The sequence below is a fragment of the Manacus vitellinus genome, unplaced genomic scaffold, assembly GCF_001715985.3.
Source record: "Manacus vitellinus isolate BGI_N305 unplaced genomic scaffold, ASM171598v3 scaffold_49_pilon, whole genome shotgun sequence".
NCBI lineage: Eukaryota > Metazoa > Chordata > Aves > Passeriformes > Pipridae > Manacus > Manacus vitellinus.
The window spans coordinates 1,854,884-1,925,789 of record NW_021940603.1 but is presented as its reverse complement, the minus strand read 5'-3'; the positions used below and the strand labels follow the sequence as shown (position 1 = coordinate 1,925,789).

General features: G+C 43.0%; 2 protein-coding genes and 1 long non-coding RNA gene across 3 annotated transcripts; 2 read left to right on the top strand and 1 right to left on the bottom strand.

The window, feature by feature from the left end:
* The first annotated feature begins 12,060 nt into the window (after positions 1 to 12,060).
* LOC108640969 lies at positions 12,061 to 23,452 on the top strand. The gene is made up of 3 exons (XR_001921646.3): positions 12,061 to 12,109; positions 13,605 to 13,746; positions 22,094 to 23,452. It is a non-coding gene; the product is annotated as an uncharacterized LOC108640969 (long non-coding RNA).
* Positions 13,567 to 15,203, bottom strand: LOC103753853 (transcription cofactor HES-6). Its single transcript, XM_018080053.3, has 4 exons — positions 15,141 to 15,203; positions 14,630 to 14,725; positions 14,412 to 14,490; positions 13,567 to 14,012 (listed from the first exon to the last, which is right to left on the bottom strand). The coding sequence occupies exons 1-4, from the start codon at positions 15,201 to 15,203 to the stop codon at positions 13,567 to 13,569; spliced, it is 684 nt and encodes a 227-aa protein (XP_017935542.3).
* Positions 23,453 to 48,414: 24,962 nt separating the features above from the next.
* CAB39 (calcium binding protein 39) lies at positions 48,415 to 68,827 on the top strand. Its single transcript, XM_018080033.2, has 8 exons — positions 48,415 to 48,591; positions 56,453 to 56,617; positions 60,485 to 60,603; positions 62,620 to 62,788; positions 63,528 to 63,587; positions 64,339 to 64,404; positions 65,254 to 65,397; positions 66,247 to 68,827. The coding sequence occupies exons 1-8, from the start codon at positions 48,478 to 48,480 to the stop codon at positions 66,433 to 66,435; spliced, it is 1,026 nt and encodes a 341-aa protein (XP_017935522.1). The 5' UTR covers positions 48,415 to 48,477; the 3' UTR covers positions 66,436 to 68,827.
* Positions 68,828 to 70,906: the final 2,079 nt, after the last annotated feature.

The following is a 70,906-nucleotide window of genomic DNA, read 5'->3' as shown; positions in this document are numbered from 1 at the left end:
GAGCAAAGTCCTCCCTGCCTCACACATTGTGGCACAAGAACAGAGGTGAGAGGCAGAGGTGGGGAGGTGGGTGCAGGAGATGGGCAAGGGGAACCAGCACTTCAGAGAAAGCCAGTGCAGAGCTGAGGGCAGGGCCCAGCTGTCCTACATGGCAGTGTGGGACTGTGTGTTCTCTCTTAGGACACCAAAGGGTTGTTCTGCTCTTGTATTACTGATTCTCCTTTCTCCAGATCATAAACTGGAATGATATCTGCATGCAGCTCCTCCACCAGCCCATAGCAGCTCCTGCTCTGTACAGGTACCAGCCAGGGCAGTGTGTGCCCACACTGCCTCAGAGCAGCTCACCTGGGCTGGAATTTGGCTTTGCTCAGCTTCAGAGGCCCTGGATGCTCTTGCAGTCAGTGTTTGCAGCTAAGCAGTGGGTTTGTTTCTTAGAGTTCATCCAAGTGTGATTTCAGGGTTTCACCAGGCTTTTGCAGTAACAAAGTGACTTTAAGGAAAGAAGGAAGAGATGCAGCTTTCAGAGAAGAAAATACCTGTGAGTATCAGTGTTTTGATAGCTCCCTCCCAGGGAACCTGGTACTAATCCCTGGGCATGTGCCTGTCCTTTTCAGAGCCCAGCAATGACACAGAGTGCTCGCCCTAGATGCCTAGAATTTGGGGTTATCCTATACTCAATATATTCACCTTCCAAGAGGTCTGGGATGCAGGGGGCATGCAGCAGCTGTTATATGGTGGTGTTGTACAAACACAAGGCAGGTGTTGGCTGGCATCCTGTCTCTCATATGTCGAGTGTAATTGCAGGAGCTGCCACGCTTCCGGCAGCTGGGAGCATCCTCAGCGTATTCATGTGGATATTGTATTCCCATAAATATAGATTGTCATACCACACTGAAATGCCCTCCCCAGCAGATTGTTCCCCACCAGTTACCACAGTGGATGAGCCTCTCACTGCACTCTGATTTCGGATACCAGCAGGGAGGTGTTGCAAACCCTGCCCACACAGAGGCTCTCAGGCAGGCCATCCGTGTGGATGTGGGGAACTGGACTGTAGGGCTTTGCAGACTGGTTTGTCTCTCCAATCCCAGTATGGAAAGGGCTGCCTGCAGTCAGTACCTTGGAAGGTTCTAACTGCATCTGGAATTTCTGACTCCTGTGCTCTGGGGTTGGGTGTGGGGTCACTCAGAAGAGGTTGTTCCTAAGTGGAGTACAACCTGTGCAGGGAAGTCTTTGTTGATGGGAGTCATTCCTATGCCTAGTTTTCTCACAGGTGTGATGTATGTGTATTATTTTTGGCCTCCCAAAGCAACTTTGGTGGTCCACCTTTCCAAAATTGCATGTGAAAGGAGGTCTTTCAAAGAGACCACCATGGAGATTTTTCTCCCCTGGCTTACCTGTGCTGTGTCTCCTCCAGAGACATGTCACCTCTGCTTTTGCAGCTCTCTGTTCCTGTAACACAAATACCACCCAGAGAGGTGGGATTCACCCACAGGCTGAGTTGTTGTAGGCAGCTGGGCAGTCATGGCTCTGGTAAAGGGGTTGGTTGTGCAGGCTTTGAACCAGATCAGAATCCCAAATTCCCCTGGACTAGGGAAGGAGTGGGGTGCCAAAAATCAAATCTGAAAATGTTTTTCATCCTTATGAATAGCTAATGCTGGTGTGAGCTGGGAAAAGCTTGCAGTCCCTGGGGAGATGAGGTGAGATATGCTCCTGTCCAGGGTCAGATCTGCAATGGAGGGAGCGCAAGGTGTGGTGAAATTCCTGGAGAAAATGGTCCCCAGGAGTCCACATGGGAGTTCCCAGATGCTTCAGGCATCAAAACAGCCCCCCAAGTGCAGGTGAGAGCCTGAGCTGGCCCCTGCGCCACAGCCAGACTCCACATGCCTTTGGTTTTGTTACTCATGCCTTAATCTTTTTGTTCCCTTGGGGAAACTCATAAAAGTAACTGTAAAATCTCTGGCAAGGTGATGGGAGGAGAGAGGAAGCATGGGGGAGATCTCTGCCCTGGCTGCTCTGATGATTCTGCAGCTGCCCCAGGCAGAACTCCCCTCTTCACAGGGGTACCCATGCAGGTACTCACCCATCTCCTCCCTGTTAGCTGTGTTGGCTGATCAGAAAAATCCCCTGGACAGAGTGGGACCATGGAAACAAAATACAGGCCCTCACCACTTCAGGTATCCTCACAGATGGGCTGCTAGAGGTGGAGGAACACCTCAGGAGAGATGCTGCTGCAGAGATCAGGGCCATTGCTGCATCACCCTAAGTGGATGATGGACCCCAGACTGAGGATCTTCTGGAGAAGCATCTTCTTCACTGTGAGGCTGCACCATCACTTGGAAAATGAGATTAGGGCAAATATTTTTTTCTATCCCCCAGACAAGAGCACTGAGCTGCTGGGCATTTGATGCATTGGAGTGACTGGTCTCTGCTTGCTGCAGCAATGGGCAGCTAAGCCAGGGCGCTTAGCATCAGGAAATCCCTCACAGCACAACACTCTTTGAAGGCAAATGTGACCCTTTGATTGGCAGCTCTAAATCTGACTGGACTTAAAATAGGAACCTCAACATCAGCTTTCTGAAATTCGACTCCCCTTAAGCTTCATTGTTTCGGCCCTGCGTAATTCTGACTTCAGTATACAGGCAATTTGTATATTAGGCAATCTGCAAATGGAAACCATGAAAAAAAAAGTAAAATAAGAGTGTGCTATGGAGTGGCAGCCCTGTGCTTGCCATGTTTGCTCTTTCCCTGGGCCATCAGAGATGGGTTAGGTGGGCTCCTACTCTCATCTCGAGTGATTCTTGTGCCCTTGTATCATAAGGGGTATTTCAAGCAATGGTGCAAACGGGGGAAATTCCTGTCTTTAAGTTGGCTGTTAGACACCAAACACTCCTGCACATGTAAATCCCACAGCTCAGAGGGTCTTCAGGCCAGAGGCCATATACATCAGTCTCAGAGTAACAGTGGGCAAAACCTCATGCTAAGAGCTCTCCTCTGCTTGTCTTCATTTCCAGCTGCCTACAGTATTTTTGATTGCTTACCCCAGCCAAAGCACAGATGCAATTCACCTGTGTTTCACCCTGGTGATGGGAGTTTTTCACCAGCCATTAAATAGTCTGTGCCTGTTTTGCAGAGGACCCCAGACCAGACACCTCACATTTTCATGGCTGCTCATTGCAGGAAATCAGTGGCAAAGGTTTGTTTCTTTGTTTGGTTTTAATTATGCTGCTTCACTGCAAAATCCCTACCAGTTATATGAGTATAAAAGCACTAGGTAAACAAAGCTGATCTTGCTTGTCTGATGTGTGGATTCCACTGGTGGATTTTGCTGTGGTGGCGAGTTTTGCCAGTACAGCTGCACCAGCAAGACTGGTTAAGAGCAGGTGAGAGGAGCTGGATGCATATCAACTGATTGGCAGCCAATACACTGCATCTCCCGTGCAGTCACTGCTGGCTCATGAATATGATGAACAAGGGTGTTTGCTCCCTGAGCCAGCATTCAGTGTGTTGTGAGTAAGGCATTGCTCATCCCTGCTCACATCTAGAAGCAGGAATGTGTGGTGGGCTTCCCATCTTGGGGTGCAGAGCATTCATCAGGGAACTGTATGAATGTGTGTGTGGACTTGTGCTCACTTGGCCACACTCCATCATATCTTTAGGTTGGGGGGTTCTCTTCAGAGCCCCCCACAGTCAGATATTTCAGCACCCCAAGCCAAACTCTCTGTAAAACCCAGGTCCCCAGGTGTGCAGGGAGCCCTGGGACAGTGCTGTGCCTTGGGCTCTTGCAGTGTCCTGGAGGTGTGCCCAGGCTGGCTGCAGGCAAGCCTTTTGGGTGATCACTTTTGCCACCTTGACTTGCATTCAAACAGTTTGGGAGTCATCTGCTGAGGAGCTGCCAGTTGGTGCTGTTGCTGTTTGGTCTGGACCATGCACAGACATGCAGGGCAAGTATTGCTTCCTCTGCTCCTTATCTCTGCCAGAGGAATGCAGCGTCTCCTTCATTCAGTGTACACACACCGTGCTCTGTCTCTAGGAATGGCCAGGGCAAAGCAACCTTATTGGAGCTGGGAGAGAGGGATGCTAGGGAGGAGCTGATGGCCAGAGAAAGAGGGAGGCATGGAAATAATTAGCATTTTTATCCTTCTTTTTGCTAAAAATGGTGGTTCTCCTGCTCTCTCACCTGTCAAGTGTTCCTTCAGAAAAGGCAAGGCCCCTTTTCCACAGCAAACAAGCTGCATGATCTTGAAGCCATTTTGTCCTGCCTGTGAGTGCAGTAACTCTTTGGAAACCCAAAGAGTAGTCTGCCCTGTCTCTGCACTGTGTCTGAGGGGCACAGCAGGAACTGAGCTGATTCTTTCACAATACCTGGGAAGCAAGACGCACCAAAATATGCCACAGAAGGACTGATGGCAGCACATACAGGGCAATTTGCTGCCTTGCCTTATGCACTTTATTTCCCTGTCTGTGGTTGTTTCTCTCTGCTCTACTTATGTAGCTTTCACTGCTGCTTTGGGCTGATTCTTCTGCCCTCGGTGGTGTTGACTTTATTGTAGAAAAATGTAAGGAGGCTCTTGGAGAAGCAATTATTTTGTGTACTGGCTTTAGGCTCCTCGTGTTTTGCTGCCTCCTTATCTTTCTGTTTCCCAAGTTGTGTGACAGATACTTCTTTATGTGTATTTTCATAGGTATGTACAAACATACTTGCACTTACACCTATATATACATACACAAATATGGATATAAATGGTGGGCCAAAGAAACTGTTGTTGAGTTACTGAAGCAGCCTTTAAAATGAGCATGTATTGCCTTCACATATTTATTGAGAGGGGTTTTCACTAATATCTGATATATGTGAAAACATATTTGTTATATTTCACATGTAACAGTGGTGAGCACAGTGTCCTGGCATGGCTGACCCCCGCCAGGTCAGCCCAGCACCACGCAACAGTGTGGTGTCTGGGGACTCAATTCAGCCACAGATGTTTTGTGGCCCTGAGGCAGCCAGAGTTTGCTTGTCCTCAGCCCTTTGCCTCCCTATGGAGAGGTGACAAGGTTGAAAAGAGTATTGTTGAAGCTCTGAAAAACATCTGGGACAAGGACATCTCACCTTTGAGGAGGTGAATATTGTCCACCTTACTGTGGTTCACACTCCAGCTGTGGAAGGATTTGGGATGTCTGTTTAGGAATGGCAGAGATACACTGGTGCTGGAGTGAACCTGCTCTTGTTCTAAAACATGCAACCTGCTCTCCTGGTTGTTCCTTTTTCTTTCAGCATTTCATCTTTGACTGGTGAAACAGCATTTCCCATTACGTGGAGAATTCTGTCCTCTCAAGCTAGCAGCAGTCTGTCTGAGGGAAAATCTATGTTTGCTCCTCTCCCATGGGTGCTTTCCCAGTGCCTGCCTCAAGCTGCCTGTCCTCTCTTGGGATCCACCCTGACCACACAAGCGGTTGTGGAGGTGCGTGGTGTGGAGCAGAAACTCCTGGTGGTGATGTGGCCCTGGCCAGCTGAGGACAGGTAGGTGCTACCCAAAAGCATCCCAAGACTTTTTGCCCAGTGGCTTTTTGGGTGGAGGAATGTGCCCTCGGCAGGCAGATCCCTTCCTGCTCAGACTTGCTTCCCAATCCCCAGGAGTACTGCAGGCTGGCTCTCTGCAGGCAGCTGGAGCAGTGCCTGCCCCAGGTTCAGGGCAGGAGAGCTGTCTGCATGCTGGGTGAGGACTCTCTGATCTGTGTGCCAGGAGCTGGATATAGACACAGACAGCTGGATGAAAGATGCGTAAAATCCCCCTCGAGGGGCTAGGATTGAAACTGTGAAACCAAAAGTGTGTGCAAACATGTTAGGCTCCATCTGGGGCAGCCATATTTCCCTCCAAAACCAGTGGGAGTGGAGAGATCATAGGCTCTAACTCTACTAGTGTTTCATTTTGGAGCAGTCGTGTGGTTTTGAAGCAAATTTCCTAATTGTCCTCACTCTGTGTGCACTGTGTTCGTTGGTGGCACAGTTTTTGTGCACATAAACTGTGTTCATCTTGGTGGAAACCAGACAAGAAATTCTGCTCTGAGCTTGCAGCAACCATGGAGGAGGATGTGGTGGTTGAAAGCAGCAGCTGGTCCTCTGGGCAGCTCTGAATGACACACATGTCCAGAGGTTTGGTCTAGGTGATGAAGCCTACCTGGAAGTATCATCCATGAGCAGCATGCATGGTAGATGTAGGAGCCTCAAAAGCAACTTCTTCAGCCAACAGATCTCCTCTGTCACACACAATTATTTGCTGGTGCTGCCCGTGAGTTTATGTGACCTCATGCCCTTGGGGAGTAGTGGCCTCAAGTGGGTGTTGAAGTTTTGTGCTCCAGGGACCACAGGTCACCCCGCTCATGTCTCACACCTACAACTGCAGTATGGTCTGTGCTGAAGTGTTTGCATTGCAGGCTTTGCCCTGCTTGGGGGATCCCCTTTGCAGAAGGATCAGCATGGACCATCACGAAGAACACTGGCTGCTGTTTTATACATTAGGTGTTTGAGGGAATGGCAAGAATGGCTTTCTTCCTCCATCTCTGGCTGCTCAGTCCAAAATCAGGACAAATGCTGGGGATTCCCTGGTCTGGAAAGTAATTGCAGCCACCCTGGAACCCCTTGGGAAGGCTCCTGCCACTCTCTGCTGCTGTAAAAGCACCTCTACTGGAGAATATCAGGGTGTGGGATGCAATGGTCTGGTTCATTGGAAGTGTTTTGGTGGGAGGTGGGAGTGTCAGCCTGCCTCGGTGTGCTCAGCTGCCAGGCACTGTGCCCTGGCTGTGCTGCAGCCAGGCTGAGCAACCTGACCAGGAGCTGCACTGTGCCAGGGAGTACCCCCAGGAGCACCTCCAAGCTCATCACCTTTGGCCTCTGTCCTTCAGCTACTGCCAACCTGGGAATGGCAGCAGAACCACCCAGTTAGTGCTCAGAGCAGTGCCAGTTTCCCTGCAGCTGTTGGAGGAACAGCTGAAACAGAAAACGACTCTTTTCAGGCTTAATGCCAAGGTTTCCCTCTCCTTCTTGTCTTGCTGTGGGTATCATCTCAAACCACACACTTCCTGAATGAATCACTAGTGCCTGGAGTGGCCAGGCACCACTTCCAGCAGGAAGGGGCAGAGCCTGCTACTCTGATATGGACATCACCTCACAGCCAGTTGATAAGGGGCCAGGGCTGGAAAAAATTCCTCATGAGAGCAACAGAGGGTCACTCTGCAAAAACAAGGCATCTCTCAGCCACAAGTTAATCTTTCCAAGCACAGTTTCATGCTTTCACGTTGCCTTTATGTCATCTGTGGGAGAACAAGCAATGCCTGGTCTGGGGGGGACGTGCCCCTCGTCTGGCATAGTGAGTTTAGACAGGACTGGTGCTGTGCATGGTGTAAGCTGGGCAGTTTGGGTCAGGAAGCAGACCCGGGGTGACTGTACCATTGCCAGCACAAGGGCAGAATGGTAGGAGGGCAGTTGGGTGGCCTAAGTCTGGTGATGACTGTAGCTCAGGGAAGGCTGAGAGCAGTGGGGAGGCTGGGCCAGGCACTGGGGGAAGGCTCCAGTGGTAGCAAAGGTATGTTTGTACAGATGGACTTGGAAGAGGAAAGTGCTGGAGTTGGGAAGACAGTGGAGAAATGATTGGTTGTATGAATGTATGTATGTATGTTGGCTTTTCAAGTCCTGCCTTGTCTCTTTAGTCTGTGCAATCCCTGGCATCTTGCTGGTGCTTTTCATCTGGAGATCTCTGAGGTGAGTACAATCATCACCCCCAAGCAGGAGACTGGAAAAATTCAGGTGCAGAGCAGGTGGAGGTGAGAGTTGGGCTTACAGCAAGAGCAGCTGTCCCATGGGGTTGTGCTTAGCTGCTGCCCCACACTGCACTGCTGTGACTGTGTCTGCTCTGAAGAACCACAGCACTATTGACACCAAGTTCAAGGCCATGGCTGAGATAAACTGTACTGGTAGGCTCAGGGCTTTCTTCTGCTGTCTGGGGTCTGTGCTGGAAAGTGCTCTCTGCTCATGGATTCTTTCTGGGGTCTGTGTTGGAAAGTGCTCTCTGCTCGTGGATTCTTATGGACAAGGCAGGAAAAAGCCTTGGGCTCCTGCTGTGAGGGCAGTGCCAAACTATGGGAAATGCCAGGAGGCATTGGTCTCCTTTTCCCAGAGGATTTTGACAGCAACATGTCTGTTTTGGAGAACCTGTCTGTCCAGTATTGCTTTCATTGTATTCAGTGGCTGGACGGTTCATCTATCACACCTATCAAAATGGTACCTCAGCACTTCTGAGGAGTGCCTGAGGTGAGGTGATTGCTATCCCATGTGGACTGCTTGTTCTCACAGCCTCTCCAGTGGGAAGAGTGCATATCTTAGAGTGCTTTGCTTTGTGCTTTATTACCCATGTAGGCTAATGAGGGTAGGGCAGGCGACAGAGAGGTTTGAGGTTATGTGGTTGCTCCTGAGCAGTTCTTCCCACAGTCCCAGAGGGACCCAGGAAAGTCCCAGCTCTTACACAGGGGTACTCTGTCTCAGGGAGCTCAGCCATGGCTCTCCTGGCTTACTTCACTGTCCTGCCTAACATTTGATTTTCTGAACTCTTTGGAAATGACTATTTCTCTTTTTCTCCCTTCTCAGTCCATAGGAGGTAGAAAGAAAGAGCTTGAGCAGTGGGAGATGGTGAGATCATGAGGAGGGGTTGCTGGGGCTGCCAATGTGCCAATTTCAGGCTATGCCAATTTGAGTGAGAAGTCGTCCTACAGCAACTCCTGCTGTGTGGGTATGCTCAGGGATGAGGGGGCCTGGGCAGGGTCAGATGGAGAAAGAGGAGGGGCTTTTGGGAAGCTCCTAGTGAAAGAAAGGCCAGCTTGGCAGTGGTTTCTCCATCCTTCCTCTTACCCCAGCAAAGTTTTTCCCTGCTCAGCGGCCTTCCAAAAGCCACAGGCTTCTGCGCTGCCAGTTCCCCTGGCCTCCTCAGGAAGGGACCATGGAGAAGAGGCATCATTCCCAGCTCTCCTCAAGGGTGTTTGCTGTTTGGCAGAGCAAAAGGGACAGTCCTCCATCCCCAAAGATGAGCCCCTTTGAGTTGGTTCTAGAGGACCCAATCTCTCTGTGGCAGCAGATGTGGGATTGATTGAAGAAGACCATTTGCTTGGTGGTGTTAGCTGTAGAAAACTAAATGGAAATGCTCCAACATGCTTTTTAATTCCAAATGTGTGGTAGGATTTATGACAACTAATGCAGGAACCATAGGAGAGTCTCAGAGCAAATCGAGTTCCCAGGCTCTGGTGGGTCTGTGGTGATGCCTCAGGCAGCAAGCCACATTCTCACCAGGGCTGTGACTTATAAATGAAATATGTCAGCAGTGCAGGACAGATCCAGGGCTAGTTCAGCTTCTGCTGCGTTATTCATGAGTATGTGAAAGCTCTGAAAAATGTGACAGACTTTGGGTTAGGTTCTCAACACAACATTACTCCTCGTGAGATGAAATATGAGCCTGTCTCTCCTAAGACAGGAATATATATGCTGGAAGCTGTGGGATAATGGCATATCTAAAGGGAAAGTGAAGTCTTTGGTGTTCTGCTGCTGGTGGGTTTGTTTTCATTTTCCTCCCAACAGGAATACTTTGTAGCAGTCTGCAAGCACTCACAACCATGGCAGTGTGGTTCAAGTCAGTTTGAAAATATTTTGCCCCAGAATTGCTTTTGTGTGAGGTTTTGCAAGGTCTCTCCTTGTGAGTGCAGAGGATTAGGAGCCCCTGCATGGCTTCTGGAGTGGTCACACTGCCAGCCTGGAGTCTCCTTTTTGCCAAAGTGAGCACCCAACAAAGAGGTTAACTGAAAATTTAGCTTGTGTTCCCTTTTTAATCACTGTGCTCAGCCCTCTCAGGTAATGATCCACAGGGACTCAGCATCACTCCTAAATCCCTAAAGCATTTTGGCCTTGTAACTGTGGGTGGCTGTGGGACCCTCAGGGTGGGATGAGGAATAAGGGAAAAGGTAGGGATGCTCAGAGGCCCTGAGGGTTGTGTGTGCCTAGGAAAAGGCAGCATGGCAGGGCCTTAAGTTCTCTTACTTACTCATGAACCTCTGTACTTTCCTAATGAAAAAGGACTTGGTCCTGTCTTCTGAGAAATAACCGAGTGTTTCCTTGGCTTCCGTGAGAGCAGGTCTGGGAGTGAAGTTTATATAAAGGGAACTGCTGTGCACATGGGTATTTTGTCCACCTGGGCTTATGTTGGTATATGAATCAGTAATTGCTTTGTATTAAAGGCATATGAGGGTCCTGAGCTTTGGATCCAGCCTTTCCCACATCCTCGTGTCCTTAGCAATTGGCCTCTGCTTTTAATGCTCCATTCACAAACCCAAGGTTGTGGGTTCTATCCCTGTGTGGGACTTGATGATCCTTTGTGTCCCTTCCAACTCAGAATATTCTGTGATTCTGTGACATGTCTGGAACACTACTTTGGCAGGGGACAAACAAAGCCCAGATCTGCACCAGGCTGTCCCAGCCCTGCGTATGCTGGGGGAGATGTGGTGTATCTTGTGACTGTTTCTGGCAAACAAGTCTGTCTGGCCATGCCTGAGCTGAGGAATCTTGTCTGGGTGCTTGTGTTGGCCGTTTTCAGTCCTGAAACACCTGGGTGTGCAGTATCCCTGTTGTCAGTGCCTCCAAACCCCTGTGCCTTAGGCCTGTAGTCCCAGGTGAGAATGGTGGAGCAGCCTTGAAAGTGCCTCATCTGGGTTCTGGGGGACCAATCCCTGGGCTTGGCACCTCAGGCAGCCAAGAGACACAGCCATGGGCACCTGCAAATAGCAGGTGCAAATAGCATCTGTCTGGGTTCTGCTGCTGTGTCCAGAACTGTGTGATGGGGCAGCTTCAAACACCAGCTTACAAGGACAGTGCTCTCTACTCCTCACTAGCCAGCTGGCTGGAGCAGCTGCTCCATTCCATCTTTTTGGGAGAAGATGGTAGCAGCTGCCAATTCTTGGGTTGTCAGTGGAGAGGTGCCCACACTTGAGAGCGAGATATTATTGCTCTTGTACAATCCCAGTTTTGATAAAACCGGATGGGTTTGAGGTAAATATGGAGTTCCCTTGTCAAACGTAAGTAGGAGCTGAAATTCATGTGTTTGAAGTGCTATGAGTAATCCTCTGCCTTTCTGAAGAAACTGTATTTTTCCTGAAAAACTAGTGACTTGCAATGGATTCCCGCAGCACTAGTTGGATACGTGACAAGGAGATCATATAAAAGGTCACCCTTGGTTTGAAATGAAGGCAGTGAAAAATGAGTGTCTTGTACTAAAACTGTTACTGGAGATTGTTGGCCAAGTATTGCAGTCTCACTTTTCTATTTTTAAAACTCTCTCACCAGCTGTGATGTGACCCTTCCCTCCACACCCACAACAGAAAAAAGCCCTTACTGATTAGAAACAGGAAATAATAAAACTCACTAACCACAAAGTATTTTCAGACACAAAATAAACAAGCAGAGATGGTGAGAAGTAGATATTTCCCACTGATCTCTTTTCAGCACGGTAACCATAGCTGATAATTATAGTCACTGGAGATTTACAGCTTTTAGAGGGATTGTATGATTTTAAGTTGATGCTGTCAAGCTGTAGTAAAATATTTTCATCACAGCCTCTCCCAGGATAACAATAAGGTGGCCACAAGTGTCATGAGGTGCATTATTGACACCATCTAGAAGTAAAAGAACACTTCAGGTTTGATCCTGGGCAGGGAGCTGCTCCTCTTGTCAGTCCCACTGGTGTTCAATGGAGCTTCCTCTAGTGAGTACAGCTGTGGGGGATTTTATGGGGTGGGATTTTTATCTAAACTCAGCAACGTGTGTGATAATAAACTGGTAAGGTCTTTAATGTCTTTTCTCTTCCAGGATTTTGTGGTTTGCTTTGCCTGATAGTTTTCTCCACCTATGAGTGTTCTGTGCCCTTTGCTGCAGTGGTTTGCTTGGGGTGGCCCCAGCTCCCAACCCTCTGGATCTTTGCAGTGGGATATTGTGTATTTTCCACACTGGTGATCATTCTGGAGGTTCCTGTCAGCAAAGGGGGAAGTCCTAATTTTCAGGCCGAGGATACAAACTGAGGTTGAGGTAAGATCTGTACAATTCTATGCCTTTACCTGACTTCTGACCCCATGGTTGAAGAAACCCGCCTTGTCTCCTTGCAGCCATGTGTAGGCCAGTTGTTTCTCCCACCACCCTTATACCACTGCTCCTAATGGCTCTTCAAGAAGGCTGGATAAAAAGGAAAGCTTCACAGAAAAAGATGCTAAACCCAGAGGTGCTGGTTTTCACTCCTGAGGCACCTCATCAAATAGATCTCGCTGCATAATGAGCCCCTCTGAACTGCGGGTCCATTCATTAGTATGCGTGGTGTTTGTTTAAGAGCTCCCTGCTCTTTTATTTTAACTGCGAGGAACTTTTAACTGCCTTTGAGATGAAAAACAGGGACCAAATGTTGCCAGCAAGCGAGCAGATTTGTCCCAGTCTTCTTGGTCCAATTTGCAGGAAATTTTACCTTCTGCCCTTTAGAGGATCTTTGTGATTCACTTATAAGTAAAAGCTGAAGCATTGATCCAGGCTGATAAAACCAGCTCCCTACTTCTTTCATAATTTTTAAATTGTTGCTGTGATCCAGGTAATGCTGTCTGTGTGTGTGGTGCACTCTGCTTCCCTACAAAGCATCAGGAGCAAAACCCAAAACAGCTCTTTCAACTGCATTAAGGAAAAACTATTTGTGAAAGAAGAAAACAAAAGCAGATGCTTGAGTACTGTTTATTCAGAGCATAAAGGACAAGGCTGGGAAAAGTATCAGTCATGATCTTCCAAGAGTTTATTTAGAACTTTTAGTTAAGGAAACAAACAAAAAAAAAATCCCTAAATATAACTATAAGTTACATATATATACATATACTAACACATAGCTCAGTAGTTTAAGAGCGATGTCAGGATGTCCAGGTGGCTGGGAACAACACAGCCAGAGTGAGCAACCCAGAGAGCATTTCTAAACAGCCTCAAAAGTCCAGACCAAGTCTCTCCCTTTCTCTCTTTTTTTTTTTTTTTTCCTAACCACTGCAGCATTTTTACAGGAATTGACACTGGAATCTCCTACAGCTGCACAGGGGTAATAATAAAAATAAGAAGCCGAAGAGATCAGCTGTTTACCCCTTTATCCAACAAAGTTATCTCAGCGGTTTATGTGAGATCTGAGAGGTAACTGATGCCAGAAAGGGCCATTGTCTGTTGTTTTGTATTTTTATTAATAGGAAGTTAATTATTTTAGAACATGAGACAAGAAAACTATATAATTAATATAAGCTAAAGAGCATAAGAGGGTTCTATACAATAATTTAGATGTATTAAATAAATAAAAAATAATAGCAGCCTTCTACAATGCAGGCTACACGTAGGTTTACTTCGGCTTGAAGTACCCTGGTCTTTAGTACACCTACAGGAACAGACTTGCTCCACAAGTGTTTTAAAGAAACATATCTATAAGATACATACGTAAGAGTGTCTAAGGTTAGGATAAAAATTGAAAACACACTTTACCATGGTCTCCACATATCTAATGATCCCATTCTAGGGTTGTTATGGGAAAAATTTGGCTGCAGGACCTGTCTGGGAGGCGCAGCATCAACCTGGTTGAAAACCGACAGCAACGGCACCTGGAAGGAATTTTTGGAAGCCTGCTTGTTCTCTGCAGAGTAGAAGCGCTCCTGTGCCAGGTTTGTGCCCCGATTGCTCCCCTTAGGGCTCAGGGGACCTTTTGGCGTCAAGAGAGGCTGTTGAGATGGGCTGGAAGACCTCAGTGCTGCTTTGCAGGTATCTTCACCAGACCTGGGCAAGGATTTCAGCAGGTGGTTTAGCAGGCGCGCCCCGAGGCTCTTGTCCATCCACTCACAGGTGAGAAGGAGGTTGTGCACCTCGTGCATGCACTGAATGTACCCAGTGCTGTACCTCTGCTGGGCTTCCAGACCCACTTTGGAGTCAGCTGCATTGGTGAGGAGACAAAGGGGAGTTGGTGAGAGGGTAAAAGCTGACTGGTGTGTTCCTGCTGGGAAACCTTCACCAGGTTTCCTGGGGGGCTCACTCTGAAGCCACTGGACTTTCCTAGAAGATGCCTCGTTTGCAGGGAGAAGGTGAGCAGGGTGTGAGCCCTGGTGCTCTGCTGCCTACTGCAGAGGCAAAACTACGCCAAAAAGCAGAAATAGGCTTGGGAAGGAAAAAACACCTTGCCCGAATCAACCAGTGCCCAGCTCCATCTCCCCATCTAGTGGAGAAAGCCGAACCCAAGCAGCAGCCCGGGCCTCGGCTGGTTTGGATGATGCTTTTGCCAGTCTGGCAGGGGATCAAACCTGCTGCCACCCTCCTGCCCGGCACGAGCACTCACCCATCATCTTGCTGCTCTGGATGTTCTGGAGGTGCTTCACCGTCATTTCAAGGATGTCTGCTTTTTCCAGTTTAGACTGCTGATAAGGAAGGAGAGCAGCAGTTAGAGGGAATGAAGGGTTTGCACCATGCCCAGTTTCTCAAAAAATGAGAACAACCCCACCCCTCAGATTTCCCACCAGCAAAAGAACAAAAAGCAGCATAAAAATGAGCACTTACATCCAGGTGAAATGCTCCCACAACTGTCTCCTTCAGCTGGTCTAAGCAGTTATTAATCCTTTCCCTTCGCTTCCGCTCAATGAGGGGTTTCCTTAACTGGCAAAGAAAAGGAGCAGGAAAATTGCAGGTGGTATTTTTTTCTTCCCCTCCCTGCTGCAGTTCAGTGAGGTCAGAGAGTCCCATCCCCTGTGTGAAGCCAGTGTGGGGTGGCACAGGGCTCAGCAGGAACAAGATGAAGATGGATGTGTACCATCTTCAGCCATGGCCTGTCCCTTAGATAGCATCAGCCCTCAATTCTCCCACCTCCACTCATTTTATGCAGGGTTCACCCAAACAGAGAGAAGCAGAGAAAGGGAGCGGGGAGAAAAAACCCACCCATGTGGGTTAATTTCAGAGAAAACATCTTTATAATATGAGGAAAATAACTGTCCCCCTTTTCTTTCCTGGAAGCAGTGCCCATAGCCCCAGCACCCATCATTCACATGCCTGGTGCAGCGCAGAGGGCACGTACCTTCCTCTCCTCCTTGGTGCTGGTGAGCTTGTGGGTGCTGCCCGGGGTGGCTGTGGCAGTCATCCTAATCCAGGCACGGGGTGGGAAGGAGGCACTCGGGCACTGGGTCGCTCCGTTTCCAGTTGGGCTCTTTGCTGCTCCGCCGCTCCTCCTGCTGTATTTATAACCCCGAATTAGCATGTGAAAGGGAACTGTCCTTGGCGGGACTACTTTTCCCACACGAGGGGTCGAGCCCGGAGGTTTGTGGCCATCAATCAAAGCTGACAGGTCACTGCTTCTTTTCAATGAGCACGCCAGCCCCCCCAAACGGCGACAGATGTCCGGCCTCCGACGCTGGGCTTTGGAGGGATCTTTTGTTAGGGAAGAAGGGAAGGAAAATGGGCGCGCTCTGAGCAGCTTGCACGGCTCCTCGTTCAATTTGCACAGATTCCCAGGGAGGGAAACAATAGCCGGGAAGCAGTTGAGTTACACCTGGGAAAATGCCTTCTACTCATCTTTTTCCCCTCTATTTCCTTGAAGTGATGCCTGGTTTCACTTACTAACCTGACCCCAGCCATTTCACATCTTTGAAACAGCCTCTTAATTTAATAATAGAGTACTTCAGCTAGGAGTTCCCGCTCCCAGGGATTATTATTACAAGGAAACGATGATCGATTGAAAACTGTTGACAGCTGGTTGTTTTCATCACAGAAATCCTCTAGGGCAAACATGGGAACATTATTTACCTCTTGGGAACCTGAGTTCTCTGTCGCACATGGGCGGACGTAGGAAATATGTAACTCTTCCAGTTTTTGGTTGCCGTGTAGGATTTAATATTAAACTGACAGGCTATTGCAGATGCAAACTAACCCAGAGGTGAGTTAGTCCTGTGGGATTTTTACTTTGATTTCCCCCCTGCGATGCTGAAGGGGGCTTGTCTGTTCACTGCTGGTGTGGGAGCAGAGAAGCCTTTGGAGGAGTCTTGGTGCGGAGTGAGAATGCACTTCTATACTTCCTCACTTCTGCCTGGTTTGGGGGAGAGTATGAAGGTGTTTTTCATGACTGTGCATTTGCTTTCTGATGTTTGCTTTGCTAATGAGCAGGATTTGGCAGTGTCCTGTCGAGTCCTGCAGGTGAAGCCCTTTGGATTGGTGTCAAATGTGTCACCTTATTGAAGTGGAGAGGAAGGGGCCACAGTGGCTCAGAGGCACCGTCAGCCCTCCCAACTCACTGGTGGGATTTTCCAGCTCCCACTGTAGTGCTGTGGCTACAGAGCCCACTCCACTCAAGCTAAGGGTGGGATGTACCCTAGTAATAAAAGTGAGGACTTCATGTCCCTTGCTTAACCACAGCGTGGGTGGGTGTGTGTTTACTTGTGAGTAAATGCAAACATGCAGCATGTCTGCACACCCTGCTGCCTGGGCTCATCACGAAAACATGTCCCTGGACATGGAATCTGGCAGGCAGAGGCTGTTTGTCAGTCAGATACAGAGCTGGGGTGCAGCTACCTGGTTTTATAAGCGCACTGTTTGGCAGAGGCCTGGGATGAGCTGGTGTGGTTGTTGTGCTGGGAGAGGAGGGCTGGGAGGGTGAGGTTAATAACTTGTCCTTTGTGCCAGGTAAAGGGAGCAGGGATGGGCCCATTATCTCAGGTGTGTCCTCTGCAAAGACAGCGAAAGGAGGTGCCACTGCCCTGTGTTGGAGTCTCTCACATCAGCCAGCCCCAGCTGATCACCAGTGAAGACTCTTTTGGTTTTCCAAGATTTTTCCAGCCCACTTGGGAAGTGGATTGTTGCTGGTATTTATAGAAGGTGTAGCTGAGGCATCCATGACTCCAGCACCTTGGTATGGAGGAGGCAGTGGGTGGGCTGGAGTACAGGAAGGTTGGGTCGTTTCCTAGGGTGCTCCAGGCTGGAAGCATGTCACCTGGGAACACAGCTTCTGGCTGGGTTTGGCTCAAATGGTGGGTAAGGAAGAGAAGTCCACCATCTGCCCCCAGACACCCCTCCACCAGCACCTTATGCAGAAAAAGGCACCTTACCAAGGCAGTCAGGGCAGGAGGGGGAAGCCTGAGACCACCTTGGCTCGTGGCCCAACTGAGCATGGCAGAGGTGTCAGGAAATGCAGAATTACCTAAAAATTCCTAAAAGTGTGTCCTGTGCCTGTTGGCACCCCTCCTTGGGTGGGCATGGCTATAGGGCACCGTGTGTGCCTCCCATTTTAGTGGTCCCAGAGTCTGGCCAGCCCCCAGTGCCACCAGGAAAGGTGTCTCCAGTTTCTGTAGTGGTGGGACCTTGTTCCTCGCTCTCCCTTCCCTACTTGGCCTTCACTTGCTGCTTCTGCTTCACCTTCCCTTCTGCTTCCTTTATCCTGTGAGCTGCTGCCGAGGTCTGGGGTGAGTGGGATGCTCCACGAGACCATGATGCAAGCTGGTGGCAAGGCTTTGGGTCGAGGGGACAGCCAGGTGGGAGGGGAGGCCACGAGCAGTGCGGTGGCCCCCGGTGCCCAGCCACAGCCACTCAGGGTGAGCCCCTTTGCTTGCCCACGGGCATCTGCTCTGGGTGAGCTCATTTCAAGGTTCATTTGTAAGACAGCACCACAGTGAAAAAGAAGAACAGCTTGTGCTGTAAACAGTTATTTTACACCTCTCAGTCACTGCAAAAGCCTTTATTTCGGAGGTGGGGAGTGCGGGCGGGAGAGCTGCCCTGGCTTGGGGGAAGGCCGACATCTGTGCTGGGGATTGGAGGTACCCAACAGGCCAATGCAAATGAGCATTACAGGGAGCTTACTGCAAATTCCTGCTTTCCCTTTGCACTGCCACTGCCAGGTTTCACTGAAAAGGGGATTCTCCTTTGTAAACAAAGCCTCCCTTTTTTTTTCCTGGGCTCTCCAAGAAAAAAAAAAAAAAAAAGGAAAGAGAAAGGGGTGAGTGCTGCTTAGAGTTTTCTTTTTTGCTATTTTTCTACGTTTCACACCCCGGAGAAAGAAAACAACTTTTAACATCTGTTCCTGCACTTTTTAAGAGGGAAAGAAAGGCTCTTGAAAAGGGGGAAAGTGTGGCAGATGTTGGCAGGTTCCCTCCAACGCAGATGTCTTGCTCTGAAGAAAACTTTCTTTGGGGATTGGCGGCCAGGGCTAATCTTTGACTCGGGCCACGCGACTGCTGAGCGAATGGAGGGACGTGGGAAAGCGCCGCCGAACAAAGGGGCTTATTCAAACAAACCTGAGAGCCGTGAACAATCTAATAACCAGCAGAGAAATGGTCAGCGGCCCCCGGCCCCAACAGGGAGGGCTTCGGGGCAGCCGGTGGCCACGGGACAAGGGAATTTGACCGTGTCCCCAGGGCTGCAAGCAGGGGTGTCTCTTCCTTGCCCCCAGTCTGCTCCCTCTGGGGCATCCAAGGCAGTGCTTTGGCCAAGGACAATCGTTCTCGAGGTGCTGAATGGTCTTGGCTGCCCCACGGCGACAGCAGAGGAGATGGAGGGCAGGTGGGCTGGGCTGGGCTGCCCCACACACACCAGCCAAGGCAGCAAGAGAGGAGTGACTGTTGGACAGCAGGGATGTCTTTGGTTAAGCTTTTAAAAAAGAGGTTCTGCCAAGATAATCAGTAGGACTGGGGGTTTTTATTATTATTATTAGGACCGGTTGAAGGAGGCTTGTGAAACTGATCTTGGTAGAAAAAAAAAAGTGTTTATTTTAATTGTAAGCAAAAATGTTGAGAGAAAAAGGTATTTTCTGTAAACCTTTCAATCTCTTTCTTTCTGGCTGATAATACATTTTAAAATAAGGTTTTGCCATGAAAGCTGGTAATATTTCAGCTTAAGCACTTCATAGGAAAAAAGGGAGAAGCCCAGAGAGAAGGGAGCAGAGCCAAGAGGATTCACACAAGAAAGTAACTCATTCCAGTTTGCTGTTACAGCTGAAGAGCTTTGTAGATCATTCCTCTAATTCCTTCAAGTTTTGTTCTGCCTCATCTCTGTCCTGGTCCATTTTCTCTGGGCTCTGGTCAGGGCACAGCCTTTCCTGCCAGCAAGGCTGCCTTGTGCTGGGACAGCTCTGCCTGTTCCCTGCTCAGGGCTCGAGGGGAAAGCCCTGTGCAAGAAGCATTTGTAGCTGTCTGTGGGTTTGCTGGGGCTGGTTTTATGACAGCAGCTCTGTTTTCAGCACGTGCAGTGACGTGAGGTTTGTGGAGTGAGGAGCAAAGCGTGGGTTTGGGAGCAGGCAGGGTAAGGTGGGGGCAGCTGCTTGCTGCCGGCATGGGGAGTGGGTTGGCCCTGATGTGAAACCACAGGGCACCCTGTACACCTTGCATTCCCTCCCTCGGGTCCGGCTCCAGACCCGCCTTGCTGTGAGCAAACACTCTCTGAGGAGAGGCTGTTTTACAGGGGCTTTAGTCATTCTGAATAAAGAGGGTTTTGTCCAGCTCTTTTTCAGAAGGTCAGTTGTGGCTCAAGGTTGAGGTTTAAAACTGAGGGGTAAAGCTCTCCTTCAGAATGTTTAAATCTGGATGCTTCTCAACAGCTGTAAATCCCAAGAACCCTGTCCTGAAGCCCTGTGTCACCAGGGGTGTTTTGCTACCAAAATGTTACAGCAGGAGAGGAATGTGAGAGCAGCAGGACGTGCCGGCGTGGTGACTGGATGTGCCGGGTCTGGAGGGTGCAGGCAGTGCCTGGGCAGGCAGGCTGGCTCCCGGCACAGAGGCAACTCAGCCACAGTCTCCTGGGGATTACTCACTGCTGGATGGCCCGAGGGCACTGGGGCTACACCTCCAGACTGGCCTCAGTTTGGGACATTGTACCTGCCGTGTCCCACCTCAGACCCACCTGTAGCAGGGTCTGCAGGGGGACCATGTGTCCTGCAGCCCGGCCAGGATGGATAGAGCTGGAAAAAAGCTGGAGCAAAAAAGCAGGGGATGATTTATTTGTGCTTGGGGCGTGGAGAAGAGCACTTGCAGTCATTTCCTGTGTTAAGGAGAATGGGCTGAGGGCACAGCCTCGATGAACAGATGCCACCCACAGAGGGACATGGGGCCAAGGGCACCATCAGAGCTTGCAGCGAGGGGAGCTATGGCTGTGCTGGGGAAGGCTGCTCCAAAGACCTGTGTTGGAATCCTTGGAGCTGGGGTGACACTGTGTGCACCAGGTCACTGTTTCTGGCAGAGGGCTGGGAAGTGATGGGGTTTGTGGCTGGGTGAGTGGGGAAGAGGCACAGGGGATCTGGCAGATGAGTTTGATGTCTATGGTAAGTGGTGGCCTATCAAGGCAATATCATGTGCAATATCCTGTGCAATTCACCATGGTGTAGGCAGGGGTAGGAGTGCAGTTCAAGGTTCACCTGCTCCAAAGACATTTGGTGGAGAGAGAGAGAGAGGTCACATATGGCACTGGACAGTGCTACATGCAGTATTTTCATCATAGAGAAAATCCAGCTCCAAAAGTAGCACTGGACATCTGGAAATTCTGTTGACATCTCTCACCTCCTTTACCAAGTACACCAAATCTCCCTGGCCCCAGCTCAACCTCCTGGGTACCAGCTGACTCTACCATCTTCGGGAGTGAACTCCTGGGATAGGAAATAATTACAAGGCTGGTACCAGCTGAGTAATTCTCAGCTTTTCTTTCACACACCCCCATCCAGCCTTCGTGTTAAGGATTAGCTGACGCTCCTGCCATTGTTCAAGGTGTCTCTCACCTGGCAGGTTAGCAGCTGGTAAGCTCCACAGCCCCACAGGAAGTCTTATCTGCTGCTTTGCAGCCAGAAAGCTGCAGCTTGAAATACAGCTCATGGCGCAAAAGAGTCCTATAGGAAGAAGAAAATCTGATAAGCTGTGTGGCTGGTGACAGACTGATAAGGGTTATCCCCTTGCCTGTGCCAAAGTGGTGGTAGGAGGAAGAAGAGCCAAACTTCACAAAGATGGCACAGGGGGCTTTCAGGGAGTGTTCAGGGGGATACTTGAACTTTCCTTATGTGGCATCCCAGGAGTTACTTCATTCAGGAGGGCAGCCCTGGGCATTCTCACACTGTGTGCATGAGATGTTACCAGATGTCACCTGAGAATGAGCCTGATCTATAATGTAGCAAATTCTTGGTTTATTCAGCAAGATTTGCTTTCACAACAAGATGGGTGCCTAACTCCCCAAACATCAGGACCTGGGGCTCAGCATCCTGCACCCCACCCCCTACACATCCCGTTCTGCAACCCCTGCACATCCCACACAGCCTGTTTCTTCTTAGCTTCTCAGTTCTCGAGGCCACAGAATTATCTAAGTTTCACCTTTGTGAGAAAAATATCTCCTCTGTGGATAAATGCAGCATTTGTCCTGGCTCGGCCATGCACCAACACTTCCTTTTTATAGTATGTGTGTATACGTGTACTGACACCACATCCTGACCCCCTGACACAAAATACCTTGTCAGCATGAATGAGGCAGCAAAGCCAGTCATCATCCATGCTCTTCAGGGAGGGTGATCTGCAGCCCTCCTGCCCATGTGCTGTTCTGGGCCTTGCCTGGGTGGGTGCCTGGGCTGCTGCTGCAGGGGCAGCAGGACAGCCCATGGGGGCACCAGGCTTACCAGAAGCCTTTCCTACCAGCTGCCTGTTTCTGGTGCTGCAGGGCTGGGATTGCAGCACCTGAGGAAGTGGGGAAACACACACTTGGGTGGTTTTTTGCACTTGCTGGTTCAGTCTCAGCACAGCCCAGCTGCTGCCGTGGCAGTGGAAAACACGAGGGTTTAGGAGGGGAGAGCATGAACCTCAGAGTCTCTGGTTCTTTGAGCCAAGACCATCCTAGGTTGTTTGTAAAATCTCAGGTTGTTCTCTAAGCTGTTTTTTGGCATCTGTATTTTTGTAACTAATTTTTTACCAATTAAAGCAAAAAGTTTTATACTGGTTTTTTGTTTACAAATACTGTCTGGTTTAAACTGTCTCTCCTCTTTAATTTCTTTACTTTTTTCCCCTCTTCAAATGTATCTAGGAGACTGCCTTTTATTACAGGGATGAGCATTTCTTATTCTTCTGGAGGAACCAAAAGGTGTAGGAAGTCCAGGGACATAATCACTTGTGGGTACTAAAACCAGGGCCCTGACAGGATGAAGAACAGCCAGGACCTGTGAGAAGGTGGGTGACACTCCATAGGCCGGGATCTGGGAAAGGGAAAAGCAGTTTTGGCTTCTCCATAATGAGGCACATAAAAATACTAACAAACCCCCTGCTATCACAACCCTTTTTTTCTTTCTTGTCTATTTTTGGGGTTGCTCTGTCAAAAAAAACAAGAGGCCATGGCACACATGAGCTCCCTAATTTTCCAGAATAATACCTGCAACCAACTGGGTGTCTTGTTGTATTTCCAAGGTGATGTTTCCTCCCATCTCCCCATTCCAGGTACATATGTGTGCACATGTGCAGACAGTGATACAACTTCGCACTTGCACACGGACAATTTTCACAAGATACAATTTTGCCACAGAATGTAAATAAACTTTCTTTTGAAGGTGTGTCCTGCTGAGCTGGGGGGAAGGAGCTCAGCCCTTCCCCAAAGCAGCGCCTGATTGAAGGTGGGGACAGGCAGAGCTCTGGAGTGCCCTCCTCCTCAGGAGCCGGGGATCTCATCAGGACAAGGAGAGGCCCCGAAAAGCTTTGGAGGGTCTGTATGTATTTGCTGGAGTGGCTCAACACAGTTTTGAGTGTCAAGAGATGTGACAGCGGCTCCTGTGTTAACTCAGCCCCCCAGTGGTCGAGCCCCAATCCAGCTGAACAGCAGCACTAAGCCCATGCCCTCCACTGCAGCACGTTTCTGCTGGAAGAGCTAATTAATTAATTTCTGCAAAGCCCCTTGAAGGGGTAAAGGGCTAAGTAAGTGCATAGCAGCGTTATTCAGAGGGTATGAGCTTCAGGGCTTAACGGGAGCTACTTAAATATGAACTGAGTGAGTAACCTTGGTTTGCAAATTCTTTATAATGTAAAAGAACGGGGAAAGCATCTAAAAAAACCAAACACCACCAGTCATTTTCAGCAGTGTTCACAGCCTTGTATCTTTCTGCATGATTTGGGATTTGTAGTGTATTTGCTTCCAGTTCTATCAAATTAATGGATGTATTTATTTGACTGGGGGTTTTTTTGTTTGGGTTTTTTTGGTTTCTTTTTAGCTCAGGAAATATTTTCTACTACAGTGCTGTTTTTCAGGGTGACTTCTGTTAATTCCTTTCATGTTTACCATGCTGATGGAAACCTGGTTTTGACATTAGTAGGAGATTCTCCCTAGAATGGATGCTGCGCTTTGTAGATAACTTTCAATTGTTCCACACTAATAAAAACTTTATTAAAAGGACTTGCTCTCCAGGAAAGGAATTTGCATTGGATTTTTTCCTATGATTCTTCTGGCAATTGTTTTTGTTTTCTGACAATCTTTACATGCTACCCTTAGTTCTTGTGATTCGCAATAAAATTTTTAAAATGTGCTCTAATTCTGAAATGGCACCTTGAATTGAGGATAAATCATAACATCCATGTAAGAAAAAAAAGTCCAACTGATATGGGAGACAATCACATTTATTTGTGTTTTCTACTGTAAATAGGATTTGGAGGCAGGGCAGGTGAGTCTGTTCATTTTGTATTAACTGAATGAACTGAAAGGTAACAAAATACTTCTTTGAGAAAAGCTTCAAGAGTCTGCAGTGAACACCTCCAACTAGTAATGGGTGAAACACAGTTTCAGGGGCAGTCACAGGCACTTTTGTAACCTGGTGATGAAATTCAGCCACTGTAGCTTGGTCCAAAGTCCATGGAAAGACTCAGGACTCTTGTTCTGCCAGACTTGAAGATGTTCAGCATAACCACAGTTGTCTCTGCTCCTAATATTTCCTCCCCAAAGCCTTTTCCCTGAAACACTTTGGCAGGAACAAGGAGCCTGGGCTCTGGCCTGTGAATCACACCAGTGCATGCCTATGCCCAGTTAAAACATTAACTGGATGTTGGTTCTCTTCTTTCCTCCTTGTGTGTTTGTCCAGACAGCTGACAAGACGACCCAGATTATTTTCTCAGATGATCTGTGTTGTGCCTTTTCAGATGGCCATGTAGGTGACAGAGGAGCACCTCTATCCCATCCCATGGTGAGGGGGGACCTTCTGCCACAGCAGGATATTGGGGAGAGGAGGAAACACCCTTCAAAGGGAAAGGGCACGTGTGTCCTACTGAATTACAACTCTGGAAAAGAGGAAAGATAAACCAGGTGATGAATTACTGGGCCTCATGGAGAGCCAAGGGCAGCCAGCCCTGGAGAGTCAGCTGCTGCCACAGCATTCCATGTGGGCACAGCCACTCTGCGGGAGGTACAGTCCAAAGGAAGAAAAGAGGTGAGCAAAACAGAGCTGCTTGAAGGAGGATTAATTTCACAGGCTGACATTGGTTTTCCCTACTTTTGCCATTTGTTGATGTGGGATGGTGATGAGAGGAGCTGGAGCTGAGCTGTGGGGCTCCTCGGGCCTCCCATCAGCAGCAGAAAGCCCCAGGATCCCATTAGGCTCTCTGTCCCTCCTGAGGAAAGGACCTGCATGCTCGCTTTTCTAACTGTGTTTTTTTCCCAGTGAAGTAACTTGGATTTTTTTAAATGGTTTTTTCCCCATGTTTACTCACTTCCTAATTTGCAAAGATTAATTAATTCACAGTGGATGTCTCAGTCATGGCTGTGAATTAGTGAATCATTAATGTACTAAGAGCTCTCTCGTGCTGAATTTAATTCCTGCTTCTAAGAGCTTAGAAAAATCATGCTCTCACTGCTGAGGGATTTCCCTGCAGTGTGCAGGGATGGTAATTGCACTGAACCCATTTCTTGCATGATCTCTTTTCCAATGGTCATTTGTAAAGTGTAGTGTCTATTTTCCAGGAGCTGGTGTTGAATCCCTGTACCAGTGCTTGCCTTTAAACAGTACCCTGAATATTATCTGTTTAAATTTGAGTGGTTTTAGCATAATTATGGGTTAACAATTTGAACTCAGACATACACACTCTTTCCATGTTGGCTTTGAAAACAATTATTTCCAGCTCACAAGTGGGTTATATGAACTGCCAACATTTTGCTGACTGCACACTATGGGTCTAGGTGAGCTTGGCAAGGTCCTGTCACCTCACACAGGCAGCCTGCCCTCTGCCTGCTTCAGGTCCAGGGCTGCTGCATCTCTTACATCTTCATATAACAGCAAGTAGGTATTTGGGGGATACAAGGAAGTATAGATAAATATATTGTATTATATATATTATATTGCAGGGATGGCTGCAGGTGTGATCAGAAGCATTTTTCCATGCCTGAGCTGTAGCACACAGCTGACTAAGATGGCTGGTCCAAGAAGACCCCCAAGAGGTCAAGAGGCAGCTTTGCCCATTGACACCACTTGCCCTCAGTACAGCAGAGAACCACAACACGTGGATTTCAGAGCAGCAACATGCTGCCTGCAGGAAAACATTACTGCGTGGAGGAGCCTGACCCAAACCCTCCCCAGCAACATGACAAGGAAGTGCAGGAAGGGGATGTGGAGACACGTAATCAAAAAAAAAGCTGAAGACAGAAGCCATCAGCTCACGAGGAGCTTACAGATGTTTTGGGAAAGCAGGCCAGCAGGTCTCACACTGATGCATGGCAGTACTGAGGCAGACCCGCTGGGACGAGGTTTTGCCTCGTGGCTTGTAAGACATTCATGACATACATTCCATTGAAAATGTATTTTTCTTCTTTAAACATTGTGTGTTATACCACTCTAATGGACAATATCAACTTGATCTCTGCTGGGAAAGGTGTGGGCTCTTCTCGATGCAGGCTAATCTGCATTTGTCACTGTGACAATAATAGATGAGTATTATGTACAGGGACACAAAAACAGCCCGGAGCCCTTCCATGCTGCAATGGGAACTGCAGAAAACCTCCAGACTGTAATTCACCAGCACCTGATGCACCGGCACCTGATGCATCATGACGCTCAGACCATGTCCAAGGCACGATGCCAAATCCCAGCCCCACACAGGAGCCCCGAAGGTCACGACATGGGAACGGAGCTTTGTGGCAGTGCAGAGGGTGAGGAGGGTCTGCAGGAGGGCAGGCCAGAGAGGGGGTTGGGGGGCAATAATAATGAAAAAGAATAATAAATACGAATTATAAATCAGTAAATACCAAATAATAAATTTAAAGAATAGGCTGCACCTGGGGTTTCACGTTCAGTTTTGGGCCCCTCACTTTAAAATGGAGCGGGAATAGAGGAGGGCAACAAGGCTCGTGAAAGTTCTAGAAAACTTGTCTTATGAGGAACAGCTCGGGGAGCTGGGTTGGTTTAGTCTTGAGAGAAGGAGGCTCAGGGGGACTTCGTCGTTAACTACAACCATCTGACAGGAGGTTGCAGTGAGGTGGGGCTGGTCCCTTCTGCCGTGCCTGCAGGGAGAGGACAAAAGGAAGTGGCCTTAAGCCGAGACAGAGGAGATTCGGATCAGATGGTACAAAAATGTTTCCCCCCCTCTTAGTTTGGTCAGGCATTGGAACAGGTTTCCCAGGGAGGCGGTGGCGTCACAGTCCCTGGTACGAGGAGTCTGGATCTGGCACTGGGCGATGTGGTTTAGGGGTTACACTGGTGGACGGTTGCACTGGATGATCTTAAAGGCTTCTTCCAACCTCGAGGATTCTACGACTCTAATATAAAGACGAAAAACAACAGAACAGGGAACAGTAAAACGAGGAAATAACGAAAGGGAGCGGTGGGTGGCAGCGATGCGCGGCGCCCCGCGCAGGCGCCGCCCTGGTCCTCCGCGCCGGCAGGGGGCGGTGTGGGGCGCGGCGGGCGGAAGTGCGGGCGGGGGCAGGCCCGGAGCGACGCCGCGGAGCGCGGATCGCGGGGTGGGGGGACGGGCCGGGCGAGCGGGGCGGCCGCCTCTGCCGCACTGAGAGCCGGAGCGCAGGAGCCCCAGAGCCGCCAGGGCGGGCCCTGCCCGCCGCAACGCGCAGGTACCGCCGGGCCGGGGGGGCCGCGGCCGCGGGGCATTGTCCGACGCGGGGCCCGGCCGTGCCCTGCGGCAGCACGGCCCGCACGGTGCCCGCCGCACTCCCGGCCCGCTCCCGCTGGTTGCCGGGAGGGACCGGCCGGGCCGGGCGCGGCCGGGCCGGGGGTGGGTGCCGCGGGTTGCGGGGGAAACCGTGCGGGGGATGGGCACGGCCGGGGGCTGCGCCTCCCGGGTGGCGTGCCGCGGTCCCGGAGCTCTTCCAGCGCCGGGCAGGAGCGATCACCGGAAGCGGCGCGGGGGGAACCCTGGAGCGGCCGCGGCGACCGGCCGCCCCAGAGCAGCGCCGGTTCCGGCACAGCGGCAGGGCCGGGCCGGGCCGGGGGCTCTTTGTTACAGCTTGTGGCCGCACGGACCGGCCCAGGCTGCGGACCCCGCACTGCCTGGCGCGGCCTCCCGGGGTCCTGGTCTGAGGCCTCTTCCTACAATTGTTCCCGTTGGGAGCCCCGATGGGCCTCTGTAGCAGGAGTTGTGCGTGGGGGCTGCTCGGAGCCTGTTTTCCTTCAGACTGCCCCATACGAAGCTAACACAGCATGTTAAATAGAAGAAAAAAAGTTTTGTCTCTTTTTTTCCTGTGAAATACTACCGGTACTGAAATTAAGATGTACCTAGTGTTGATGGCGTTTTAATTTTTTTTTTTTTTAATTTTAATTTTTGGTGAGGGATCACGTAGGTACTCACGATTTATTTTAAATATGGGAATGGTGTGATTTAATTTGCATGATGAGTCAAAAATTAAATTACATGACCGAGGCTCTTCAGTTTCAGTGAGGCAAGTAACAATGTGTAGAAGAACAGTTTCAGTGTAGATCAGAAAAGAAATTTGATTAGCATCAACATATTGAAAAGTTTTTTTTTATGCTTGTGGGTTTTTTTAAACTTACCTGTCAGAAAGTCTTAGTTCAAGGCCCTGTGTTTTGCTCTCATCAGGAAGTGTGTCTTCCTTTTTAGCTCATGCAATCATAGACTGTCAGAGGAAATTTAACATCCTGAGCTTGTGCCTTGATATCAAAGCTTTTAAATAATGGATTTTTACTATCTAAAACACTGTGTACCTTTAGTTAATAGCTACTACCTAATACCTGTTGATATGGCACATGCCTTTCACTGGCAACAGAAAAAAATGCCAGGAAGTATTCTCTGAAGTAGAATAAACATGGTACCTGTTCTGGGATCAGAAATAACTGGGTTTTTTTTTAGTTTTCAGTTATCCTGTGCAAATTTTTTAGCTAATCTGATCTGTATGATGGCACATGGCACAGTGTCTTGGTAGGATTCTATCTGACATGGACTTGCTGTTGTAAGAATATTGTATTTCACAGCTTCACGGTTCTCTTGTGGTGTGAGAAACTACTGGGTTAGCCAGCTGCTATGCACTTCACTTAAATTTATTTGTGTTTAATAAGTTGTAGTGTGATATACCTGTTGTTGGGGGCTTTCCTTGGCCAGACAGATGTACCTTGGTACAGAAGGAGGTTGTGTCTGGTGGTGTTGAGAGCAAGCAGAATAAAGTCTTGGACTGTGAGTTTGTATGCGTGAACTAAGATGCTGCTGAATGTTTCTGAATGCTGGTAGCATTGATTCTTTTTAAGTTTCTTTTTCTTAAGTTACTTGACTTCTTGATGTTGACACAGAGTTCTGAAACTTTGCTGCATTCTGTGCACGTTTAATGAGTGGTTGTAGGGGGGGAATTAAAAACCCAGATTGATACCTTTTAAGATATATGCATTTATACAAGTAAAGGATACTAAATAAAAGTGCCAGTTGAGCAGTATTTTGTGACAGTATGTCTTTGAGAGATAATTGTGCTCTTTGGGTATTATCAAGTGCAGACAAATGTATATTCCCAGAGGGGTGTGATAATATTAAAACTCCACCTCTTGGAATTCCTTGATTGGTTTTAGGAAACATTTACTCAGGAGGGAATGGTATCTATTTTGCATTCTGTGGCCTCTCATTAATTAACGGATGGTAGTTGAGACCTGACAGTTGTCCTGTACATGCTGCATTTCCTAGGGTTTTTTTTAGGGCATTTTGGTGAATATTATCATTACTGACCAGTGTCCTCCCTTCTGAATCAGTTCTTTATTGACTTTTTGCAGATTTTTATAATGAGTTGTTTGCAGCCTTAATTTTTGTGTAAGATATTTCCGAAAGCTCATAATCTCTGTGCATGCTTAGAGGCTCTTGACACTTGCTAAAATAATGATTTTTTTTTTTTTGGTAGAGTTTCAGAACTCTAATAGCTGATGGTGGTTTGAAGCAGGGGGCAGGAAGGAGCCTGGTGACCTTTTGAATTCCCTTCTGGCCCTGCTTTTCTGTACTTGTGACACTTTGTAATATGGTTTAATTACAAGAGCAGCTATTAAAGTATGATTATCGTGGTCTAATTGGAGGCATCTTGGAGCTACCTATCAAAAATAAGATTTGACTCATCTGCTCCTTCAAAATTAATAGTTCCACAACAGCCTGCAACTATTTATGTGAATAATGTGCAAAGCAGAAATATGAGTTGAATTCCAGTATTGTAATTTCTACACTGTACACTTGAAATCTGGTAAATTTAGCAATTTTTGATAAAGAAACAATGGGCTACATATACTTTTATGAGTTCTTAGCTGCAGGTTGAAGCTGGATATTAATGACATTGGACAAAAACCTGTTTAGTTGTTCAGTGATCCTAAGTCACGGTGTTCACCATGGCTGTAGACAAACCTCAAGCAAGATATAAAATTCCTTTTGCTGTTCTCAGAAAATGATACTTCCCCAGTTTGTTGTCTAATTGGGGGAGTTAATTAGTCTGGATTGTGTGCAAGTTCAGCTCCCCTTCCCTCCCATCTAGGCCCTCTCTTTGCTCGCTCTCAGCACCATCCTTCTGGCACCACGAGGTGCAGAGGTGTGAGCCAGAAGGAAGATGAATATCTGCAGTTAGGAGGTGAAACTTTATGCTGAGATCCCTCCCCATCCCCCAAGTGCAAACACAAAGGTTAAATTAGAAGATGAGGCTGTCTTGAATTATTTTAACTGACTTGAGCTGGGCTGTTGAATACACGACCGGGGTACCTAAGGCTTATGCTGATGTCATGTGAGTTTGGTCTTTCTTTAGCCTGAGCAGATTTATGTGCTTTCCTTATTGCACCTTGTGATAAAATGACACATTCATTTGTCCCTATTTAAATACTCCTTATAAAGGATTGGATTCAGGATTGATCCAAACTGGAAGCAGCCAAAATACTGTGTGTTTACAGGAATAACTGTGGTCATTCCTCAAGAGCCTTCATGGCTTCTTTTCTTCAGACAGGGTTAATTTAGGAAGTAAATTGCTTAGGTTTAAATAAACAACTGCAATTTGCTTTGTAACTTCCTTGTTTTGAGTATTCCAGCTGATGCTTCGGATAATCAGAAGTTTCAGATAATGCAAAAAGTTTCTCACTGCCTACTTCAAATTTGCTGAAAGGGAGCAAATTTTAAGCCTATCAAGAAGGGCACAAAATTCTGGGGGATATTGCTACATGTTGTAGCCACCTTTCTGTTTATTGAAAATCTGCTACTTGTAATTAAATTGCGAGTTACTTTCTGAAGATCTGTTTGCTCTGTAATCCTCCCCTTCAAACACTCAGAGAATTCATCACCAAAAAGTTAAATATAGCAAGACAGTTCAAAAATTGGCAAGTTATAATTAGTAGAGAACTGCAGTATTATTGTAACATGTTTTTCCAAGTTCACAAACATCTTTGCATGAAGTTATTTATTAGTTACTACTTGGGGTTGTTTTAAAACGTTCAGGTATACTGCCAAGTGTGGGAAATGGTTGCATCAGGGAAAAACTGCTCTGTGCTTTTGATCCTTGCCCTGTTGAGTCTTTTTCACTCAGTATTTATTGATAACAAATTCATTTTTCTTGCTAAGAGATGTAACTGTAAGTTTAACTGCAAAGCTTGCAAGATTTGAAACGTGACGCTTAAAAATAGCTAAGATAGAGCTTTGCTATAAATTAAATAGAATTAATTTGTCAGCTTCTCAGGGAGTTGAATGTGTGTGACTGTGAGAGCAGTACTTATGTTCAGTCACTCGTGTGTGTGAAATGCCTTATCTCCTTTGAAGTTATCTGCGTTAAAACATAAAATGAAAAAGATGGAGAAGTGTTCCCAGAAATGTGGCATGCATGGTCTTTTTCTGGCTGCTAAAGCTGCGCAGACAAATAGCTGACATATGAAGAAATATCTTTCTGAAAAGTTTTTATTGTTTTATTTACTGACTTTTAAGCAAAGCATGGTAGTGCAGAGCAATAGGAAGAAAACCAGTTGCACAGACAGGTGTGGAAGGCCCCTCCATGTCCCCAGCCAGCTCTTTTGTCCAGTGCCACATCAGATTTTGCCAGGCAGAATCCCACAGTGCAGCTCTCTCTGTTGTTTTTCTCTTTGCTCACCTGGGAAGCCAACCATGGATGAATACATTTTTTCCCAAATACTCACTCAGAGCCACACTAGCTTCCTCAGCAGATGAGCTGGGAATGGGAGCTTGGTTTAAAAATGAGTCTGTAGACACTGAATTATCAGTGACATCTTGTATGGTGTGGTAGATGTGTGTGCTGATAGCACACATTCAGAGCATCCTGCTGCAGTGGAGGCTCTGAGCTCTTCCTCTGGGTAAGCACTTTTGGGAGCTTTTGCTACAGTTGTAGAAATGAGGCAGAAGTTATTTGCGTTGTTTTGTTTTACTTTTGACTGTTACGTGTGAAGTTACTGCTTTGGCAGATTATGCTCCTTTTAATAGATGTCAAAAGACTTTTTTTTTCTTGATGTACTGTAATGGTTTATAAAAGTAACCACAGTGTAACATTTTGACTTTATTGAAGATGGTGTATAGGCAAAGAAAAAGCAAAAGCAAAGTCACAGAGAAGTATGGTTTTAGAAAAGAAAATAGAGGGGGTTTTAATCAAGCTAAATGAGACCTTAGTGATGGAGACATGCACTGAGTGTAACACAGGTGATCCCTGAGAAGTCTCTCCCACACAGTTTATGTGTAACCTGTCACACCTGCTATTCAAGTCCTAAGTTTCTTCTGACTGGAGATGGGTAGTGATGGAGAAACGTCTCAGGAAAATTTAAAGCGATACCTTGGAGGGGGGACACTCAAGGCACAGTTCCTGGTAAAGACTTTGTACATAGTACGACATTAGAAAAAGCTGAGAAAGCAAAGTTAATATCTCAAAAGTTAGCAAATACTCAGAACCTTGCTTTGCTCTTACTGATTTGGAACAAAAAGTTTATGTGATTGTTTTCAGGCTTTTCCAGCAGGAACCTCCATTCCATCGCTGCACAAGAGAGTGCTCAGTGCAGGGGCCTCCTTCACATGTGGTTTAGTTGCAGTGTAGTGTTTGGTCTTTTGCTTTACTGGGTAAAACTCAGTTCTGTGAAGACAGGAGGATTGCAGTCCTTGTGGGTTTTTCTTTGGTTCACAGGTACTGGTGACAGTACATATTCACAGCGTTCCTCAGCATCATGGTGCTTCTTCCCCCTTTTTTTGAGGGCACGATGCTTAAGCACAGGGTTTTCTCCTGTGTTTGAGTGTGTGATGTTGTGTATGTTGTCTCATGGAGCACTTGAGAACTTACACTTCCTAACCTTTTTTTCCCAGTGACACCCATTTGATATGAAATTCAATTGCCTAAACGTAGATACCTAGTTCTGTTTTATTGCTCCAAGGCACCTGCCCTAGACAGGTAGGAGGTTTGTGATTTTTCTGGAAGGGCAGCTGGAGACCAGGTGTGCTGTTCTAAAGCATCCACAGTGGTGTTTGGCGTTCAGGCACCTGGACTGGGGCTGTGGTATTTGTTGTTAGTCCTGGAATCTCATTTTGAGCTCTCAGAAGAGGACAGACACTTAGGCAGTGACCACGTTGGGCACTTGGGTTATGTGTTGCCTCATGAGAAAGGAAGATTTGGGGTAGAATTCAGCTGTCTGCGGCAGTACTTGGTAGTCTTGTCTGAGGGACCTGGATTTGCTGTCCTCTGCCTTGCTGTATACTTTCCAGCTTCATAAAAGGAAAAGTTCTATGGAAATACTGCCTTTTTTGTAGTCTGGTATAGCGTGTTAGTGGAATGAATGAAGGCTTCTCTTAAAAAAAAGTACAACTGAGGAAACTAAAATAATCAAGATAACTGGAAAACCTTAAGTCTTGTAAGTGTTGGGTGTTGGACTGGAGGACTTTGCTACTTCAACATGAGAAATTCAGGTTGTCTTAAAATATGATTGAAAGCAAACACAAGCTTCAGTGACCAGGTCAAATAGTCTTTTTTCATGGATAATTATTGATAACAAAGGCAGATCCTTGAAAATATTCTATGTTTTCCAAACAAGTGCTGTTGTGGAGGACATCATTTAGATTTGTAATCTCTAAGAAAAGTAGTATATTGACTCATCAGCATTGACTAACACAGTTCCATTTTACGTCTGTAATTGCCATTGAGCAATATCCAAACTCTACTGACTCTGTAATAGGGTGGAGCTGGAGTAAACAGTTCTTCTGTTAGGAACAGCATCCATACACAGAGCATTTGGGGCAGAGCCCTGGCATGGGTGTGCTGTCTGACTGGTGTTACCCTTAACTCATGTGTTATGGGGAGGAGATTAACATCATTACATCCAAAAGAGCCTCTTCATTACAAGATTATGGAATATTTTCCACAAAAAGTCACAAAAATTTCAGGGCATTTGTGCATGATGACAAACTTATGAATGTGTCGACGTTTTAAATTCTGTTAGAAAGTTACACTTCAATTTTCTTCATTCCTTTAACCTGGAAAAACCAAACAGCCTTCATCTCCCCAACTCTCTAATTTGTGATTGTAGTTATTCCTTCCTACCTGTATATACATTTTTTTTTCTATCTGAAAGAGAAATAAACTCCGTTTAATAAGCTTTCATTCTTGTTTGGGAACTTATATATGTGTGTATGCATATGTATAAATACAGAGTATTAACAGTCATATAGACCTGGATTTATAGTTTACATCCAGCAAAGGTGGATTAGGTTTTTTGCTTTGAGACTGACCATGAAAGGCTCTTCTCTTCCCTTGGGAAGTGCACTGGATAAGGTCCCAGCATTGCTGGAGTGCAGTCTGAAGGGTGGTTCTGCTCTCCCTTTGGCACTGGCAGATTGCAGACTTAACAGTATCAAATCTAGGAAGAAATGTCTAATCTGTGTGGCAGAAGTAGCTGTTCTTGAGCTCTTTAGTGAACAAGGAGAACGATTGTTGGCCAGAAGTAGAGAAGCTTTTCTCTCTAAATAGGTTATTTTTAACTTTCATCATTACTAACAAGGATTGAAAAGTATAAGTACAACAGAAGGTTCTGCACCTTATCATTTGTATTCCTTATGGTACCCTAACTTTCAGCGTTGTGGATTCATGCCTCTGAGATTTATACTAAAACTCAGAAAATCCAGACTTTGATCAAGTCCCTAAATCAGGTAACCAAATTAATTTTAAAATGGTTGTGAACTAGATGGTCTTTAATGTCCCTTCCAACTCAAACCATGCTATGATTCCGTTGTTACCTTAAAGAATTTATAACCAATAGTATGTTTTGACTGCAGTCAAACCTTAGGTTACAGTGTTAAACCAGTCTTGAAAGCATAACCTTACTTTCTTCTTAAATTTGGCATTTTCCTAATAAGTTTTAACAACCTTTGTTGCTAAAAATGGAACTGCAATATAGAATTTTTTTTGAGAATTATGGTTCCTTTTGGCTCACTTCTGTAGTTAGAACAAGTCTTTTAGCATAGAAAAGAGGATCTTAAAAACAAAGTTTTTGTATAACTTGGGAGTTTACCAATGATGTGAATTTTGGTTTCTAGACTGATTGTTTAAGAGCTTTTGTTTGGTTGAAGCCTCTTGGTGATATAGAAAGTGATGACATTATATTGTTGTAAACTCCTATATGACTAAATTTTATAATCCCTAATTAAATAAAATTATGTTGAGCTGGTTCACCAGTTGATAATTTTGAAGGCTGTGGGGTTTTTGTTTTGGTTTTCCACATGGCCCTAAGGAATAGAGAGTTGACAGGATACTGATGTAGCTGAAATAAATAAAAATACACAGTGTTAGGAGTATAGGTATCAGCTAAAATGCAAGTATTTCCACCTAAGCTTGATGTCAGCCCTTTGGAAGTTCTGCTGTCCTTCAGTCATTGCAGAGATAATGTGTGATCATTCCTTGGGTAAACTTGTAGAGATGGTAACTTCTGTAGTGCTCAAGTTTCTCTTGGTAGTTTTGCACAGTAATTGCATTAAAGGAAAGTTGGGAGCTCTTATTTTAGTATTTCAAAACAATTTGATTGTTCCCTTTTCCAGTCCAACTCTTCTTAGTAGATTAGATAAGGGAACTGTCCCTCAGAGACGCTTCAGCTTTCCCACCATTTTAGTTGAGTTAATATTAGTCGCTTCTTGTTCCAAGGCTCATTTCTCACTTGTTGTCTGCAGACAGGCAGCTCTCAAGCAGTTTTTGGTTTGTGGACCTGTGTTTGTGTTTTGGGAGAGGTGCTGACTGCTGTATCAAAAGTATCAACAGTGCTAGCTTTAGTTACCTTTTGTGAACCCTCCCGGCTCTTCTGTTTTGGAGGGTCATATCTGCAATAGCTCTTGGTGGCTGCTTCCAAGTGAAATAGGTTGGAATGTCTTCCTTTTGGACAGATGTCTTTCTGCTGTGGTCTTGCCTCCAACCTCCTTTTCTTTTAAAATGCAAAAATACTTTTTGAAACTTTTGGTCAATTTGTGTTGGGCTAGCAAGCAGGAACTGTAAGGTATTTTCTTCTCAGTCTTGGCTGGAATAAATTAAAATGTTAAACTTATTATGATGGCTTTCAACCTGCCTGTCCCGAGGTTGTTATTTTCTTGTATTTGTTACTCTGATAGAAGCAGAAGAAGTTTGATGGGCATGACGGGGTCTACCTGGAAAGATAACTCCAGTGTCCCCAAAAAGAGAGGGATAAAAAGTAGCATGTATGTGTATCTGACAGATCACCACAGACATCTGACACATTGTTTATATTCTCTTTTCATTTAATGTACAATAACTTTGAGTAACTGGAACTCTCAGGTGGTGTCAGGAGGGAAAAGGACTCTGACGTGGGTTTTTCAGGAATATCTGGCTTTTCAGAGTGTGTATGCTGAAGGATCCTGCTGTATCATAGATCTTTGGTCTGGTGTCTTGTGAGTCATCAGAAGGACTCTTAATTAGATTGGCATGACAAGAGCTTGAGCATGTTTGGGGCACAGTCTGGATCATTCCCCCTTTTGGTTCTGTGCTTCTGAGCATTTCATAGCATCAAGTTCACAGCTGAGCTGAAACTCCCCTCCATCTGCCTCAAAACATACAAAAGGAAAATACAATGGCATGGTGTTAAATGATAGGACACTTGCCTTCTCTTTCCCAAAGGTCTATGCCACAGAGAGCTCTCCTAACTCTGGGATGCATCATGGCTGCCCTTAAATATATCCTTCTGTGCTCTGTGCTCTGCCTTACCCCAGAGGAACCTGGCTTGGCAGTCGAGGTGTGCTGTGGTTTGTGTATCAGAAATCAAATCCATTAATGACTTTGAAGATTTAGACCGAACATGTAAACTGGCAGGATTTTTTAGGGAACTGTGTAAAGGACACTTTTTTTACAGCCACTTTAGGTGTATTGTGATCTTGAAATTATTCATGTGAAATTTCTGTATTACCATGGCTGGTTCTTTCCTTGGGAGAATGGAGTGAATTGTCCTTTAAGGTTTGGTTTTGTTTGCTTGTTTATTATCATGGCACAAAATTTAATCATCAATTCAGTAGTGTTTTCTCGTTTAGTTGAAAAGGGAGATAATATTATCACAGAAGCATTGAGTGGTTTGGGTTGGAAGGGACCTTAAAGACCATCCAGTACCAGCTCCCCTGCCATGAGCAGGGAGACCTTCCACTAGACCGGGTTGTTCAAAGCCCCATCCAGCCTGGCCTTGAACACTTCCAGGGATGGGGCATCCACAGCTTCTTTGGGCAGCTTATTCTAGTGACTCACCACCCTCACAGGGAAGAATTTATTCCTAATATCTGATTTAACCCTGCCCACTTTCAGTGTGAAGCCATTCCCCTATGTCTTGTCACTACATGCCCTTGTCAAAACCCCTTCTCCATCTCTCTTGTAGCCCCTTTAGGCACTGGAAGGTACTTTAAGGTCTCCCCAGAGCCTTTTTTTCCCCCAGAATGAACAACCTCAACTCTCAGCTTGTCTCCATGGCAGGGGTGCTCCAGCCCTCTGATCATTTTGTAGCCTCCTCTGAACTTGCTCCAGCAGATCCTCTTCCTTCTTATCCTAGGGGCCCCACAGCTGGAGGTAGCACTGCAGGTGGGGTCTCATGAGAGCAGAGCAGAGGGGCTGAATCCCCTCCCTCACCTGCTGCCCACACAGCTTTAGATGCAGCCCAGGACACAGCTGGCTTTTCTGGGCTACAGTGCACATCTCATCAATCAAGACCCCCAAGTCCTTTCCTGCAGGGATGCTCTCAATCCTTTCTCTGCCCAGACTCTGTGCTCAGGATTGCCCCACCCCACATGCAGGACCTTGCAGTTGGCCTCATGAGGGTCACATGGGCCCGCCTCTCAGGCTTTTCCAGACTACTCTGGATGGCATCCCTTCCCTCCAGCATGTTGGCCAAGACCCCACAGTTTGATTTCATCAGCAAGCTTGGCGAGGGTGGGATCAATCCCACTGAGAAACGTGTTGAACAGTGCTGGTCCAATAGTGACCCCCTGGGGAGTGCCACTCATTGTGGTGCACAGTAAATTATCCAGGTTTTTTCTGTTTCCTGAACCCCTGACAGTTTTATTCAGGCTGGTTTCAGCCAGCTGCTTCTCCTGGGTTTATCTCTTACAAAGGCACTGGTGTCTTGGTAACCATGAGATGTACATCTGAATGTCGCAGGTGTGTGCTGGCCTGTAATGTGTTGATTTTTATTTGCCTTTCTCCTTCAAGTGGTGCCCCTGAAACTAATTCTTGATTTTCAGTAATTGGGAGGAAAGAGAAGTCTTTCTTGGCTAACCTGTGATTTTGCTGATCTTTGTGATGTTTTCTCATCTGCCACATTGTCCTTGATACAGCATACTCAAGAGGGAGCAGGGATTTTGGTGTGAGGATGAGCTGGCTGAAAGTTCCATACTAAAAAGTACCTCCACGCAGCTAGCTTGGGGAAATTGGATGCTTGATTGATGGTGGGACTGATTTGGGTTGGCAGTGTGAAGTAGAGAGTGCTCTTTATAAAGGTACTTAACCAGTAAAGCCCTAGCACAGTTGCACTTGTCATGGTGTTTTTTTATTAATCTAAGCTGTATCTGCACTGGTAGGATTTGTCAACAGAGCTGTGTCAGTGAACCCTTTGTATTGTCATCAAAACTGTGTTTTAAATGCCAGGGACTATGGATCAGCTCAGATATTGCCTGTACTTTAGTTCCCAGTACTAGGTAAGAGGGAATTTAGGGGAAAAAAACCCCCTGAACAACTCTTTTTCTTTACTGAATGAAGATGTAACGAACTAGAGGGAAAAGATTCACAGTAATGGTGGGGTCATGATTCTGAGTCGTTTATTGATTGCCCTCTCCTGCTTTCTCTGTGACTCAGTATGTAACTCCCATAGGTTATTTGTCAGGAACTCCCTTTTACAGAGGAGATATGTAATCATTGAATCATGGGCCAAGTTCCCTCGGATTCATGTAGCAGAAATCAGCTTGGAATCATGACAGTTGATCTCAGAATAATTTACATTTTAATCTTTGTGTCACACCACTGAGATCCCTCAGTAGAGGGAATAATGTCAGAATGGAGAAGTCTTCTGTGGTCTCAGAGTCACCTTTCAGGAGTCTGACCAATTTTTTGCAGTGCAGCTTGCTGTCCCTGCTGGTTTTGGGTTTCAGCCCTACTTCTGTCAAGCTAATGCACAAAAGTGAACCCAGAGACATTAAGCCATGCTTGATTGCATGTCATCTCAGCTAGTTTGTAAAGCTTTTGGGACTGAGGTGAACTGTACAGTAGTCTAACATAAAGTTTCTTTAATTGTGAACTCCCAAACTGATTATTTTACAAGGGAAGCCTTCCGAGGTAGGTCTGTCAAAGCAGAGACAGATGTAGTTTGTTCTGTGCTGCCTGTGGCTGGGACCAGTAGTAATCAGTAGGGAAGAGGGATAGTCTTTGATATGTCTTCTCAATTCTTAAGTCAGTGTTTATGGAGGTTCCTAAGCTATGTTGAGATCACTGTTTTATAGCCCATTATCTTAATGCTTTAATGTTGTCCTTCCTTAAGTGATCTTATTCTTTTGTATGTTATCTTTATTAGAGATCTGTGATCTTCACATAAAGTAGATGAAGAGTTATGTTGTGCTGAACTCTGATGAACTTATGTTGAGCATTAGAAGTTTCTAGGAGGCCATAGAATATGGTCTCCAAAGAAAGTAAAGGAACCATGGGAAAAATATTGTTGTTTTTCTTAAAAGTCAGTTTTCAAAGTAATACTGTGACATGATTCTTACTGAAATGATATTTGGGGAAATACTTTATCCATTTCCTTTTTTTTTTCCTAGCTTTGTTGCTTGTGCTACTAGTGAGTGTAGTTTCTTGTTTGAGAGAGTATTCTCTAAAGAAAATTGCACCTTGGGGGATTGGTCTGGAGCAATCCCAGGACCATTCCTGCAGTTTAATTGTTCTCAACTTCTCTTCAAAATCAGACGCCCCAAAAGCACGTGTGCATTTCCCTTTCTGTCTTGTGCTGGTGCTTGGGATTCTCATCCTCCTTGCTTACGTCACTGGCTCGTGTTTGAAGTGATCTGTTTTCCCTCTGATCATGCCCCTGGCTGGCTGGTTAAGGCCAAATGCCAATGCTGTGGTGCTGATGGGGTTTTCTGATGCTCCTGCAGACGTGTTTAGTTGTTGGAATGTGTGAACTCCAGACCACGATGCGAAACAAGTCAGAGATTAAACTGCTTTGTCCTTCTGCCTCCCCTTTTGCCACTTCTTCGCTCTCAGAATTCACCCTTAGGTGTATATCAGAAATCTGATGCAAAAAGAACCTCTGGAAAATAATGTGAATAATATACACCAAGGAATAGAAATAGTTACAAAGGAGACTCTTGCTTTGAGTTTTTGCTTCCAAGGGTGCGTGGAATGGCACATACATAATTGCAGTGTTTTTTGTCATGTAGCAAATATTCTGGGGTTTGTGATGATGCAGTACAGGCATCTGAGCCAACAGGGATTGACTGTAATACCAGGTTATGAGAAAATTACTTCAGCTTCTACCTGGCTAGAAGTGGACATATTGTCTGACAACTTTTCTTGAAGCTTCAAGTAAGTTCTTATTTTTTTTTTCTTTTTTTTTGGTGCAGTGTGTTAAAGATAGTAGTTACTTTTTGTGGTGAAACTTAGGTTTATTATTATTTTTAAAATATATTTACCGAGGAGGCATTTACATGCTTGTCTGTATACCATACTGCAGTATAGCAGTAAGGTTTGTGGGGAAATGAATGGGTGGGGTAACTCTAAACAGTACACCAGGGAAAGAAGCTGAGTCATAAAATTTCCTTGAACATGGAGACAGAGCTGGGATTTCAGATACTAAGCATTAGTATTAACAAGCTTTCTGCTTATGCTGGATCTCTGAAGCCCCTTAAAAGCAGCAACAGTATTTGAAACCAGTTTCTACTTAATTTTTCTGTGTGTTAAACTGCAATGAATGCAGTAATGTGCAAGTCACAAAGTACAAGGCAGTTTTAGGAGGCTGCAGTGAGGTAATAGAGTGTCATGGCAGGAGCTGCCCTTCTCTTTGTCCAGCATCATGCAGGTGTCTGCTGGAGGAGGAGGCTCTTGAAGAGGCAAAAGGATCAGTAAATTAATTGAATGGCAAGAGAGAGGCCTGCTTAATGAAAGGAATCAGCTGGCATTTGGTGCTAAAGAAACAAGAAGAGCTGTGAACTGCCAGGGACTTAATTGCTTTGAAATTTTCAGAAAGTAAGAAGCTAAGTCACATTATAAATTTCATTTTTTGGTAGAAATATATTTTCCAATTTTCTTTTTTTCTCCTGAATCCATTGAATTAAATTTTTTTGTTCACTTTATTGTTCATCTGTGTTACAGGAGGGATTTTTTTTTCCTTCATGATTTTAATTTTTCCCTGAACTGAGCTGCCATTCTCAGAGAAGGGATTTTTTTCCCCCATTTTAATCTTTAAGTGGGTCACACCACAAATAATTCTGTGATGCAGAGTTGTGAAACTGCTTTTGAATAATTTTAAAGCTTTTGTGTGTTGTAGACTTGAACAAGTTGATAGTGAATTTTAAGAAAGGTTCTAATATTCAGTGGTGGGTGGGACATGCCAGGTATGAGATGAGCGTACCTCTCTTGCAGGAAAACTTCTATGTATGAATTATATTACTTACAAAATATCATGGCAGATCCAAACAGATCATGGATTGCTTTAGGTATTTAGCATGTCAATAGTTTTACTTCTTACACCAGAGACAGTTGATGTAGTTAGTCCTCCTATCCATGTTTTAAAGTTATGTTGAAAGAAATGCTGAAAAGGTGTGTGGAAGTATTTACAGGATAGCAAAAATGCCTTAGAGCTGGACTGTACTCCTGAATTCTGCCAGCTGGTAGTGGCAGTAATTACCAGTTACAGCCATAGCCATTCTGTTAATGGCATGCTTGTGCAAGTAAAGCCATGGTTATACTGAATAGTTCGTGCTGGAGCCCTGAAATACACTGAGGTGTGGCTTTTGCTCTTTATTGATCTCATTTCCTCTGGGATAGGAAAGTTTTGCAGGTGAGGTATTAATAAACTATGCTATTTAGACATCTATTTTGGATGAGAGGCTGTCATGCTTCAATTTGTTTAGCATATCAAAAATAAAATGAAAGAATTGTCTCAGTACAATGCTGAAGCTCTTGAAAATCGTTTAATCTAGTGGGGAACCACATATCCAGAATGAGAATACTGAAAGATGTAGTAGAAAAGAGCACACGAAAAATGTGGAGGAATGTTTTAATGAGGAATGTGAGCACTCCATTTAAATAATACACTGAAGGAAATGATGGATGCTGCCTTGGGTCAGCAATACTTGTGCAATTAGAAGTGGTGAGGCCTTTCAGGAAGACGTGCTGCAGCCAGGAATTCGCAGGGATGAGCTGGCAGCGATATTCCAGATGCCTCACAGTGGCACCTGGCTGCTGTCCTGCCGTGCCAGCTGCTGCACATGCACCAGGGCAGGGCTGCTCTGCACACATACAGTGCTTACAGAAAGTACAGTCAGGAACTTACATCTGGCTAAATACTGATATGGTGTCAGCGTCTGGCTTTGAAGTACTCGAATATTTTTTTTCCCAAGGAGCATGATAGCTTGCATAAAAAATGGTTCTTGGATCAAAGGAATGGCTGTCAGTCTTCCTTCTGGATGCTAAGCATGCCTGACTGCGAGACAGTGCTTTTAAAAATGCATAATTTCTTGATCTATTTCTGGTTTTATCATCCCAACCAGACTTCACAGCGGTGAATTCTGACTGAACTAACAGCCACTTGTAACAATAAGATGTGATGAAGACTGATTTATGTTATTGTTTTCAATACTGGCTTAATGATCCCTGTTAATTTGAGAGGCCTACAGCAATAGAGCAGGTTCTGAGGGAAATCAGTTCTATCAAGACAAACATGAGCCTGCTGTGTTATATTTTTTAATAACAACATGCCTCTTTTTAGCAAGATGCAGCATGTTTTGTCAGTAATAGACTGATAAATTGTCAATTAAAAATCCACACACAGAGTAGACCCAGCTGTTTGTTGTGGATCTAGATATTTTGCCGTTGTAGACTCATTAGTTTATTTAACTGTATTTGTTTAAGCCATTCTCCTATGTGTTAATAACACTGCGGAGTGTAATGGACACATGATATGATTTCAGGATAGAGGTTGGCAGCTTCCCTGTACCTGGAGGAGGTGATGTGCCCTTCCCTCCTGCCTGCCCCAGCCTTTTCCTCTCCTCCTCCCTTGGGCTGACTCTGGCTCACAGTTGGGAGTGCCATGTACTGGTTTGTCTTAAGAACCTTTCCTATTTTTTTTTTTTTTTAAATTGGTTTTCCCTCATTTTTGTTGGCTTTGTCTTCTGCCACTTTGGAGAGTTCAGCCACACATGGAGCACTCAGACAAACATCAGACCACTCAAAATAATGATGGAGAGTGACCTTCCCCCTTCAGTCCTGCTATGGATTCAGCTCCAGCCTTACCATGAGGTGCTCCTACGGCGAGGTCATGAGATGAGGGAGCTGATTCACAACTACTTGCTGGTCAAAGGGATGTATTCTCTACGTTCCTCACACTACTCACTGCTTACTTTCCTTCTAGGTCTTAGTTTTCTGGTCTCTCAGTGAGTGGCTTAGCTCACGGATGGCTCAGCTGAGCCAAGCATAAAAGCAGGGGGAAGGAGATGGTGTGGGGAGCAGAGAAGGAACAAGGCCTCCCCCATCAGTGGTGGCCAGCTCTTGGGTTGGCTCATTTGTCTTGGGGAACCTCACTGTTAATTATTTGGCCTTATTAAAAAATTATGTTGGTTTTGTTTGATCTTCGGCTTATCTCCTTATGTGCACACTAACTGGGTGTTACCACGTGGTTTTTCACTAGGCTTGGAATTTTTTAAGATGTGCAGTTGTAGCCAGGAAATAGCTGAAGGGTTTTTTCCTCTTTTCCTCCTTAGGAGCTTGCTAAAAGCACTCACCTTAAACTCTTGGTGTGTAAACAAGGCAGCAAGAAGCTTTAATATAGTGCAATTAAACTGTAAGGCCTAGGATAGAATAAGGAATTGAGTTTATTGCACTTGTTTGTTTCACAGAATTGGGTATAGGGGGGGTTTATACATTATTTAAGTAGCATTTTGCATGGAGGAATGGTGGCTGTTTGCTCTTTAAGTAGAAAGGTTAAGTTTGCTTTTGTGCCTCTGCTTGTGCTGCTCATATTCCTTTGCCTTCAGTGTAGCTTTAAAAGCCTGCCTTGGTGAGACTTCAGTGCTGGTTAATTCATTTGTCTGTGGAGTAACTTCACATTTCACTGCAGTCAGGAGTGTCATTGTACTATTTCTTGTACCAGTATTGTTCTGAAAATAGTAATGCAGGGAGCTTGCAATAACAAAAGCATACTACCTACAACAGAAAAACCCTGCTCTTGTTAAGCAGTCAGTTTTTAAACTGTAGCACACATTTCTGGTATAGAGGTGGCGCATTTTCTTAACCTTTGAATAAGAAAAAGTGGAGTTACATGAGAGACCATACTCCAGGCTGGTTTATCTATTCTTTAGAGAATTAAATTAATTAAAGGAAAGGAATTTGTTTATCTTGCTTCTGTATTTGTTCTTGTGGCATTTTTTTTCTCCTCGCAGAGAAATGCTTTTAAGGGTTCTGCCTAGTTAAAAAAAACAATCTTATATAAAACAATCTTATGTATGCAATGTAGTAGATTTAAATTGGACATTAATTGATTGTGTGGTCAGTGCAGTGAATAAAACAATACAAAGCCTTATACATGAAGCAAACTGCAGGGATGCAAGCTGCATTGACAGAGCTGGAAGTTATATACTATCTGAAACAGAGGGGTTACTATCTCTGCTTATCACAAAAGCCCAAATGTCCCAGTGTGCCCGAGTGTGTGTCAGTGGAAGTCAAATCTCTGGGTGTTTGGCTGAATGCCATGTTGTTGTTTAATGGTCCCTTTGGATTGGTAACGTCATTCAAGATTTCCAAATGTGGCTGTGACCCCGGTGCTTTGAGGACCTTACATTTCGGTAGGTTTGGCCTGCTTGAATATTGGTGAAATAAAGTGCCTGCCTGAGAAAGCTGAAGATTTGTATAATATTGTTCATGGTCTCTTTTAACAAATGAATAAAAGTGAGGTTTCTGGGAAGGGAAGATAAACCCAAGCAGCCCAGCAGAGCACAGAGCTGTCCATGTACTTGTTGCAGTTTAACTTTCCGAGAGTCCTGTGATGCCTTTCTTTAGCCACAATCAGTTTTTATCCAGGATTTGCAAGGCAGCCAGGTGCTGGTATTGTGAATCAGTTATCATTTGACATGATGTAAGGCCTGTTCTTATTTACAGAAATTGTCACTTGATGTTGTTCCCCTTTTTTCTCATGTTGCAGATGTGGGTGGTTGCAACTCTTTCCAATCTCACACAGATGTTGTCATTGTCTATTGTGCACACACAGGGTGCTGCTGGGGGTAGTTTTGCTGGGCTGAAAAAGGAACAGCCTGTCTATGTTCTCCTGCATGAAGTACAGCTTTGAGAGACAAAGGAAAGGACTGCTCCTGCCTTTTTTTTTTTTTTTTTTTTGGCAGGATGTGACACAGGTTCTTCAGTAACAGAATTTTGCTTCAGGGTTAGTGAGATCTTCAGTCAGGCCTCAGATAATGTTCCTGGCAGTGCCACTGCCTTCCTTCCAGTAATAAAATTGAAATGGCATAAACAGTATATTTATTCCATTTTATATAATAAATGAAATACCTTGAAGCAAAATGTCACCTTCAGTAGTCAAGGGTGTGGATTTCCTTCTTAATGGTGCTGACAGTCTTTCCTGATTTTTCCAAATTGCTTATGAGAAATTCATCCAGGAACTTGCCTGAATTGGGAAAAAATACTTAGTATAACTATATGCTAGTGAACTGCAATTAATTGATTATTTTTTATTAGATATGCTAGTACATACAATGAAACTCGTGTACGACTTGTGTTTGCATGTATGTGCATCTGATTTATGCAGAACCTGTAAGGTTTCATAAGGCAAAGCTGTAGACTATTTTTAACTTAAGAAATTGAGCACTGTGTGGAGGCAAAGCAAGCTTTGCAAACATAGATACTGGGCACACCATGAGGACAGTTGTTTCTCATTATTTTGTATTTCCATAGGTTTTATGTGTTGTCCATGTAGTCTTTTAGTTCAGGAGTAGCACAGTTCTGCTCTAGAGAATGAGTGTGCAGAGTCATTTTATTGGTTTGATTTATTTTCTTTGTATATTGCTGTAATAACAGATTTTGTGATTCCATATGTTTTTGTTCTCTCACCTGTTTTGATTCCTACTGGTTTTGATTCTGTTTTAACACATAATCCAAGGAGTTAAGACTAGCAATTTTTTGAGCCAGTCCTACTGTGTTACGTGGGTATAGCCATCTTCCAGAATGAATATGCAGAGTAGTTGTTAAACACTGTTATTATCAATGATGATATGCAAGTGTGAAAGAATTCAGATTTGTTTTCAGGGCTCATCTTCATTTGGCAGGAGTAATAATCAAAGGGAGAGATAAAGGGAACATTTGAAATGTTGCTGTGATGATGGAGCTATGTCTCCATGTTGTAGGGAAATTGTGCTTATTTTCACACCTGTCTCTTTCTAGCAAAAAAAAAATCCTGTGTGAAATTTTCTTTAAACATCGTTTGAAATGCCATTAAATTTTTTGTTAAATAACAATAAGTAGTGGTACTTTTCTTAGATGTAGCTTTTGGTTCCACTAGATGTGATGAAGTTTGAGGCATAAAATTCTCTTGTCTAAGGGGTAACCTGGGGGCATTTTATCTCTTAGGGTACCAGTCCTGTGCTTGTAATTTCAGTGTTACAGCCCCTTTTTTTGTCCAAATTGTGAATGAGAGATATTATAATGACACAAATATTATACTGCACAATAAATGCAGCAGAAGGTCCTTGTGATCTGTTAAAGAATGGAAATGGCTGGTGGAAAGTCTTGTTTCAACTTTCCTGCTGATACTTTTATCTGAAAGTAATCTAATTAAAAACTACATACCTTATGCTTTTTATCAGCTGTGTGAAGTCAGTCACAGGCGTGGAACAGTGAAGGATGATCTCTGTAGCTGGTTACCTGAAATCCCTGTTTATGGAAATTTACTTGGCTAAAGATCCCAGTGCTTCTGTTCTTCCCCTTTAAATTGTTGCCCTTGGGCCAGCCCAACTTGTTTGTTTTAAAAATCAAAGCAACTAAAAATAGTATTAAGTTGGTATTTTTAATCCTTGATCAAAACACTGTTGACTAAGATCAGGAGTAACATTTTGGAGTTCATGGTGGATGAGCTGGTATTTTAATCAGGGAGCAAAGTACTGTTACATGTACTGGTTATAGTTGACTTGTTACCAAATTACTTGGACATTGCAGGGAGATAGAAATTAAACTTTCAGGGTAGTCTCCCTTCTTTGGAATGACAGTGCAGTCTCTGCTCTGCCTGCTTCTTCAGCTGCCTTTTGTGTCTAGCAGAAGTAGCACTGTCAGCATTTTTAATATAGTTTCCTGTTCTCTTCTGTCTAAATGAGAGTTGTAGAGATATGCTTTATGGAGTTCACTTGTTAGAAGGTTTTATTACTGTTTAGATGTGGATGTATGTGTTTAGTAACAAAAGATTTAGTATACTCATTTATTTTAGTAAGTCTTCTGTTTTGTATACAGAAGCAAGTATATTTGTGTGTGTGTGTGTGTAAAAGCAAATAATGTAAATATAAAGAAGAATAAATGTATTTGGATTCAAGAGCCAAATATTTTCAGGGAAGGAAAGTTTCTCCTGTAAGACTTGTTTTATCTTTTTGAAAGAGACACATATCAGATGTTGGTTTTACAAATGCTTTATTTACATCCGTGTCACATTTGTCACCCTGTTATTGGTGACAAATTGTATTTCCCATAAAATGAGTGAGGGTGAGACTGTATTTCAGTATGAAATTACAGTAGTATTGATATGAAAATGCCAGGACATGCCAAGTGTCTTGACATAGGAATAAGCTGCTCTCTGTAGCCTTGTCTGCATCGTGCTTGTAGGTCCTGCACTGAGGTGCAGGCTTTGGGGTCTGCTTTGCATTTGTTATGGAATGAATCTGGATAAAAGCATGTACCTGGACAGTCACTGAGAGCCACTGAGACATGATGACCTGTGTGTCAAAGACCTCATGTAGGAAGGCATTTTGCTTGACAGCATTAATTGGAATAATTTATCCTTGTTGGTCTTGCCCAAATGTGGCATCTGTACAGTGTGTGGCTTCGGATGTAATTAATGTGCTCTTTAATTTGTTCCTGAAGAATGAGATGATGATCTTAATGTGAGTTCTTCGATTCTGTATCTTGTGTTTTAAAAGAATTAGAATTACAAGAATTTAAGTTTGTCATGTCAAGCTCTAGTTCACCTGTTCATTTTTGATGTACCTTTTTTCTGCTCCTTTTCCAGGTGAAGCAGGAGCTGTAGAAGGAAGACCTTGTGGTTTGCAATCATGCCATTCCCCTTTGGCAAGTCCCACAAGTCTCCTGCAGACATAGTGAAGAACCTGAAGGAAAGTATGGCAGTTCTAGAAAAACAAGATATCTCTGACAAAAAGGCAGAAAAGGTACAGTTGTGACTTTTGAAAGGGGTGGGGAGGGGGGGTAGAATTTACAGCTGTGGAAACTGAATCAATTAGGAATTATTTTTGGGTTTTATAGTCTGATAAAGGGTAAGTTATGTACCTTTGAACGGGTGTGTTTCATGTTGGTTGGCTTTGCATTTTTACGCCGCTGGCAGCTGATAATGATACTTAAAATAATTTGGTTTGGAACTGTAGGACATTGCATTCTTTAGTAAGCAGCTTACAGCTCTAGGGTGTTCTGGTGCTTGTGACCACCAGAGAGCCTTTACTACTGCACCGTGGGTCTGTCTCTGCTTGTCCATGCAGATGTTCACAGAGCAGAGTGTCTCTTACTAGAACCAAACAATTTGGTGTTTCTATGGATATCAGCAGAGAATATACTTTTATTTTCCTGCCTTTTCTTCAGCCCACAGGAAGATGTGGTGAAAAGTTTCTGTGCTAGTGCAGCTTCCTTTAGGTGGATGTCTTGCTACTTCAGGATCTCTCCCTGTTGACGGTCACTTACTTCTCAACTGGTAGTCTTGATAACATGGCCCAAAATGATCTTTAAGTTCAGCCTGTATGCAGCTGCATCCCACCTAGTGACTTATATGGCAGAAGTATTCACTGTTTAGATGAAGTTTTTCCTGATAAACACAGCACAAGGTCATAGGTTTGAATACTTATAAAACCCCAACAAACCAAAAAAACCAAGTGAACAAAACACCTCCCTCTCCAATATACCAGCTTTTGAAGCAGGCTGTGATACCCTCCTTGGATCCTCTCCCAGCATTATTTAGCTATTATGGGCCATTCTTGGTATCCACAGTCCTGTGTAGGAGTTAGTCACAATCTTTTCATGTTCACTAGTATTTTTAAGCAGAATGTGGCCAGTTCCTCTATATTCAGTTTCACCTAGATTTGGCACTACTATTTTTAAGTGCAGGAGAATCTGGGGCTTAATCAAATTGCCATCTTTATCCCAATATTCTTTAAAAATCAGCACCTTCTATCCCATTGCCAGCATGTGTTATGTTCCAGGTGTCTTGCAGTGTTCCATGGTATTTTTCCTTGACGCTTTTTCTCTCTTGCTGGAGAGAAGAATGTTATGGTGTGTTATGCAGGCCTGTGTGAAGGCTTTTCTTCTTTTACTAAAAGAGACATCTGTCAGGAGAGGAGGGGAAGGTGCGTTCTGAAGAGTCTGTGATGAGACGTGGCACTACCTCCTTCTTCTCGGCCCCATTGTTAATTCCTGGAGATGGGGCTTGATCTTAAAATCCGTGCTCTTTTGTGGCATCTTTTGTTGCTCAGACCTGTAACGGGGAACAGACCAGCTTCATCCCATTGTGGATGGCTGTGCACTGCAGCACATGCCTGTGGTCTTGATGCTATAGCTGAAGGTTATTACTTACCATTTCTTCTTGCTGGCCTTCAGTCCCACACCTCCATCCTTCTGAAAGACCTCATTTATGTGAGGCTGCTGCTTGGACAAGAAATAATATGCTGAGCCTGTAAGAGTGGTTTCTTGTGTCACGTAGAGAGCAAGACATTGTGCTTGAAGGAGTACAGAAGGTAGCCATGTTCACTAGGTTAAATGAGAGGAGGGTTAAATCCTGGAATTCAGGGGACTGAGCCTGGGTATGGTGGTGCTGTTCCCTGTCATCCTCATTATTCACAAAGGAGAGCAGCTGATGGATCCAAACATACACAACATTAATGTCAACACCTCCATTTCAGATTCTTCAGGAAATAGTTGTTCCTTGGCAAGCCAGGACTTCAGGAAGGTGCCTCTGGCTGTGACTGTTTATCTCGGATGGTTTGCTGGTTTGGTAGAGGAAGGTCTTCAATATCTTACAGACCAGTCATCAAATCTTTGAGGGCACAGCTCTAATTAGACACTCTGAATTTGTGCCCTCTTCCTGTCCAGTCTGTTGAACTGACTGGAGTGACTTTGGAGTTAAAAGACAGCAGGGGTCTGAGCAGCAGCCGTTGTTAGAAAAGAACAAAGATTTCTTTGTGCCCATATGGTCAGTATTTACACATCTTTTTATCTTTCATTATCCCTTTTATTATGATGATCCTTTCTGTAATGTAACTTTTCAGCCTCTTTTGGAGAAGAATTCTGTGCTGATGAAAGGGTGAGCTCTGTAGATAGTACTGGAACAGAAATAGAAAAACTCACTGCACATAAAGCACGAAAATTACTGCCTTTTACTAAAAAGGAAGAAGGATGCAAAAGTTTTTCTTTTTCAATGACTTCATTTTATTAGTGACTAGACTTGTATTAAATATGATCTCTCTCTCTCAGTAATTTCTTCTTCATGGTCTCTGTTTGATCCAGAGATATGCTTTTATAGCCTGTCACATATCAACAATGAAACTTCAGTGCTAAGCAGCCTGGTACATACTCACTGGTGATTACTGTTTGTGGTAAAGACAAGCTTTTAGCAGGGAATATCTACTTGTGCTATACTACTTTGTTTCTTAAAATTAAAATACTCAGTTTGCTATGTGGAAGATGCTCTTAAGAGAGTTTCATAACACATTTGGCAATACAGATTTGGAAGAAAATTAGACAAATAATTTTCCCTATAAATAAGTGTAATTAACTATGTTTGAACAGAATTGCTCAGTTTTTTCAGTGCTTAGGCTGAAATTTAAAACCTTTAATGTTTTGTGAGAGGAGGAAAAAGCAAAGGAGGTAATAAAGATTTTTAAAGCTTAGATAGTGTATGTTCCTGTATATTCTTTATAATCCACATGGAAGAAATTCTTCAAAGGTGTAAAACAGTAGGGGTCATGATGCCTCTTGTTCACTTATGAAGCATTCTGCCCTGCAATACTGGAAAATTTGTTTTATAACTGAAAATCTGAAATTCAAGTGAATTCTAGTTTACATGTTAATCTATCTTTCTTTGAGCTATGTGAAAACTGGAGAAAAATTAACTATGTAGTTCTCCAGGTCATTTTGAAATGTCCTTGAAGTGTGTGGTAGTTTCTTAGGAGCTGCCATCTGAAGTGGCTGCACAAGCTGCACTGTGGCTCGTTGTTGAGGAGCTGCCCTGTGTACCACAGCTCTGGGGGCTGGCTGGCTGCAGTCTTGTGTTAGATAGAGGGGATAGCTTGCTATCTGTTAGCATTTCGAAAGGGAAATGAGATGTCAAGTGCTTTATAACTGAAAACGTGTTCATCACATATGCTGTTTGTTCTCCACGACTTGTGTTCTTTCAGAAAGGGGGGGGCTAAAGGGAAAGGAAGGGAAAATTCCTTTCATGTAATTGGGACCTAACTGTGACCCAGCCCATTAGTTAGTCTTGATTTGCATCTCTTCCCCCTTGTTGGCTGACATCAGCATTTATTTTTACACTACCAGTTAGCTTGGTTTGTGGCACATGTGTACTGTTGTGAAGGTAAATATTTACTCACGTAATAAACTCCTTCTTCCCTACCCTCCGACCTTGGGTTAACCTGCCCAGAGCAGCTATTGCAGACATGATTGGCCTCTCTTATTTACATCACCAGCTCTATAGGATGGGCACACACTGTGTAATGGGCTGTACCATGTGCTGCTTGGGCTCAGCTACCCAAATGTAACATTACACCAGGTCAGCTTTCATTCAGTGAGTTAACGCTGCCATGTACAAAGCAGTAAAACTTTAACTTTGCTGTGCACGTGCGTACAGTTAATCCATGGTGGAAAGAAGGCTAAAGGTTAAGTGATCTGCCTGGCCTACACTGTGGGGCTGTTACTCAAAGAGTAAAGATGAGGCTTCTTCTGGAAGTAACAGGTGAGATGTGCTTCTTTTCTAATTGAACTTAGTTCTTCGTGCTAAATATCTGCTGAAAAATCACCCAATCATTTTTGGCCTTCAGAATGTACACTGCACTGATGTAGACAGTATACCATTTACAAAATGGTATAGTTTTATAAGCATTTTGAAATCCAGCCAGTTTTAAATAGAATCATTAAAAAATTCTGTTTGTTACTTATGATAGATACTACTCTAGACTAGTAAAAATATTCACCAAGTAGAGGCTCAAAGCCCATCTGTTTTATCTTTTTGATGGATGTTTTCATTAATAGTTGCTGTAACTGCATTACCCATGAGTACAGAACCCCCAACCACAGGGGTTCATAGACCTGGAGCCTTCAAGCTCATTGGAAATATTTTGGGACTGACCATGTGTTCTTCATCTTTTCCTACTGTTCATAAACCTCAAATACTCCAGCTGTTCAAGTCTAAATGAAGTATTTGGTATTTGCAGTGCTTAGTCTTTAAGGAAATAGTAAATTTTAGGGTATTTCAGTTATATTTCTTGACGCTGGAATAAACCATAGTAGTTCATAGCTATAAAGACATGCAGCTATTCTTGTGTAACAGTCATATGTGTGACTTCATGGTGTCTGCATTTATTTTTAAATAATATCTTCTCATCTTTGATAAAAAGAGAAGTAACTACTTTCCTTATTTTCCTTGCCTTGTATTTAAGTTTCATAGTTTGACTTGTCCTCAGATGGTATTGTCTGGCACCATTAAATTTCAAATGTGACTTGTTGCAGAATTTTTCTCTAAAATGCTGGTTGCTCCTTCTTAATGTTGAGAACATACATATATATATAAATGTTAATACCTATAAAATATATTTTAATATATTAATATATTTTAAAAAATAGTAAAAAATAAATACATTTTAATATATAAAATATATAATATACAACTTAGAGACTATTTTATATATATACTTTTATATATATATATATATATATATATACTTTTTAATATATATATATAAACCTGATTCTGTATATATAAAATATACCCTGCTTATATATAGTATTGGCATATAGTTTATTTATTTTTTATATATGGTGTCTGATTGTTAATTGACTTTTGATCATGGGTTTTTGGATTAACTTCACTGTGTATTTTGATCTTTCTTTAGAGCCTTTTCCTGTTAAAAGAAAGCAGTGCATTAGGAAATTATGTAGATCTCAGTACCTTAGGTAAATCATGCAAGCAATGCTACCCAGCTTTATCTTTCTTGATTTTTTTTTTACTTTTTTTTTTGCTAGTCTCTTAATATTGATATTTAATGTACCTTTATATTTTTCAGTGTAGCTATCCACATTCCATTCTGCATCTGAAAGGGCAGAAATAAGTCTGCACATCTTGTGTTTGGAATATGTTCAAGAGTTCATGGAATATGGAGGAGGGATTCTGAAAGTTTGTAGTTTATTTCTATTCTTTTTGATGTTAAGTTTTAGAAGAGAAGGAAGTATAGAGATGTTACATTTTATGAAATTGTAGCGCATCAGAAGACCTTGGCTATTGATATAATAGTTTCAGAAAACCTCATATTTCTGTATTTACAGCAATGGTAGTTTGGCCTAAGTTGAAGTGATGCAAGCAGGACTCTTCATGATGGAGGTGGTCAGACATTGGTGCAGGCTGCCTGGAGAGGTGGTGGGGTGTCCATCCATGGAGCTGTTCAGAGCATGGCTGGCCCTGCCTGGAGCAGATGGTTAGACCCTGATGACCTCCTGAGGGACCTTCCAGCTAAGCTGTTCCATGTTTCTTAGGGGCATGGTTTAGTGGTGGACTTGGCAGGGCTAAGTTAATGATTGGACTTGAGCTTAAGTCCATTTTCCAGCCTAAATGATTCTGTGATTCTCTTCTATGGCTCTATGTCTCTAGCCATTACTTCCCACTAAAGCTTCATGTCATTCCGAGTTCAAGTGAAGGATATTCAGATGGTCTTGACAGCTGTGAAGAGCATTTAAGTTCTGCTGTCTGTTCTTGAAGTTACCAAGTTGTATGTTCACGCTAGGCTAGAAAACTTCACTTTTTTGCCCTTTTTTTTTCTTTTTTTTTGTTAAAACCCTCAGTGTTGGGAAACACTGCAGTGTTTTCTGCATGGTTTGTAAGCATTTCCATCACTAATATCTTTCTTGGGCTGATGGTGAGGGACAGCCCTCAAGTATGATTAATAGTTTTGGATTTGGGGAGGCTTGTTCTGTTTCCTGGGGTTTTAGGATGAAAAATTCTCCATTAGCATTGTTTTTAGTTACAAGCATTTCCTCAATACCATCATCTTACTTAAAATAGGTAGTAACTTGAACTTCTGCCTTTCTTCCTCTTTCATCTTACATCAGTGTGCAGGGACAAACTGCAATTGAGGTTTTATTACTGCTTCTTCTTTTTTTGGTAGCCATTTATCAAAGACAGCTCTTCGTATCTCCATGTTTGACAGATGTTCCTGTTCTTTTCCTAGAAAAGAGGCATTTCTTCTGAATTTTAGAGAAATTGTGTGGTGTAATACTGCTACAGTATGGTAAGCTGCCTTTCCCACTTCGTGTCTTCAGGAGCTGTCATGAATCTGAGCAGTCTTACTGAGCACCTGCTTCTTACTGTCTTACTAACAAGTGCACAGAAAATCCTTTGGAATTTTGATTGAGGAGGAGACAACTGGGACTGGGAACTGCAGTTAGCAAGAAGAGGGAGGCAGCAGAGAGTGGAAAGTTGTGGAGGAGCTAAAGATGATATGGAGCCTCCTTAAAGGTCATGGAATCCTTACATGCATACCTAGCAAAGCTGGAATGGCTCTGGCTTGAATAGTGCATGGTCATGCTGATCTTAAAGCCTCTCTAGATGAAAAGCACAAATGAGAAATCTTCTGACATAACCCTCTGGAAGACCGGCAACATCCAGCAAGTCATCATTTTTTCACTTAATTAATTTTCCACGAGCTCTCAATCATAAATACTTAAAGTGTATGCATACTTTGTTGGCAGGTTCATCTAATTACTGAAAATCAATCACAAGCCATTCAGACTTTTTAGGCACGTGAAGAACTAATATAGTATAATTAAACCACCTACTTAGGATGATCATTTCCAGCATTTTGCCCCCAGGCTAAGTAAACATTTATATTGAAAGGAGTAGTTCTTTTTTTTTTGGTCCAAAACAACTGTGCTTTAAGATTCAGAAGTGGGTGTTTAGAAGTGTTCTTGTTGATTTATTTTTTTTTTTTTACTCCTGAGATAACTGTGTTTCCACTGCTAAATGCTGCTCCAGCTCATCATGGTGACTTAGGAATTCCTCCTGGCTTTCCTAAGTGAGAGGTCAGACCTGTCTGTCTTCTGTAAGATGGACTTGAAATGGGGAAGGATTTTAGACCTTTAATTGTCTCCTGTGTCGCCACGTCCTTTTGAGGTGACACAAAGGGGGCTGTTTACTGGTTTGTTCTTTTATACTGAGACAACCTGGAAACTCAGGTAGGTTCTCCCTGAGGTTTTGTTTGCTGGAAGGGAAAAATGTCACCTGCACTAACTGGAATGGGAGCCCAGTATTTGACAACAGCTGATGAGGGCAGAATCTGTAGGAGGGATGCATTTGGTCTCTCTGAGCATTCACTAGGGACAGACATGAGTCTCCATGTCACATTTTCCAGTCTGATCGTGCATAACTCTGTTTTACAGAATGGAAATTTTGTCAGGTTCTTTTCATCCCATTGCTGTTCTTTAGGGGATTTTTGAATGGGAAATTGATGGGTGGTAAAAAGGAAGAAATTTTTACTTGTAGTAACTTGTCAAATTGTGTGTGTCTTGTGTCTTCTTTTTGGTTGTGTTTTGGTTTTGTTTTTGTTTTTGGTTTGGTTTTTTTTCTAAATGACCACTCTTATAACAGTCTTATTTGCAGAAAGAATATCTATTGGGGTTTTTTTTAGCAGTTTGTTGTTTCCTGATTATTCCCCCCCCCCGCCCCCTTAGTGGAAGTTTGCAGATGTTGAGAATAATGGAGTGTGCAGTTACAAAGACAAATGGCATTGTGCTCTAACTGTATTGTTTTCTCGTTTTCTTTAGGCCACCGAGGAGGTCTCAAAAAACCTTGTTGCCATGAAAGAAATCTTGTATGGCACAAATGAAAAAGAACCCCAAACAGAAGCTGTGGCACAGCTTGCTCAGGAGCTGTACAACAGTGGTCTTCTTAGTACCCTAGTAGCTGACTTGCAGCTAATTGATTTTGAGGTAAGAAAAGAGGTTTGATGTTTCTTACATTCTGTATGTTAAAATAAACACATCTGAATTCCTACCACTTAAATTGGTTAAGATATGTTTCCATCTTCAACTTTTATTTTCTGGTTATGACAAATCCATTAGAAAGAGAACTCATTGTTCCAAACTGCATAGAAAATTAAGCAACTATAGAATATGAAATCCATAAATTTAGGCATATAAACACAAATTTGAAGTAAATAAAGCTCTAATCCAGTGATACAGTTTTATTAAAATTATGGAATAATTCTTAATTGTTGTGTAACAGAAAGGTTAATCCCTTAACAGTAATACCATAGTGAACACAAACCATAATACTACAAGACATATCTATATTATCATCTTGTTAAATCAAATTACTTGGAAAAGTAAGAGAATTTATGCATTAAGGCTGTTAGTGTTATTAACAGTCCAGTATTTCTCTCTCTTTTTAGAAATGAGTGATGCAACCTTTTTTCTATTTTCCTCATTTTTTTTTGTGTTTATTAAAAAAACCCAACAAACCCAAGTTTTTATTGATTAATTCAAAATAGCAATACTTATATTAAAACATATCTCCATACAAACTTTTTCACTACACCACATGGAACAATTTAGCTTCCCAGTGCCATAGTGAAGAATCACCCTGTTTAGTTATGTGTAAGAAGTTGCAGTACAATTGGATTTTTCTGTTTTCCCTGAGGTCTCCCAAGAAGCGTGTGGTTGTCTAGGAAAGGAGCCAAAACCCATGTATCTCACTCCACAGCCTCGACCATAAAGACCATCCCACTTCAGGTTGCTTAAAAATAGGATTGTTCATAAACAAGTTGCTCACAATGCAAACACAACAGTTTGAAGTCCTATTGTAGTTTGACATTCCAAAAACAATGGCTTTCTTCCCAATTCTTTCTTCTCTCCCCTCCACCCCACCCATAACTCCCTCTGATTTGTGTTTAATTATAATACAGTGGTGTTTTTTCCCTGTACACACAACTGTTTATACCAAACATAAAACATTCAAGTTGTTAAATAAGCAAGGAGACCTGGGAAAGCTGAGAGGAAATGCTGAAATGTGATGGCCTTTAATTGCTGAGGAAAGGAAATCATGAAACATCATCTGGATTCTGCTGACCTCTATAGATTTGTATCAGCTTGGTGTTTACCCAGCCCAGTTATGAGCAAAGGAAACCTTCATTATCTCCTGGTAATGAGGAATGAAAACAATTTGTGCAGGCTTGTTCTCGTTAAGGAGAACTGTGCTTTGTATTCTAAGGGGACTTAAAAAGATGGTGAGTTGTTTCCTGCTTGTGGACGTTGTGTTGCTTTGTTACACAAGGATATGACAGTTCCCCCTTGAGAGAGAAAAGTCATTCATGCTGCTTTCTAGGCTGGACCTGGCCTGCTTTGTAAGGCTGGGATCTGGCAGACTGTCCAGCTGTTGTTGTTACCTGGAATTAATGTCAACACACCTGTGCTCCAGATGTGCTCCAGCTGTTACAAAGTCAATCAGATGTTGGCTTTGATATCCCACATCTCTGTGGTTATGAGTTTGCTGCATTTGAAATGGTTTCTCCATTACTGATGGAAATACATGTTTGATTTTCTGTTGGTTTTTAAACTTCAAGAGTAGGTCTTGAATTTTTTCCTTCTTTCCACTGCAGCCTGAGGCCATTCAGTGATAAACTAAACTTTTTTTTTCAAGAACTTCACTAATTTCTGAAGAAGGTTTCCTTGTAGAGCAGGAAGAGACAGCTAATTAATAGGCAGGGACTGTTCACTCTTGTCTCTTAAACTGTCTCAAATGTATTTGAATCCGAATTGGTATGGTAAAAAAGTCCAGAAAAGTAATATATAAAAACTGGAAAAGTAACAGATTTCATGTTTTAATGAACAATCTGTGACTGTCCAGCCTGTGCTATATGTATGTAAAGGCCTGTTTAAAATTATGCCCTTCTCTGGAAGTCTGTTTTCCAGGTAAAGCAGCCAACCCAACCATCTACTAACCAGTCTTACAAACTTACCTGTTACCTCCTGGCTGATCTGCACGAGTGTGTCTGTAGAAGAGATGGTATCTCTTGTGGAATTAGGGTTCTCTTTTTGTTTGTTTGTTTTTGTTTTTTTAAATGAAGAAAGAAAAAGCCAAACCCCAAAATACCTTCTGGGTAAGGGAGGCTGAATCCTTGTGCCGGTAGGACAACAGAGGCACAGTGTCCCTCTCACCTCTCGCAGCCGTGACGGTTGGCACAGGGTTTGGTGCCAGTTTGCCCTTGTTGGGCCATGAGGTCACTTAGCAATGCATCCCTCTGACAATAGCTGCCTCTGGGATTGCTGTGTACCACCAGCAGCTCCATTATATGCATAATAAGGAAATGCTGTTCTTACTGGGGAATCCAAAGCAAACCGTGAGGTCCAGCGCAAAAGTGGCCCCGTTAGTGAGTGATAGTTGATGACTGTATTATGTGGAGTTGGAGTAAAGCGATTTCTAGGAACGCAGCTCTACTCATTTCAGAACAAAGAGTCCTGGTGTTGCTTTGGGCTGGCTTTCAATGGAATTGTAATTGAGAAAACAGCATTTACAAACAATCTCTTATATCCTGAAAACAACACTCTAACAGAACTGTCTGTGGTAATTCACAAACATGCCCTTTGTAAAACTACAGTGCTCCTGCATTTTTATAAACGTAAACATTTCATTTTTTCTCATGCAACCTGCTTGACATTGATTAGAAGATGGAAATAATTTTAAATAATTACTGTTGTTTTTAAAATTCCTGCTAGTTAAATATGCCCTGCATTTACTCAAAAGCTTCCTGGTGTTACTCAGGAGATTTCTAGTACAGTTAGAGCCTGTCAAGAAACATTATATACATATGGGGTTTGTTTATAACATATAGAGAACCTTTAGGTGGAGTTGCTTAACGGGCCTTTATTTGCACGTCCAAGCTTAGTACAAGTTTGCCTATTCCTGGATTAGATCTGATAACACATAATCCTGAAGGTGTCTTTGTTTCCATCCAAAATGGACAGTTAATTGCAGAAATCTGGCTTTTAAATGATGCATGTGAGTGACAGTGAAAAGTACTTATATTTATAATCAGCTTTTTGTTAGATGTCTATGCCAGTTTGTCATCTTTACCTGTTGTCTGACAGAAGAAATAAATAGGAGATGTGTGTCTGTATATATTCCACAAAGAACATTCCCAGCTCCTTTTATGCTGTCTTGGTGCTATCCTTGTGCATTTTTTTTTAGTATAATCTCTACTGAATCCCAGCATCCTGGTCTTTTTTATACTTCTTTTATGCACTGAAAAATGTGAGACTTGCATTTTAGGTCAGTGGATGATTCCTGTGTGGGTGGATTTTTTTTATTTATTTCCTTACTTATTTTCATAAGATATAGTTCTAAGTTGGATGTTAACACTGAAGTTGGAAATGCTCTGCACACTCTTAATGATGGCATTATGTGCTCCTACATAAGGGAAGAGGATAATGGAATATTGAAGAAACACTCTTTCAGGCAAGAGCACAGTTAAAAACTGCTATGTTATTAGCAAAACCAAGTATAGAATAAGCCCAGGAGATTGATGCTACATAGAAGTATCTGATGAAACATCAACTGGCTTTACTTCTTGGTGTAAATTACCCATGATCTGGCTGCAATGTGATGTAATGTTTTGAGTGCTTTGGCATATTTGAAATGGGCATAAAGAAACATAATATTAAATCTGTTTAAGATCAGAGTGTGGAGGCTGACTGAACTGCAGAACTCAGTACAACTGCATGAGGTGATGACAATGTTCAATTGTTAACGTTCCTGGTGGACTTCAGTATTGTGTGTTTAACTGCCAATGTTTTTGACAGGGCAAGAAAGACGTTGCTCAAATTTTCAACAACATTCTCAGAAGACAAATTGGTACAAGGACTCCCACAGTCGAATACATCTGCACTCAACAGAATATATTATTCATGCTATTAAAAGGGTATGTGCACTGTGAAGCATAAATATGCTTTCACATGAAGTAAGGAGTTATTAAATTCATAGAGAAGCAGAGAGTTCTGACACGATTGTTCTTCTTTTGCAATATGCTTGTTTTTTTAATTTTATTTTTTCTTGGTCTTGGGGTCTGTAAATCCCCTAAGTAAAGGAAAATTTGAGTAATAAATCACCAACAATCTACTTTTGCATGAAATATAACTGAAAATTGAGAACTGTTAGTAATCTAAAATATTCTTACTGGGGTAATCAGACATTTTCCTTCAGTATAGTATTTGAGCCTATTTAAACTATTCCCTTGTGAATTTACCAAGAGTTGAAGACTGGGTTTTTTTTCCTTTTAACCACTGTAATTTCTAGTTTACTGGCCTATCCCCTGGCCTTAGTTTGGTCTTAGACTTTTTATTCAGTGATTTATATTCCTGTAGAGACACAAACACACCGACTCAAACTTGACCAAACGAATAATTTGGAGCATATTGTGCATGCCAGATGGCTGCTTCTTCTTCTGTTCTTGTACTATTGGGTGTGCTGGATATTCTTATATTATCTTATGTACTGGATGTTGGAGGGTTGTGCCATACTGAATAAGGGCATGTAGAGCTGTGCTTCTCAAAACATGAACGCGGGTGTCATTAATATATTTGCATTAAAATAGGAATTTTTAAAAAATTTGAGAACGTGCTCTCTTAATTTCAAAAGGAATTGCTCACATTTCTAATAGCATTAAGATAGTTCTGAAAATTGCAATTCCAGTGTGTTATTTTGGGATAGAAAAGTTCATCAAACGTTACTACGCAATTTTAAAAGTGCAGCTATTTGAAGTAGTAGTTTTATAATTACCAAACCATATGACCATAAGATCTACACTTGTCTACCAGAGGACCTGCTTTGGGTTTTTTTCCCCCTGCATTGCAGCCCTAATTTTGAGGTAAAGCGTGATTTAAATGTTAGAGGGGCAAAAATATTAATTGTGGCATAAGACAAAAGAAATTACTGATTCAGTTCTTCTTCAAAATAATTTACAAAAGAAGGCAACATTTGAGGTGCAGAGAGAGAAAACTGCTTTCTCAGCGTGTTCTCATTGCTGTGTGAGTGAATGAGGGATGTAACAAATTCCTGCTCACTTTTAGTCTGTGTTGTCACCCTTCAAAGAGCTTTATTCCCACAGGGATTGCTGGAACTCATTTTCATAAGTCAGGATGTTACATCTGGTTACATCCAACTGAGACAGACTTATGTAAATTTGTACTATTGGATAAGTTGCAAAAAGTTCAGTAGGTTTCAAATCTCCATGAATGGGAAAGTATTGCACCATTTTACATGAAAATTATTTTATAAGGCAATGTTTTTGTATGATAATATAGTTAATGCTCAGTATGCACAATGATATTTTGCTCCTGAATTATTCTGGTGAATTTTGATTACCTTCCAATGGTGTAGGATGAAGGATTCTTTAGGTGGGAGGCAGGAAGGTATATAAGAGTCTGTGACTGCTCCAGAGGCTTGAACCCCACAATGTGTAGAGCAGCCAGTGATGCTGGAAAGTGGTTTAATGAATGAGGAGATGTGAATTTGTGTCCAGCATGATTGATCCTTCCTGGTTATATGGATTGTTTTATGTAAATTGCTGTCATGTTTAGGCAAGTAGCTTTCAAGACAGAAATAATTTACTGCTCTTCCAGATGTCTGCAATCCTACCAATATGGAACAAGAAAATTGATTTTGAGAACAAAGAAAATATATTTATTTAGCCTTGTTTCTCAGTTTGTGAAATTCATTTGAATTGGCTGTAATTTGTCATGTAATGGGCAATTATTTCAGTAATATTTTGTAGCAATATTTAAAAATTGAGTCCAGTGCAGAAAAATAAGTACCTCTAACTTTTGAGGTTTTGTTTACTTGATAGTATTGAAAACTGTAATTAGCAGTGTGGTGTTGCAGTACTAACTTGTGAAAGTATTTATAAAAAGTCTCTGGGTTGTTTTGGGTTTTTTTATAGGTACGAATCTCCAGAAATTGCTCTAAATTGTGGGATAATGCTTAGGGAATGCATCCGGCACGAACCACTTGCTAAAATAATCTTGTGGTCAGAACAATTCTACGATTTCTTCAGATACGTGGAGATGTCAACGTTTGACATCGCTTCCGATGCGTTTGCCACCTTCAAGGTAATCACTGACAGCCTTGAATTATGATTTCTGTAGTTCTCTTTGTGAACCCAGGTGCTCTGTGTGATTTTCCTGGGCAAAACAGGCCTTGGGAGAGGGGAAAAAAATAAGGTGTGATGCAAATGGTGGGCTGGACGTTGCTCTTCCTTATTTCTCAGAATGCAAGACATGCCTTTAAATATATATACCATGTTCCCCCAAATTTTGTTCTAGAGAGTAAGCTGTAAACTATCCTGCATTACCTGAATACGTGTGCCCTTCCATGCCAGGGGCTTTAAATCTGTGTCTGCAACTCCTCAACTGAGCAAACTCCTTTTCATTCTGTTATAACCCTGAGCATGTTTGATGCTGTTGCTTTGTCTGGGAAAATTTTCTGTTGCCCTAAAACATTGAGTTATGGGAGTATTAGCATAATATTCATCAACATTAAATAGTAGGTCTTAACCTTGGTTGTGTGTAGTTATGTGTAGAGCACAGCCTTGGTCCATAATAGCACTCTTCAGTGATAATTCCACAGTCCATTTATCTGTGAGTTAAAGTAACACATCACAGATCTTTCCTAAGTGATGCCAAGATCCTTAGCAGTGTCCAGGTAATTGCATTCATGTCTTAAATCTCTCAATTTAATGAAACAGCAAATTTTCTATTGAATGTCATATATGTACTCACTGTTTAATATGAATGTCTATGTACTGTATAAATACTTCAGTTAAAATATTGGGTTTGTGCTTTTTTGCAGGATTTGCTTACAAGACACAAGTTGTTAAGTGCAGAATTTTTGGAACAGCATTACGATAGGGTGAGCAGATCTGTTTTAGTATTTAGAATTCTGTAACACTGCACATCTTATTTGAAGAAATTGGTGGTTTTACTCCTTGTTTAGTAAACTTCCACATAATATTAAAACAATTGAACAGTAATTTCTGCAAAACAGTCAAATTTAGATCACGACCCTGTTGTTGAATGTAGAAAGGGATAAAAGGAGGAGAAGGCAACGGCAATCTTGTTCTGTGGGTGCTCGGCCTGATTTCTTCGGTAGAGGGAGCCCTTGCCTTTCCCCTGACACCAAGGAATCCAGGATATCCCTCTCCCTGCTGCTGGGAGTCCGGGAATTACGGGTGTCCAGTGCCAGGTGCTATCACAGAATGGCCTTAAAGATCGTCTGGTTCCACCTCCCCGCCCCTGCCATTGGCAAGGCATCTTACATTAGAGCAGGTTGTTCCAACCTGGCCTTGAACACTTCCAGGGATGGGGCAGCCACAGCTTCTCTGGGCAACCTCTTCCTGTTACAGTTTAAGAAATAATAAGGTAACTACTTCCACTGCACTGAAATCTAAACGTTGAAGGCTCCTAAAAGAGCAAATATATATTTTTTTAAAGCATATACAGTGTTTTAACAGTAGTGACTTACAGGAACCGATTGAGATTTCAGATTTTGTTTATGTTTTTGTTAGGGATTGGCATCTCCTCCACTTTGTTACAATAATTTAGAAGAAGAGTGACTATGACACTTGGAAAAGTCCTAACCCTTCTCTTTATTCTGTGTTTAGTTCTTCAGTGAATATGAGAAGTTACTTCATTCAGAAAACTATGTGACAAAGAGACAGTCACTTAAGGTAAGGCAATTTTATTTTCTTATTAAATGCAAAGTTAGAGAAAGCTTTTAATTTCAAGATGAGTTAACTTTATTTGAAATGGCTTATGTAACTGCCTTCAATAGTGTTTGTTTTAATTCTTCTTACATGTGAATTCTTGGGATCAACTAGTTTTTTTTTAGTCCAGTCCTTTTGTTATTTAGTGTCCAGCACAGACCCAAGTAATTTCTCTCCCTATGAAGAAATGGCTCTTCAAGTATCTTTATTTTTGTTGGGTTTTTTCACTTCAACAAATCTGGACACATTTAAATAATTTTTAAACAAAGATTCACGAGATGTGCCTAGGGCAATACTAATCTTACATTCAAGTGGGTAAGCAATAGGGAATGTAAATGTAATACAGAATTTGTAGCAAAGGTGATCCTTGTGGGGAATATCCTTTTAATCCCCTTTGGACAAAGAACGTAGCCAAAGGAATGTAAATATTTCTCATTTGAAGTACTAAGCTATTTAGATTTTGGTTTTTGTTTTTTTAAGGCATTATTACTGGTGCTGAATAGCTTCTGTATAAGTGAAAGTAATGAAGTCATGGGGGGAAAAAAGAATGAAAGACTTTTCTTTCATTTTCATTTCCTAACAAGGGGAGAGCAAAGGTGATTTTTCACTTCCGGAGAAGAAGGAGAAACTGCATAATTTAAATAAGAGGAAAATGCACCCTGCACTTTGAAATTTGGGACCCTGGAGTTCTGTTGTTACTGTATTTACAGCCCAGTGTCAGCTGCTTAGGGTGTTTGAAAGCACTTATGAAAAAGTTGATTCTTGTGTCCAGTGTTAGTAATTTTTCCATCTGGACTTTTTTTCTGCCTTTAGCTTCTTGGTGAATTGTTATTGGACAGACACAACTTCACAATTATGACAAAATACATCAGTAAACCTGAAAATCTCAAACTAATGATGAACCTTCTACGAGACAAGAGTCGTAACATTCAGTTTGAGGCCTTCCATGTGTTTAAGGTATGTTTAAAAACCCTACCGTGAAACAAAAAACCATGAGAATCCAACCAGAAGTTGTTTAATTAAGTAAACTATTTAGCTGAGCCTCATTGGAGCTTATCATAATGACTGCTTATTGATTAAAGAGAGTGCTGATATTTGCCTTTATTATGATCCATCTTTACAAAGATATCTTAGTGTCTTTTGAAAACTATTTAGAAACTAATTGGGGAGTTCCATACGATTGTCACTCTAATCTCTCTTAGAAAATTTTGGAATAAAGAAGGATGAAGTGCAGTTAAGATGAGGAGGAGTGCATGATTTAATACAAAATCATGAAGCACCCTGGAGTTCAGAAGTGTTTTTATCATACTGCGTGATCTTTGAAGAACAGCAGTATTTTAGTCAGGTCACCTACATTTCAAAGCCTGTAATGTAATTTGCACATTATAACAGATGCCTTCTGACTTTGCAGCAGACAAGCAACTAAGAGTTATAACTTGAGATCCAGAACTTTGTAGTGAACTGTGAGATACCATCTGATGCTGTAAATGATATGAAACCATGCATTTGCTATAGAATTTAACCATGGTTCAGTGGTTTCTGCAGAGGGTGTTGTGGTTGGTCACCTCCCACAGACTGAATTGACTTGGTGCTGGTGTTCAGCTTATGTCCTGATGAAAACAGGAGTGATTTTATTTTAAAACTTGCATATACTCCATTATTTTTTTGTGGATATCCAGTAGGATACTGGAATAATTAAAATGTAATTTTAAGTTGTGGTCATCAATATTTTGTTGGATAGCTTTGTTTTTTAACTTTTTTAACCGTTTCTCACTATTGTGCTCAATGCCTTTTATTTTCTTGCAGGTGTTTGTAGCCAATCCTAACAAGACACAGCCTATATTAGACATCCTTCTAAAGAACCAGACCAAACTTATTGAGTTCCTCAGCAAGTTTCAGAATGACAGGACCGAGGATGAACAATTTAATGACGAGAAGACCTATTTAGTTAAACAGATCAGGGATTTGAAGAGACCAGCACAGCAAGAAGCTTAATCTCCAATAAACCTTTAAAATATTAAACCCAAATTCAGCATTTGCTGTTAGATATTCAGCATCAGGCACTCTTATCGATTCATGAGGAACATTACTGCTAATCTGCTGTTCAGTGAACGGTTTTTGTTTTTCTCTTTTCATTTTTAGTCCAAGTTGAGAAACGTAGCTGCTGCTTTCTTGCACAATGTGGACTTTCTTGATATTTGTGTCATTTCAGAATTCAAAAACACTGCTTGTTTTAGGAGTCCTGAAAAGAAAGATTCTAGGTTCGTGAAAGCAAACATATAGATACTAGTTTGGCTTAGGAGAGAAGGTATTAATGTAGTTAAGTAACAGGTTGCATGCTTGCAAATCTGAACAAATCTGTATGTTTGCACTTACCTTGTTTGAGATAATGAGCACAATGTGACCTGTGCATACCTGGCACCATAGTATAAGATTATATGCCTTGATTAAAAAAAAAAATGTGCAGTGCTTTATTTGTAATCAAAGGGGAAATGTATCTAAGATGTGAGCTTATTGGGATAAACAGTTGTCTTGCAAATAAACTGATATTGAAACTTAGCAACTTTTAAAAGAGTGAAATCTCGAGGTTCATAAGGAAAATGTATATATGCCTTTCACTGCTTTATAGAATTTTTTTTGACATGATTTGATTTTTTTGAGACTTGACTTGTAAACTTGGAAATATGTTCTAAGGGTTTTTGTTAATTTTACTTTAAAGGTATTTCAGACAGTAGACCTAGCAGTGACATTTTGCATTTCATTTCAACAATGCTTGCTGGTTTCTTTTGTATATAACTCCTAGGCTGCTCATTTCTTTAAAATATGATTTAATTTGTACAGCAGAGGAATGTTATTGTATTAGTCTGTAACTATTACCTAATATTGAGTTTTGCAAAATGAATGCTCATGTGTAATTGAATACTTCAGATCACATGGAAATGCTGATTTAACAATCTTAAGTACTGCAGCATTTGAAAGGAAAAAAAAACTCAAACCCAAACAAATCCTTTGTATTCACTCATCTAATGGGGTGCCATCAATTAGGGTAGGCTGAAATAGAGAACTGGAACCCTTTATACTACATTCTTACTGGATAATATTGGCCTTATTTAATTAAACTAGCATTGTACTCACCCGCTCTGCAAATGGCAAAGATTATGCTAAATTAATATTGATCCCTCTTACTTCTGGGGAGCCTGCAGTGCGTCATTTCTTTCTTACAATATATAACTCAGTACAATAGTTGTGTAAGTGAATGATTTAATCCCCTCCAACTTCAAGAAACAATTTCGTACGTGTCCTAGGATAACAAAATGACTTAATTTTCTTGATTTTGTTCTTCTATGTTGCAAACTATCAGTATAAAAAACAGAAAACCCAACTGATTTTGCACCATGTTTTTGTTACTGTGACCATACAAAAGGAATCTACTAAGTATAGCTAAATGATGTTATTAAAATTGTATCTATCCATCATATAGTAACTCTAAGATCACAACCAAGCAAACTTACGGATTGGGGTCTGAAAGTTCAAATTCTGCATGACTGAGTGATTGTGAATGCTCTAGAAAATGTTTGTTGCTTCCTGTCCTCTTCCCATTGAAAATCCTTTGCAATCAGTGACGTTTAAGCTGATCTGAAAGCCTTCACAAGGGAAGTCCGAGAGCTCCAGAAAACTGAGTGTATTCACTCAGTTGTTTAAAATTGCTCTTAACATTATAATTGGTCTTTTTAAAGGTTCTTAACATTTCCTTTGCAAACCAAATCATTTTGCCTACAGGAAAGAAAACAGCTTACTGTTCCTGGAAATCACAGGCATTGAGGTGGTATTGTAGTTCAGTACTAACAGTCTGCTATATTTTGGTTTATCATAGCTGAGTGGAGGAAAACATTATTTGCCAAGTTACTCACCATAAACATGTAAGGCTTCCTCTTTAGAAAGACGTAGATGTGCTAAAGATTTACATATGTCAAGAAGTGAAAACATTTGGACTGGGGTAGAGGTTACTCTATATTATGCCTTGGAATCAACGGCTATGGTGACTTTTTTAATATGTGGAAACATTTGAATGTTGGCTTTTGAAAAGAAGTTGTATTTAAATTAAAGCTCCTTTGACGTGCTCTTCGTATTAAAAAACTTGTTCTGGAAGTGGTTTCTTATCTGCTTGAAGGCTTAAGGGTATTACTAAAAGATATTTAAATGCGAGTGGTTTTTCGTTTGGCTTTCTTTTTTTTTTTTTTTTTTTTTTTTTTAAGTAAGAGATGTATACAATTGTAATTCTATTTCCACGGTAGCATTTCATTTCTCCTGAGGAAAATGCGTTTCGTATCCAAAAAAAATCTGGCTGGCCCCATAATTTAAATTAAAATAAAATTTTGAAGAAAAATGTGTGTTCTTTTACTGTGTTACCGAAGAGGATGAGTTTCTTGTGGCTGTGTATCTGTTCTCCTTTATTACCTTAGAGTGGCTCAGCTTTCTCCCTTTTAAATGTGAAATCATTTTAAATCGTGAAAAACTCTGGCTTGACAAAACATTTTTAAGGAATTAGGAAAAGGTGCTGTATTAGGGATGTAACCAATTGTTGGTAGCCTCTCTTGCCTGTTTGTAGTATTATTTCTTAATTCTATTTCTTTTTTGGTATGACCAAGGGCAGAGAGAGGAGGTGCTATTTCCTGCATCATGCCCAGAGACAGCACCCAGTAGGGTTAGTGGAAGCAATTCCTTGATAATTTGTGGCCCTTCACTTTTCTCTAATTTTCAGGAGCTGAAAGTGTTTGCAATTGGTAACTCTTTTTCCTTAGGGCATCCCATGGTCTCTGTGCCTTTGAAGCTGCCTCTACACAGGTAACACCCCAAGTTATGCAACATGGCAAACATCAGGAGAGGCTGTTATGTTTTAAACAGCGTTCAGGAGCTTTTGATGCAGTTTCTTTAGATGGCTTTTTTTAGCAAAATTACTGAAAAAAAACCAGTTTCCCTTCAGGAACATAATTACCTCAAAATATTTGATCTTTGATACCCCCTACAAGAGGCTGCACCTGTGTGAACCTCTGCAGAAAATCTAAGCATTTCTCTTCCTCACTGGCAGTAAAATCACAAGTGAGACAGGGAAGGACGAATTTACACTTGTAGTCAGACAAAGTGCGAATTTTAACCAAGAGTGGTCAGGTTGGGTACTTGTCTGGGTGTTTGAAATGGCCCTGGTGGGAGGAGGCATGGGAAATGCAGGGAAATGTTGCCCTGACTTCTTAAAATTTGTTTTCCTCACAGAGGTGACCAGCTGGACCTGCCTTACAAGCTGCCATCTCTAAGAACACCAGCAGGAGTTGTCCTTGGAGCCCGTGGGAGCAGGCTGTGGACAAAGCTGCTTTCAGTAAGTTTCCTTCTGTTGGTGGCATCTCAAGTCATTCCTAGCAGGCAACTTCATCAGTTTTCCTTTTTGCTGCTACCCCATTATTTTCCCCCCCATTATTCTGGACCTTTGCTGGCTGCTGTGTTGAATTATTTCCCTGTCTGTGTTGCTTTCCCTCCCGTGGTTGTTCACTCGAGCTGGTGCCATCTTGTTGGGTGCAGTGCCTTAATTTTCTGTCATTTTTGTGCTTATTTCTCCAAAGGTTTTGGCCTTTGCAAGGCTGTTTTAAGTGCTGTTTCTTGTCACCATATTGTAATTCAAGCTGATGGTTAGTATCATAATGAGGAAAAAGTTATCCTGTTCTTTTGCATGTTATCTCTTCAAATCAGTGTTCAGCTTAATCTGAGCACACTGAACTTGTGAAGAGTTGTTTCTGGCATATGGCATCTGTATTTACAAGTGTATTTGGGCAGATCCAGTTTAAATCCCCTGTGACTGGAGACAGGTCAAAAAATCAAAAAAAAAAGTCAAAATATGGGAAAAAGTTGAGAGAGAGCAGAGGGCAACATCAATATATTGCATTCTTTGAAGGAAATAGGCTATTTTGTGGGAGAAGAACAATGGAGAGAGAGCGTTTGCAAGAATATGGAGTGACAGGACAATGGGGAATGGCTTTAAACTGACAGAGGCCAGGTTTAAATTAGATATTAGGAAGAAATTCTTCCCTGTGAGGGTGGTGAGGCCCTAGAACTGGTTGCCTAGAGAAACTATAGATGCCCTATCCTTGGAAGTGTCCAAGGCCAAGCTGGATGGGCCTTTGAGCAACCTGGGATAGTGGAAGATGTCCCTGCCCATGGCAGGGGGTAGGAATGAGATGATCTTTAAGGTCCCTTCCAACCCAAACCATTCAATGATTCCATGTTCTGCTTCTTGTTTTAAAATATCTGTTGACTCACCTCTATTTAAAAAAACACCACCACAACCCCCCAAGTTATACAGCCAACATATAATCTTTGCTAAGGGTATTGTATTCACAACAGAAAATAAAAGGCAAGCTCTTTTTTAGAGGGCTCACGTTGGAGATTCTGATTCACACAACACAGGTAAGGATAT

Coding starts and splice junctions, on each gene's coding strand:
- CAB39 (XM_018080033.2), top strand. CDS start 48,478: ATGCCATTCCCCTTTGGCAAGTCCCACAAGTCTCCTGCAGACATAGTG. Junction 48,592..56,452: donor CTGACAAAAAGGCAGAAAAG/GTACAGTTGTGA, acceptor CGTTTTCTTTAG/GCCACCGAGGAGGTCTCAAA. Junction 65,398..66,246: donor AGGCCTTCCATGTGTTTAAG/GTATGTTTAAAA, acceptor ATTTTCTTGCAG/GTGTTTGTAGCCAATCCTAA.
- LOC103753853 (XM_018080053.3), bottom strand. CDS start 15,203: ATGACTGCCACAGCCACCCCGGGCAGCACCCACAAGCTCACCAGCACC. Junction 14,491..14,629: donor TGGGAGCATTTCACCTGGAT/GTAAGTGCTCAT, acceptor CTTCCTTATCAG/CAGTCTAAACTGGAAAAAGC. Junction 14,013..14,411: donor CCAGAGCAGCAAGATGATGG/GTGAGTGCTCGT, acceptor TCACCAATGCAG/CTGACTCCAAAGTGGGTCTG.